This window comes from Somniosus microcephalus, unplaced genomic scaffold (genome assembly GCF_052327205.1).
Source record: "Somniosus microcephalus isolate GS21.2 unplaced genomic scaffold, FLI_Smic_1.0 unresolved_chr1, whole genome shotgun sequence".
NCBI classification, from domain to species: domain Eukaryota; kingdom Metazoa; phylum Chordata; class Chondrichthyes; order Squaliformes; family Somniosidae; genus Somniosus; species Somniosus microcephalus.
The window spans coordinates 17,116,384-17,188,058 of NW_028225179.1; the positions used below are offsets into that span (position 1 = coordinate 17,116,384).

At 47.6% G+C, this 71,675-nt stretch overlaps 1 protein-coding gene and 1 long non-coding RNA gene across 5 annotated transcripts; both read left to right on the forward strand.

The window, feature by feature from the left end:
- The first annotated feature begins 1,542 nt into the window (after positions 1-1,542).
- On the forward strand, positions 1,543-29,867 carry LOC147093709 (uncharacterized). 2 transcript variants are annotated; one of them, XR_015074722.1, is made up of 3 exons: positions 1,543-1,564; positions 23,790-23,884; positions 29,340-29,867. It is a non-coding gene; the product is annotated as an uncharacterized LOC147093709 (long non-coding RNA). The 2 variants fall into 2 exon arrangements; XR_015074723.1 differs by lacking the exon at positions 1,543-1,564 and adding an exon at positions 1,656-1,868.
- Positions 29,868-35,865: 5,998 nt separating this feature from the next.
- On the forward strand, positions 35,866-63,951 carry LOC147093710 (uncharacterized). 3 transcript variants are annotated; one of them, XR_015074721.1, is made up of 4 exons: positions 35,866-35,946; positions 36,051-36,097; positions 36,199-36,285; positions 60,916-61,327. XR_015074721.1 is itself a non-coding variant. In XM_085974353.1 (2 exons), exon 2 carries the CDS (start codon positions 62,027-62,029, stop codon positions 63,254-63,256), a length of 1,230 nt encoding a protein of 409 aa, XP_085830479.1. In that variant the 5' UTR covers positions 36,199-36,285; positions 61,918-62,026; the 3' UTR covers positions 63,257-63,951. The 3 variants fall into 3 exon arrangements, 1 of the variants encoding a protein (XP_085830479.1); XR_015074720.1 differs by having other exon boundaries at positions 35,873-36,097; XM_085974353.1 differs by lacking the exons at positions 35,866-35,946; positions 36,051-36,097; positions 60,916-61,327 and adding an exon at positions 61,918-63,951.
- The last annotated feature ends 7,724 nt before the right edge of the window (positions 63,952-71,675 follow it).

Sequence of the window (71,675 nt, forward strand, 5' to 3'; positions counted from 1 at the left end):
CGGACAGGGTACTCACACGTGGGCCTGTTGGAAGTGCCAGATTTCAGCATGCACAGCGCATGCGCGGGAAACCGGCATTTCCTCCAAGGGGTTCAGAGGTCCAACCTGCAGAGGGCGAGAGAGAGATTTACCTGTAGTGCAGTGACATTGATAAACCTACAGAGGGCGAGCGAGAGATTTACCTGCTAGTGCAGTGACATTGATAAACCTACAGAGGGCGAGCGAGAGATTTACCTGTAGTGCAGTGACATTGATAAACCAACAGAGGGCGAGCGAGAGATTTACCTGTAGTGCAGTGACATTGATAAACCCACAGAGGGCGAGCGAGAGGTTTACCTGTAGAACAGTGACTAGTTACCTGGCTGGCGAGGTTGAAACAGAAATGCATTTCCTCCTAAAATGCGAAAAATTCAACACATCAAGAAACATATTATTCAACAAGCTAAGCCAAACAACCCCAGATTTCAAGGAATTGGATGATCTGTCAAAATTGAGATTAGTCGTAGGAGAAGGAGACAGACCATACCTTGGGGCCAAATATGTAACAACATGTCACAACCTGAGGACTGTTTAAAATTAAGACTGTTTAAAATTAATATTGAACGTACCAAATGAAGTACAAAGACTGTTTAAAATTAATATTGTTTAAAAGTAATATTGTATGTACCCAACAAATGTCAAACCGATTGACACCTACAGAATGTTGGAAAACTGTACCTTTTTGCTATGTAAGCTTTGGCAATATGGTTCTCTGTAAACTTTCATGCCAATAAAGCATTTAAATTGGAAATTGGAATTGGAATTGGATAAACCTACAGAGGGCGAGCGAGAGATTTACCTGTAGTGCAGTGACATTGATAAAACAACAGAGGGCGAGCGAGAGATTTACCTGTAGTGCAGTGACATTGATAAACCAACAGAGGACAAGCGAGAGTTACAAAAATATGTATTGGAAGTTGAGCATATCTTTGGTTCTGGTGACCCACATTTCACGGCATATGTCCAGGTGCTGACACAGATAAACGGATGCACAACACACACTGCACAGGGGAAAGCTGAGGGAACTCAGGGTTAAGCAGGGGAGCCAGCCACACACAGAATGAGGTAGGCAAGCACAGAATTGGAGCTGGGAATAAGAACCATTAAACAAGATTTCTTGAGCAAAGGGGGTGTGGGAGGAAGCAGCAGCCTCAGACAGGGAGGGTGATGTCCCTGTTGCAGGTGAGTGAAGGGAGGCCTCCCCAAGGTCCATCAGTCCTCGGCTGTGTCTGTCTGCCTGCAGTTAGGGGTCTGGGGGAAGGGCAGTGTTGGCCAGAGACAGGAAGGAACCATTTGGGAGGCCAGCACATGGCCAGGACTACCCCACCCCCCGGAGATAGGCAGACTCAACTTGGACTGACCCACACCTGGGGGGCGGGCTTCAGGTGGAGGAAGCAGCAACCTGATAGGTTGGGGGGCTGTGGAGTGGGAGGAGGTAAGTTTGAGTGACAGGTCTGGACTATTAAAAAGGTTGACCCATGTGCGTTTCAGTCTTTCTGACTGCGGGATGGTGCTTTCATATTTGGTGAGTGGCTGTTTTGACTGTAATTTACAGTAAGTGTTCAGGTAATGTAGTATTTTGTGTCTCTTTAGTGTTGAAACCATTTCTGAGTGTCCAGGTAATGAATGTTGGTCTGTGTGTCTGTGTGAACCGGGTCCCTTTGGCCATTCTGTGTTAGTGTGTGTGAGATTCTCTGGTGTGAGCGAGTCCTGTCTCAATCTCTCTCTCTCCCAGCCCCTCTCTCACTGCTGCAGGCTCGGTCCCGGTGAAAGGATGGATGGATGGAAGAGAGATCAGGCCGGCTGTTCCATTGGTGCCATGTGGGATGGTGAGATTCAATCTTTAATCTCTCTCTCTCTCTCTCACTCACTTACTCACTCACTCACTCACTTTTCACTCCACGCTGCCTGCTTGCTTCGGGTTGTGTTCCCAGGTGTTGGGAGGAAGATTTCTGAGCTGTGGCTCCAGGTGGACGGGTGGAGATCGGGAGGAGGCGCAGACCAGGTGTGACCGTCAATCTCGCGCGCTCTCTCAATCTCGCGCTCTCTCAATCTCGCGCTCTCTCAATCTCGCGCTCTCTCAATCTCGCGCTCTCTCAATCTCGCGCTCTCTCAATCTCGCTCTCTCAATCTCGCTCTCTCTCAATCCAATTCCAATTCAAATGCTTTATTGGCATGAAAGTTTACAGAGAACCATATTGCCAAAGCTTACATAGCAAAAAGGTACAGTTTTCCAACATTCTGTAGGTGTCAATCGATTTGACATTTGTTGGGTACATACAATATTACTTTTAAACAATATTAATTTTAAACAGTCTTTGTACTTCATTTGGTACGTTCAATAATAATTTTAAACAGTCTTAATTTTAAACAGTCCTCAGGTTGTGACATGTTGTTACATATTTGGCCCCAAGGTATGGTCTGTCTCCTTCTCCTAGGACTAATCTCAATTTTGACAGGTCATCCAATTCCTTGAAATCTGGGGTTGTTTGGCTTAGCTTGTTGAATAATATGTTTCTTGATGTGTTGAATTTTTCGCATTTTAGGAGGAAATGCATCTCTGTTTCAACCTCGCGGGCCAGACATTGATCGCATATTCTATTCTCTCTAGGCTTCCAGGATTTCTTGTATCTGCCTTTTTCAATTTCCAGTTGGTGGTCGCTTAGTCTGTACCTGGTGAGGGTCTGTCTCTGTTTTGTGTCTCTGATGGTCGTGAGGTATTCTGCCAGTTTATATTCTCTTTTTAGGGCCCGGTAACATTCTAATCTGCTTTGGCTTTCGGTTATTTTGTTCCAATGTTCCAGGTAGGTTTCTTTGCATTTTTTAATGATTTGGTTCACTCGGATTGGTGTTTGGACGGCTGTGTTGGTCTGGGGCTGGTCAGGGTCCGGCTGAGTACTTAGTTTCAGTAGCAGCTGACTCAGGGGACTCTTTTCTGGGTTTAGCTCTTGGGTCTGAAAGGCTTTGAAATGAAGGGTGTCTGGGGAGCTAGATTTGAGGTGATTTAGGAAGTTTAGTGCTCGTTTGTCGAGGTTTATTATCAGTGGGTATCTGCCTAGTTCGGCTCTGCATGCATTTGTTGGCGTTTTTCTTTGGGTGCGAAGGATGCTTCGGCAGAATTCTGCATGTAAGGCTTCTGTTGTGTGTTTTTCCCATTTAGTGTAGCTTTGGTGATTTAGCGGGCCCCATACTTCACTACCGTACAGTGCAATGGGCAGGATTATGCTGTCAAATATTTTGAGCCAGATTTTGATTGGGATTTGGATGTTGTAGAATTTTCTTTTTATTGCATATAGGGCTCTTCGGGCTTTTTCTTTTAGTGCATTCACTGCTATGCTGAAGCTCCCTGATGCTGTAATAGTTAGACCAAGGTAGGTGTAGCTCATAGTGTGTCCTATAGTGGTATCACTGAGGGTAAACTGGTATTTGTTTTCCTGACATCTGGGCCTTTTTTGAAAAATCATGATGTTGGTTTTCTTTAGATTTACTGTTAGAGCCCAATTTTGGCAGTATTTGTCGAGTAGGTCTAGTTGTTGCTGTAATCCCTGTTCTGTGGGAGACAGCAGAACCAGGTCGTCCGCATAGAACAGGGATTTCACTTCTCCATCCAGGAGACGGAGACCTGGTGACTCGCTTTGCTCCAGCATGTCTGCTAATTCATTTATGTATATGTTAAACAGGGTCGGGCTCAAATTGCAGCCCTGCCGGACGCCTCTTCTCTGGGTGAAGAAATCGGTGCGTTTGTCTCCAATTTTGACCCCGCATTTGTTTTTCAGATACATTGATTTAATAAGGTCATAGACTTTGCCCCCTATTCCACACTGAAGAAGTTTATAATAGAGCCCTTCGTGCCATATAGAGTCAAAGGCTTTCATGAAGTCGATGAAACAGGCGAATATTTTCCCATTTTTTGTTTGGTGTATATGTTTTCCAATGAGGGTGTGAAGGGTATAGATATGGTCGGCGGTGCGGTGTTTTGGAAGAAAGCCTATTTGGTTTTTTCTGAGGATATTATGTTTGTTAAGAAAATCAAGTAATCTACTATTTAGAATACTGCAGAATAACTTCCCTAGACAACTGTTGACACAGATGCCGCGGTAGTTATTTGGGTCTGATTTGTTTCCACTTTTATATATGGGGGAGATTAGTCCTTGGCACCAGATATCGGGAAAACAGCCTGAACGTAATATGATGTTGAATAATTTGAGTACCGCAACCTGCATCTCCATATTGCTGAACTTGAGCATTTCATTTTTGATGTTGTCTGGGCCACAGGCTTTCTTTAGGTGGAGAGATTTTGTTTTTGTGGCCAGTTCTTTCCATGTGATTGGGGAGTCTAGAGGGTTTTGGTTGTCTTTAATTGTTGCTTCTAATGTGTGGAGTTTTTCTGTGACCTGATGTTGACTTGGGTTTGTTTCGTTTATTGGGATGTCTTTGTAGAGGTTTTCAAAATGTGTTCTCCAGATGTCGCCATCTTGGATTGGTAATGCTTGCAATTGTGTTGTACTCAGGTTATTCCACATTTCCCAGAATTGTTTTGGATTGGTGGAGTTTTCAATTTCTTCGAGTATTTTGTGGGTATAGTTTTGTGTTTTGTTCCTAATGGTGTGTTTATCTTTTGAGGGTTTCATTGTATCTAGTACGTAGGTCCGGATTGTTTGGTTGGCGATGCTTTTGGTTTGATATTTTTCTCCGGTCTTTTCTGGCATTTTTGCATTCGTGGTCAAACCATTTCTTATTTTTATTTTGTCTTTTGTGACGCTTCCTCTTCTGTTTCACAAAGTCGGCTTTTACAGCTGCCTCATGGAAGATCATATTTATATCCTCTATGGCCATGTTTACACCATCTCTGGTGATCTCGTATGGGTTTTCTTTAAATTTTGATATTTTACTTGTGATATCAGGTGACTTTAGTGCTGTGATGAATTTTTCTCCACTGTCTGGGGCCCATCTGTATGTCTGGTTTATTTTATGGAGCTTACTGGGTTCCTTTTTCGTGTCTGTAGTTTGGGCAGAAAGTTTAAGGTACATATTTATTTGGTTATGGTCTGAGAGGGGGGATTGCTGCCTGACAGTGAATGAGTTGATATCGCAGGGGTCCAGGTCAGTGATTGTATAGTCCACCACACTAGACCCAAGATTTGAGGAGTATGTGAGTCTCCCTAGGGAGTCCCCTCTGAACCTACCGTTAACTATGTACAGGCCTAAGGCTCGGCAGAGTTGCACTACCTCCCTACCGCTTTTATTTATTTCACGATCAAGGTTGTTCCGATTTGCGATGGCTGGTGTGACATCTAAAGGGGTCTGGCCAAACACATGGTTGTTTCCCTGTGGGTCTATGAAGTCAGGTTCACAACCGGTCCTTGCATTTAGGTCCCCACATATTATCACCTTTCCTTGGGCCTGGAAATGGCTGATTTCCATGTGGAGAGTATCAAATAACTCCTCTTCGAAATATGGCGATTATATTGGAGGTATGTAGATCGCACATAAGTAAACATCTTTTTTTGCTATTCCTATATTTTTATCTAGTTTTAGCCATACGTGTGATTTTCCCTGTTTTACCGGTGAGATGTGTTTGTCCAGTTCTCCCTTATACAACACCAATATTCCCCCGGAGGTTCTGCCCTTGCGTGTTTTAGTGTTCTTTACTGAGGGCACAATGATTTCATGGTACATTGGAGGACAGTGGGTCGGCACGTCCTTTTGGCACCATGTTTCTGTTAACACAATTATATCAATGTCTTTTATAGCTTTTAGGAATTCAGGGTCTGTACTCTTCATCCCAAAAGTTGAGGAGCGGAGGCCCTGGATATTCCAGCAGCTTATGTGGAAAGAACGCATTTATATAGTCTCTGTCTCTGTCTCTCTCTCTCCCTCTCTCTCTCTGTCCCTCTCTCTCTATGTCCCTCTCTCTCTCTGTCCCTCTCGCTCTCTGTCCCCCTCTCTCTCTCTGTCCCTCTCTCTCTCTGTCCCTCTCTCTCTCTGTCTCTCTCTCTCTGTCCCTCTCGCTCTCTGTCTGTCTCTCTCTGTCCCTCTCTCTCTCTGTCCCTCTCTCTCTGTCCCTCTCTCTCTCTCTGTCCCTCTCTCTCTCTATATATATATATATATATCTCTGTCCTTCTCTCTCTGTCCCTCTCTCTCTCTGTCCCTCTCTCTCTCCCTCTCTCTCTGTCCCTCTCTCTCTCTATCCCTCTATCTCTCTGTCTCTCTCTCTCTCACTCTGTCCCTCTCCCTCTGTCTCTCTCTCTGTCCGTCTCTCTCTCTGTCCGTCTCTCTCTCTGTCCCTCTCTCTCTCTGTCACTCTCTCTCTCTGTCCCTCTCTCTCTCTGTCCCTCTCTCTCTCTGTCCCTCTCTCTCTCTGTCCCTCTCTCTCTCTTTCCCTCTCTCTCTCTGTCGCTCTCTCTCTGTCGCTCTCTCTCTCTGTCCCTCTCTCTCTCTCTCTCTGTCTCTCTCTCTCTCTGTCCCTCTCTGTCCAACTCTCTCTCTCTGTCCCTCTCTCTCTCTCTGTCCCTCTCTCTCTGTCTCTCTCTCTCTCTCTCTGTCCCTCTCTCTCTCTCTCTGTCTCTCTCTCTCTCTGTCCCTCTCTGTCCAACTCTCTCTCTCTGTCCCTCTCTCTCTCTCTGTCCCTCTCTCTCTCTCTCTCTCTCTCTCTCTCTCTCTCTCTCTCTGTCCCCCTCTCTCTCTCTGTCCCTCTCTCTCTCTGTCCCTCTCTCTCGCTGTCCAATTCCAATTCCAATTCAAATGCTTTATTGGCATGAAAGTTTACAGAGAACCATATTGCCAAAGCTTACATAGCAAAAAGGTACAGTTTTCCAACATTCTGTAGGTGTCAATCGATTTGACATTGTTGGGTACATACAATATTACTTTTAAAGAATATTAATTTAAACAGTCTTTGTACTTCATTTGGTACGTTCAATATTAATTTTAAACAGTCTTAATTTTAAACAGTCCTCAGGTTGTGACATGTTGTCTCTCTATCTCTCTGTCTCTCTCTCTCACTCTATCCCTCTCTCGCTCTGTCCCTCTCTCTCTCTGTCCCTCTCTCTCTCTGTCCCTCTCTCTCTGTCCCTCTCTCTCTCTGTTCCTCTCTCTCTGTCCCTCTCTCTCTCTGTCCCTCTCTCTCTGTCCCTCTCTCTCTCTGTCCCTCTCTCTCTCTGTCTCTCTGTCTCTCTCTCTCTCTGTCCCTCTCTGTCTCTCTCTCTCTCTCTCTCCCTCTCTCTCTCTCTGTCCCTCTCTCTCTCTCTCTCTCTCTCTGTCCCTCTCTCTCTCTGTCCCTCTCTCTCTCTGTCCCTCTCTCTCTCTGTCCCTCTCTCTCTCTGTCCCTCTCTCTCTGTCTCTCTCTCTCTCTGTCCCTCTCTCTCTGTCCCTCTCTCTCTGTCCCTCTCTCTCTCTGTCCCTCTCTCTCTCTGTCCCTCTCTCTCTCTCTGTCCCTCTCTCTCTCTCTGTCCCTCTCTCTCTCTCTGTCCCTCTCTCTCTCTCTGTCCCTCTCTCTCTCTCTGTCCCTCTCTCTCTCTCTCTGTCCCTCTCTCTCTCTCTGTCCCTCTCTCTCTCTATATATATATATCTCTGTCCCTCTCTCTCTCGGTCCCTCTCTCTCTCTGTCCCTCTCTCTCAGTCCCTCTCTCTCTCTGTCCCTCTCTCTCTCTGTCTCTCTCTCTCTCTGTTCCTCTCTCTCTGTCCCTCTCTCTCTCTGTCCCTCTCTCTCTGTACCTCTCTCTCTCTGTCTCTCTATCTCTCTGTCTCTCTCTCTCACTCTGTCTCACTCTCTCTCTGCCCCTCTCTCTCTCTGTCTTTCTCTCTCTGCCCCTCTCTCTCTCTGTCTTTCTCTCTATCTGTCTCTCTCTCTCTGTCCCTCTCTCTCTGTCCCTCTCTCTCTCTCTGTCCCTCTCTCTCTCTCTGTCCCTCTCTCTCTCTCTGTCCCTCTCTCTCTCTCTGTCCCTCTCTCTCTCTGTCCCTCTCTCTCTCTGTCCCTCTCTCTCTCTGTCTCTCTCTCTCTGTCTCTCTCTCCCTTTCTGTCCCTCTCTCTCTCTGTCCCTCACTCTCTCTGTCCCTCTCTCTCTCTGTCCCTCTCTCTCGCTGTCTCTCTCTCTCCCTGTCTCTCTCTCTCTCTCTGTCCCTCTCCCTCTCTGTCCCTCTCCCTCTGTCCCTCTCTCTCTCTGTCTCCCTCTCTCTCTCTGTCCCTCTCTCTCTCTGTCCCTCTCTCTCTCTGTCCCTCTCTCTCTCTGTCCCTCTCTCTCTCTGTCCCTCTCTCTCTCTCTGTCTCTCTCTCTCTCTGTCCCTCTCTCTCTCTGTCTCTCTCTCTCTCTCTGTCCCTCTCTCTCTGTCTCTCTCTCTCTGTCTCTCTCTCTCTCTGTCCCTCTCTCTCTGTCCCTCTCTCTCTCTCTGTCCCTCTCTCTCTGTCCCTCTCTCTCTCTGTCCCTCTCTCTCTCGCTCTCTCTCTGTCCCTTTCTCTCTATGTCCCTCTCTCTCTCTGTCGCTCTCTGTCTCTTTCCCTCTCTCTATATGTCCCTCTCTCTCTCTCCCTCTCTCTCTCTCCCTCTCTCTCTGTGCCTCTCTCTCTCCCTCTCCCAAACTAATGCCACTGCCCCGCTCTACCCCATAGCTCTGTAACAATCCGAAACTAATCTCACTGCCCTGCTCTCTCCCCAAAGACCTGTATCAATCCCAAACTAATCACACTGCCCCACTCTCACCCCATAGCCCTGTATCAATCCCAAAACGAATCCCCCTGTCCGCTCTCTCCCCATAGCCCTGTTTCAATCCCCAAACTAATCCCACTGCCCCGCTCTCTCCTCATAGCCCTGTATAAATCCCAAACTAATCACACTCCCCTGCTATTTCCCGATAGCCCTGTATCAATCCCAAACTAATCACACTGCCCCGCTCTCTCCCCATAGCCCTGTAGCAATCTCAAACCAATCACACTGCCCCACTCAATTCCCATAGCCCTGTATCAATCCCCAAACTAATCCCACTGCCCCGCTCACTCCCCATAGCCCTGTATCAATCCCAAAATAATCCCACTGCCCTGCTCAAACCCGAGAGCACTGTATCAATCGCAAACTAATCCCACTGTCCGCTCTCTCCCGATACCCCATATCAATCCCAAACTAATCAAAATGCCCCGCTCTCACCCCATAGCCTTGTATCAATCCCCAAACTAATCCCACTGCCCCACTCTCTCCCCATAGCTCTGTTTCAATCCCAAACTAATCCCACTGCCCCATTCTCTCCCCATAGCCCTGTATCAATCCCAAACAAATCACACTGCCCCACTCTCTCCCCATAGCCCTGCATCTATCCGAAACTAATCCCACTGCCCCGCTCACTTCCCATAGTCCTGCATCAATCGCAAACTAATCCCACAGCCCCGCTCTCTCCCCATAGCCCTGCATCAATCCCAAACTAATCACACTGCCCCGATCTCTCCCGATAGTCCTGTATCAATCCCAAACTATTCCCAATGCCCCGCTCTCTCCCGATAGCCCTGTATCAATCCCAAACTAATCACACTGCCCCGATCTCTCCCGATAGTCCTGTATCAATCCCAAACTATTCCCAATGCCTCTCTCTCTCCCGATAGCCCTGCATCAATCCAAACTAATCTCTCTGCCCCACTCTCTGCCCAGAGCCCTGCATCATTCCCAAACTAACCCCACTGCCACGTTCTCTCCCCATAGCCCTGGGAGTGTTTGGTGGGACAGTGTAGAGGGAGCTTCACTCTGTATCTAAGCGTGTTGTTCCTGCCCTGGGAGTTTTTGATGTGCTGGTTTAAAGAGAGCTTTACTCTATCGATTCTCTAGCAATCCTTGACAGATTGCAAGTCCGCGGATTCAGCGCATACACAGTGCAGACGGAAACATGCAACTTGCGGGGCCTCTACCAAGGCCTAAGTTGTTGATACGGAGACCATGATTTCAGATCCATTATCTTTGCTTGATGTAATCCTTCACTCCTGTGTATAAGACAGTGAGTCTCACGGCCTAAAATGCATTCAAATCTCAGTAAGAATACCCAGAATAGACTTTAATTGTCTTTTATTTGCTTCATTTTTCTAAGGTTTACCCAGATATCTGCAGACCAACATTCATCCACATGTGAATCCCTCCTCTGCATTATTCAAATCACGGGAACATAGAAACATAGAAACATAGAGATAGGAACAGGAGTAGGCCATTCGGCCCTTCGAGCCTGCTCCGCCATTCAATGAGATCATGGCTGATCTTCGTCTGAGATCTTAGCTGATCTTACCAGTTCAGTACCCCGTCCCCGCCTTTTCTCCGTAACCCTTAATCCCCTTAGCCTTCAGAAATATATCCAATTCTCTCTTGAAAATATTTATTGAATTAGCCTTCACAGCCCTCTGTGGCAGGGAATTCCACAGGCTCACCACTTTTGTTTAATCTACCGAGGTTCAGTATTGAAACATGCCAGGAGATCCAGGCATGTTTTGATAAAGCAGACTGACAATGAGTTCAGTGGGGAAATTTAGCAAACAACAGGCCGATTTTAATATGATAAGGCAGGATCTGTCCAAAGTGGGCTGGGAACAGCTACTTGACAACCCTCTGTCTCAGTCCCAAACTAATCTCACTGCCCTGCTCTCTCCTGTTAGCCCTTTATCAACCCCAACGTAATCCCAGTGCCCCGCTCTCTCCCCATAGCCCTGTATCAGTCCACAGCCTAATCCCACTGCCGCGCTCTCTCCCCATAGCCCTGTATCAATCAGCAAACTAATCCCACTGCCCCGCTTTCTCCCCATAGCCCTGTATCAATCACCAAACTAATCCCACTGCCCCGCTCTCTCCCCATAGACCTGTATCAATCCCAAACTAATCCCACTGCCTCGCTCTCCCCCCATAGCTCTGTCTTGATCCCAAACTAATCCCACTGCCCTGCTCTCCCCCATAGCCCTGAAACAATCCCAAACTAATCCCACTGCCCCACTCTCTCCCCATAGCCCTGCATCAATCCCAAAATTTTCCCAATGCCTCTCTCTCTCCAGATAGCCCTGCATCAATTCCAAACTAGGACAAATAAAATTAGAGAGTTAATTGCGTGGCTCAAAGACTGGTGTGGTAGAAATGGGTTTTGCTTCCTGGGCCACTGGCACCAGTACTGGGGCAGGAGGGAGCTGTTCCGCTGGGACGGGTTTCACTTGGCCAGTGCTGGGACTAGAGTCCTTGCGGATCATATAACTAGGGCTGTAGAGAGGGCTTGAAACTAACTAGCGGGGGGGGAGGTTCCTAGAGAGCAAATAAAAAAATGACAACAGAGAAGGTCATAGACTTAGGTAGCAGTGGGGAAATTAAAAACCAGAGCGTGTCAGGAAGGGGCAGAAGATATGGAGTAAAAGGTAAAGTAATAAAAAGGGCAATAGCAGGAAATAAGTGTCACAAAACATCTTTGAAAGTTCTCTATCTGAATGCACGTAGCATTCGTAACAAAATAGATGAGTTAATGGCACAAATAAGTACATATGGGTATAATCTTGTGGCCATTACAGAAACATGGCTGCAGGGTGACAATGCCTGGGAATTAAACATACCAGGTTATTTAACGATCAGGAAGGACAGGCAGGAAGGAAGGGGAGGTGGGGTGGCTATGTTAATAAAGGAAGGAATCACTGTAATACAGAGAAATGATATTGGGTCAAAAGATCAGGATAATGAAACAGTTTGGGTGGAGGTAAGGAATAATAAGGGGAAAAAACATTAGTGGGCGTAGTCTATAGGCCTCCGAACAGTGGCAACTCTGTTGGATGGAGTATCAATCAGGAAATAGTTGAGGCTTGTAATAAGGGAACATCAATAATTATGGGGGATTTCAACTATCATATTAATTGGGCAAATCAAATTGGGCAGAGCAGCCTTGAGGATGAGTTCATTGAATGTATTAGGGATGGGTTTCTTGAGCAGTATGTAACTGAACCGACCAGGGGGCAAGTAACCTTAGATCTGGTCCTGTGTAACGAGACGGGATTAATTAAAAATGTCCTAGTAAAGGATCCCCTTGGAATGAGTGACCATAACATGGTTGAATTCCATATTCAATTAGAGGGTGAGAAGGTTGGATCTCAAACAAGCGTGCTAAGCTTGAATAAAGGAGACTATGAAGGTATGAGAGCGGAATTGAGTAGAGTGGATTGGGAAAATAGATTAAAGGGTAAGACGATACATGATCAGTGGTGTACATTCAATGAGTTATTTTACAACTTCCAAAAAATATATATTCCACTGAGAAGAAAAGGGTGTAAAAGAAAAGACAGCCATCCGTGGCTAAGTAAAGAAATTAAGGATAGTATTCGACTAAAAACAAGGGCATATAAGGTAGCCAAAACTAGTGGGAGGGTAGAGGATTGGGAAAACTTTAAAAGACAGCAAAAAATAACAAAAAGATTGATCAAGAAAGGGAAGATAGATTATGAAAGTAAATTAGCAAAAAATATAAAAACAGATAGTAAGAGTTTTTACAGGTATATAAAAAGAAAAAGGGTGGCTAAAGTAAATGTTGGTCCCTTAGAGGATGAGACCGGGAAATTAATGGTGGGAAATATGGAGATGGCAAAAACACTGAATGAATATTTTACATCAGTCTTTACAGTAGAAGACACTAAGAATATCCCAACACTGGACAAACAGGGGGCTAAAGGGGGGGAGGAGCTAAACACGATCAAAATCACTAAGGAAGTGGTACTCGTAAAATAATGGGACTCAAGGCGGATAAATCACCTGGACCTGATGGCTTACATCCGAGGGTCTTGAGGGAAGTGGCGGTAGGGATTGTGGATGCATTGGTAATAATTTTCCAAAACTCCCTGGACTCGGCAAAGGTCCCAGCAGACTGAAAAACTGCTAATGTAACACACTTATTTAAAAAGGGCAGTAGACAGAAGGCTGGAAACTATAGACCGGTTAGCCTAACATCTGTGGTAGGTAAAATTTTGGAGTCCATTATTAATGAGATAGTAACAGGACATTTGGATAATCATAATTTAATAGGACAAAGTCAGCATGGTTTTATGAAGGGGAAGTCATGTTTGACAAATTTGCTGGAGTTCTTTGAGGAAATAACGTATAGGGTGGATAAAGGGGAACCAGTGCACGTAGTATATTTAGTCTTCCAAAAGGCATTTGACAAGGTGCCACACAGAAGATTATTGCTTAAGATAGTAAATCACGGGATTGGGGGTAATATTCTGGCATGGATAGATGATTGGCTATCTAAGAGAAGGCAGAGATTTGGGATAAATGGTTAATTCTCAGACTGGCAATCAGTAACTAGTGGTGTTCCGCAGGGGTCAGTGCTGGGTCCCCAACTCTTTACAATCTATATTAACGATTTGGAGGAGGGGACCGAGTGTAACATATCAAAGTTTGCAGATGACACTAAGATGGGAGGGAAAGTAGTGAGTGAGGAGGACATAATAAACCTGCAAGGGGACATCGACAGGCAAAGTAAGTGGGCAGAGATTTGGCAGATGGAATACAATACTGGAAAGTGTGAGGTTATGCACTTTGGTAGGAAAAATCGTAGAGCAAGTTATTACCTTAATGGCAAGAAACCTGAATGTACTGAAGTACAAAGGGATCTGGGGGTCCTGGTGCACGAAACTCAAAAGGTTAGTATGCAGGTGCAGCAAGTGATTAAGAAGGCCAATGGAATGTTGGCTTTCATTGCTAGGGGGATAGTATATAAAAATAGGGAGGTATTGCTTCAGTTGTACAAGGTATTGGTGAGGCCGCACGTGGAATACTGCGTACAGTTTTGGTGTCCGTACTTAAGAAAGGACATACTTGCTCTCGAGTCAGTACAAAGAAGGTTCACTCGGTTAATCCCGGGGATGAGGGGATGGACATATGAGGACAGGTTGAGTAGTTTGGGACTCTACTCATTGGAGTTCAAAGAATGAGAGGCGATCTTATTGAAACATATAAGATTGTGAAGGGGTCGGATCGGGTGGATGCGGGGAAGATGTTCCCGATGATGGGTGAAACTAGAACTAGGGGGCATAGTCTTAGAATAAGGGGCTGCTCTTTCAAAACTGAGATGAGGAGGAACTACTTCACTCAGAGGGTGGTAGGTCCATGGAATATGCTGCCCCAAATAGCTGTAGAAGCTACATCATTACATAAATTTAAAACAGAAATAGACAGTTTCCTAGAAGTAAAGGGAATTAAGGGTTACGGGCAGCGGGCAGGAATTTGGACATGAGTCTAGGTTCGGATCAGTCATGGCCCTGTGGGTAGCGGAGCGGGCCCAGGGGCCGTGTCGCCTGATCCTGCTCCTATTTTGTGTGTCTAATTCTGTTAGATTCAGGAAATGGTTCTGTGATAGTGGATTGGCGGTTAGGATCAGATCAGCCATGATCTTATTGAATGGCGGAGCAGGCTCGAGGGGCCGATTGGCCTACTCCGGCTCCTATTTCTTATGTTCTTATGTTCTTATGTAAACTAATCTCTCTGCCTCACTCTCTGCCCATAGCCCTGTATCAATCACCAACTAATCCCACTGCCCCGCTTTCTACCCATAGCCCTGTATCAATCACAAACTATTTCCACTGCCCTGCTCTCTCCCCATAGCCCTGTGTTATATCCAAACAAATCCCACTGCCCGCTTTCTCCCCATAGCCCTGTGTTATATCCAAACAAATCCCACTGCCCGCTTTCTCCCCATAGCCCTGTGTCATATCCAAACTAATCCCACTGCCCCGCGCTCTCCCCATAGCCCTGTATCAATCCACAACTTAAGCCCACTGTCCTGCTTTCTCCCCATAGCCCTGTGTTATTTCCAAACATATCCGACTGCCCCGCTCTCTCCCCATAGCCCTGTATCAATCCCCAATGTAAGCCTACTGCCCCGCTTTCTCCCCATAGCCCTGTGTTATATCCAAACAAATCCCACTGCCCCGCTCTCTCCCCATAGCCCTGTATCAATCCCCAACGTAAGCCCACTGCCCCGCTTTCTCCCCATAGCCCTGTGTTATATCCAAACTAATCCCACTGCACCGCTATCTCCTCGTAGCCCTGTATCAATCCCAAACTAGTCCCACTGCCCTGCTCTCTCCTCTAGCCCTGTATCAAACACAAACTAATCCCACTGCCACGCTCACTCCCCATAGCCCCGGATCAATCCCAAGCTTATCCCGCTCCTGATCACTATCCAGTGACCTCTGTGTTAGAGAGAGGGGAAATCAGCCAGGATTCCTGCTCCTGATCACTGTCCAGTGACCCCTGAGTTAGAGAGATGGGAAATCAGACAGGGTTCCTGCTCCTGATCACTGCCCAGTGACCCCTGGGTTAGAGAGAGGGGAAATCAGCCAGTGTTCCTGCTCCTGATCACTGCCCAGTGACCCCTGGGTTAGAGAGAGGGGAAATCCGCCAGGGTTCCTGCTCCTGATCACTGCCCAGTGACTCCTGGGTTAGAGAGAGAGGGAAATCAGCCAGGGTTCCTGCTCCTGATCACTGACCAGTGACCCCTGGGTTAGAGAGAGGGGCAATCAGCCAGGGTTCCTGCTCCTGATCACTGCCCAGTGACTCCTGGGTTAGAGAGAGAGGGAAATCAGCCAGGGTTCCTGCTCCTGATCACTGTCCAGTGACCCCTGAGTTAGAGAGAGGGGAAATCAGCCAGGGTTCCTGCTCCTGATCAATGCCCAGCGACCCCTGAGTTAGAGAGAGGGGAAATCAGCCAGGGTTCGTGCTCCTGATCACTGTCAAGTAACACCTGGGTTAGAGATAGAGGGGAAATCAGCCAGGGTTCATGCTCCTGATCTATGTCCAGTGACGCCTGGGTTATAGATAGAGGGGAAATCAGCAAGGGTTTGTGCTCCTGATCACTGTCCAGTGATCCCTGGGTTAGTGCGAGGGGAAATCAGCCAGGGGTCCTGCTCCTGATCACTGCCCAGTGATCCCTGGGTTAGTGAGAGGGGAAATCAGCCAGGGTTCCTGCTCCTGATCACTGCCCTGTGACCCCTGGGTTAGAGAGAGAAGGAAATCAGCCAGGGTTCCTGCTCCTGATCACAGCCCAGTGACCCCTGGTTAGAGAGAGAGGGAAATCAGTGAGGGTTCATGCTCCTGTTCACTGCCAAGTGACACCTGGGTTAGAGAGAGAAGGAAATCAGCCAGGGTTCCTGCTCCTGATCACAGCCCAGTGACCCCTGGTTAGAGAGAGAGGGAAATCAGTGAGGGTTCATGCTCCTGTTCACTGCCAAGTGACACCTGGGTTAGAGAGCGAGGGGAAATCAGCCTGGGTTCCTGCTCCTGATCACTGTCCAGTGACCCCTGTGTTAGAGAGAGAGGGGAAATCAGCCAGGGTTCCAGTTCCTGATCATTGCCCAGTGACCCCTGGGTTAGAGAGAGGGGAAATCAGCCAGGATTCATGCTCCTGATCACTGTCCAGTGACCCCTGGGTTAGTGAGAGGGGAAATCAGCCAGGGTTCCTGCTCCTGATCACAGTCCAGTGACCCCTGGTTTAGAGAGACAGGTGATATCAGCCAGGGTTCCTGCTCCTGGTCACAGCCCAGTGACCCCTGGGTTAGAGAGAGAGGGGAAATCAGCCAGGGTTCATGCTCCTGATCACTATCCAGTGACCCCTGTGTTAGAGAGTGGGGAAATCAGCCAGGGTTCCTGCTCCTGATCATTGTCCAGTGACCCCTGGGTTAGAGAGAGACGGAAATCAGCCAGGGTTCCTGCTCCTGATCACTGCCCAGTGACTCCTGGGTTAGAGAGAGAGGGAAACCAGACAGGTTTCCTGCTCCTGATCACTGCCCAGTCACCCCTGGGTTAGAGATAAAGGGGAAATCAGCCAGGGTTCGTGCTCCCGGTCACTGCCCAGTGACCCCTGAGTTAGAGAGAGGGGAAATCAGCCAGGGTTCCACCTCCTGATCACTGTCCAGTGACCACTGGGTTAGAGAGAGAGGGGAAATCATCCAGGGATCCTGCTCCTGATCATTGTCCAGTGACCCCTGGGTTAGAGAGAGGGGAAATCAGCTAGGGTTCCTGCTCCTGATCACTGTCCAGTGAGCCCTGGGTTAGAGAGAGGGGAAATCAGCCAGGATTCGTGCTCCTGATCACTGTCCAGTGACCCTGGGTTAGAGAGAGGGGGAAATCGGCCCGGGTTCCAGCTCCTGATCACTATCCAGTGACCCCTGAGTTAGAGAGAGGGGGAACCAGCCAGGGTTCATGCTCCTGATCACTGCCCAGTGACCCCTTGTTTAGAGAGAGAGGGAAGTCAGCCAGGGTTCATGCTCCTGATCACAGTCCAGTGACCCCGGAGTTAGATCGAGGGGGAACCAGCCAGGGTTCCTGCTCGTGATCACTGTGCAGTGACACCTGGTTTAGAGAGAGAGGGGAATCAGCCAGGGTTCCTGCTCCTGATCACTGCCCAGTGACCCCTGGGTTAGAGAGAGGGGAAATCAGCCAGGGTTCCTGCTCCTGATCACTGCCCAGTGACCCCTGGTTTAGAGAGAGGGGGAAATCAGCCGGGGTTCCTGCTCCTGATCACATTCCAGTGACCCCTGGGTTAGAGAGACAGGTGAAATCAGCCAGGGTTCCTGCTCCTGATCACAGTGCAGTGACCACTGGGTTAAAGAGAGAGGGGAGATCAGGCAGGGTTCATGCTCCTGATCACTATCCAGTGACCCCTGGGCTAGAGAGAGGGGAAATCAGCCAGGGTTGCTGCTCCTGATCACTGCCCAATGACCCCTGAGTTAGAGAGAGGGGAAAGGAGCCAGGGTTCCTGCTCCTGATCACTGTCCAGTGATAACTGGGTTAGAGAGAGAGGGGAAATCAGCCAGGGTTCCTGCTCCTGATCATTGTCCAGTGACCCCTGGGTTAGAGAGAGGGGAAATCAGCCAGGGTTCCAGCTCGTGATCACTATCCAGTGACCCCTGGGTTAGAGAGAGGGGGAATCAGCCAGGATTCCTGCTCCCTGTCCAGTGACCCCTGGGTTAGAGAGAGGGGAAATCAGCCCGGGTTCCAGCTCCTGATCACTATCCAGTGATCCCTGAGTTAGAGAGAGTGGGAACCAGCCAGGGTTCATACTCCTGATCATTGTCCAGTGACCCCTGGGTTAGAGAGAGGGGAGCTCAGCCAGTGTTCGTGCTCCTGATCACTGTCCAGTGAGCCCTGGGTTTGAGAGAGAGGTGAAATCTGCCAGGGTTCCTGCTCCTGATCACAGTCCAGTGACCCCTGGGTTAGAGAGAGAGGGGAGATCAGCCAGGGTTCACGCTCCTGATCACTATCTAGTGACCCCTGGGTTATAGAGAGGGGAAATCAGCCAGGGTTCCTGCTCCTGATCACTATCCAGTGACCCCTGGGTTAGAGAGAGAGGGAAATCAGCCAGGGTTCATGCTCCTGATCACTATCCAGTGACCCCTGGGTTAGTGAGTGGGGAAATCAGCCAGGGTTCCTGCTCCTGATCACTGCCCAGTGACCCCTGGGTTAGAGAGAGAGGGAAATCAGCCAGGGTTCATGCTCCTGATCACTGTCCAGTGACCCCTGGGTTAGAGAGAGGGGAAATCAGCCTGGGTTCCTGCTCCTGATCACTGCCCAGTGACCCCTGGGTTAGAGAGACATGTGAAATCAGCCAGGGTTCCTGCTCCTGATCACAGTCCAGTGACCCCTGTGTTAGAGAGAAACACACAGAAACACAGAAACCCCACAGTGCAGATAGAGGCCATTTTGGCCCATCGAGCTTGCACCGACACATAACCCACCCGATCCCCGTAACCCCATGTATTTAACCTCCCTAACACTAAGGGTCAATTTATCATAGCCAATCATCCTAACCCGCACATCGTTGGACTGTGGGAGGAAACCGGAGCACCCGGAGAAAACCCACGCAAACACGGGGAGAATGTGCAAACCCCACACAGACAGTCACCCGAGGCCGGATTCGAATCAGGATCCCTGGTGCTGTGAGGCAACAGTGCTATCCACTATGCCACCGTGCCGCCCGGAGAGAGGGGATTTCAGCCAGGGTTCATGCTCCTGATCACTGCCCAGTGACCCCTGGGTTAGAGAGAGAGGGAAATCAGCCAGGGTTCCTGCTCCTGATCACTATCCAGTGACCCCTTGGTTAGAGAGAGGTTAAATCAGCCAGGGTTCCTGCTCCTGATCACAGTCCAGTGACCCCTGGGTTAGAGAGAGAGGCGAAATCAGCCAGGGTTCCTGCTCCTGATCACAGTCCAGTGAGCCCTGGGTTAGAGAGAGAGGGGAAATCAGCCAGGGTTCATGCTCCTGATCACTGCCCAGTGACCTCTGGGTTACAGAGAGAGGGAAATCAGCCAGGGTTATTTAAATCATGTTGCGAGAAAGGGAAATAGTTTGTGCCCCAGTTTGTACCTCAGAGTCTGAGAGACGGAGGGAGCGGCAACAGAAAAAGAGGAAACAACATCTCCAAAAACTGATCCCAGCTCATCTCCAAGGCTGGGGATAGATAACCTCGCCGCCTTCTTAGGAAGTTTAACCACTTTATTCACTTTCTGATTGGAGCTCCGTTTGGAATTAGACTTTAGTTTGTCAGATGTTTAACGACAGCATTGAAGGGGGAAAGAGAAACTTGGAGCAACTTCTTCTGTCAAAGCTGCAGTGAGACTTGAAAGAATTTAAAGATTTTTAATGAACATTTCACCAAAAATGAGTGTAAGAAACACTTTCTCCCCCTAAGTTTCGAGCATGATTTTGGAAGAGACTGAAGCAAAAGCCAATTTTCCCCTCATCTAAACAAGTTTCAACCAGGTCTTGAAGTCCAAACGCTCTGAAATGGTTAAAATGTTTTCAAATTGAAATATATCAAGATTTGATTTTGAGTGATTGCCTGAAGTGAGTAGCTTTACACAAACATGCAATCATGGTGTTGAGGAGGGGGAAGGTAGGGGAGGATTTGTAGGAGTTACATATTACTTTTTAATGACTTTTTTAAAATATACCATTAAGACATTTAGGAAGAGAACCAAGAAAGGGGAAAAACACAAACCATTTTATAATGTCTGTCATTCGATAGTCCTAACAAGTCGCAGGAATAACGTAAATATAGATATCCTCTTATACATTTAGTGGAGTGTTAATTGAAGCAAGAGTTATGTAATGATGTATAAAAATTGCCGGAAGCTAATTTAGAAGAAACCACTCTTTGTTTATTGAGAGAGACACAGAAAATACTTTGATTAAAGTGATAACGTACACTTCGATTTGGTTTGAATGTTTGAAATAGGAGATTAAAATTTGTGAGTATAATGAAGTTTGTATCCTGCTTTTAATTGCGAAGTACCTAAAATAATTCAACACTCCTTGTGACAAGAGCAGGGATTAATATTGTGGAGAATGTTTGAGAGAAAAACATTAGAAGCAAAATTGGTAAATTATAAATCTTTATGTCAACATATCAGTAAACATTTGCAAGTCAGTCTGACTGGTTTTGCTGTCCAAGAAGAAAAACAATTGTTTTTTTCTGTTAAGTCATAGCTTTGCCTGCTTTTTGTTTATAATTCAGTGACACAAATTGTGTGTATATTTGTAAATTGTAAAGTAACAGCAATAAATCACATTTCTGTGACATTCTTTATGCCTTAAACGATTCAATTTGTGGCTCGGAATCTAGAAGCTTCTTTACCTGAAAGGTTTGAATGGTTAAAGTTGTTCTCAGCTATCAAAAGCTTTTTGCGACATTCCTGCATTGTGGAACAGTATGATGTCTTTGCAGAGACAGGAATCGCATGGTTGAATGGAGGTTTTTCTGATCTGTTGCATCCTGTGTAGATCAGAAACAGGTAAAGGTGTTCATAGTAAACAGCCCAAGACAATGAAATGCTGAAAAATTGTCTGGCCAATGTCAGAGATTTCAAGCACAGGACATGTGGAATATACAAAACCCCATAGCCCTGCATCAATCCCAAACTAATCGCAATGCCCCGCTTACTCCCCTAGCCCTGTATCAATCTCAAACTAATGCCACTGCCCCGCTCTCTCCCGATAGCCCTGTATCAATCCCAAACTTTTCCCAATGCCTCGCTCTCTCCCGATAGGCCTGTATCAATCCCAAACTAATCCCACTGCCCCGATCTCTCCCGATAGCCCTGTATCAATCCCAAACTAATCCCACTGCCCTGCTTTCTCCCCATAGCCCTGTATCAATCCCAAACAAATCCCACTGCCCCGCTCTCTCCCCATAGCCCTGTATCAAACCCCAATGTAAGCCCACTGCCCTGCTTTCTCCCCATAGCCCTGTGTTATATCCAAACAAATCCCACTGCCCCGCTCTCCACATAGCCCTGTATCATTCTCCAAACTAATCCCACTGCCCCGCTCTCTATCCATAGCCCTGTATCAATCCCCAAACTAATCCCACTGCGCCGCTCTCTCTCGACAGCCCTGTATCAATCCCAAACTAATGCCACTGCCCCGCTCTCTCCAGATAGCCCTGTATCAATCCCAAACTTTTCCCAATGCCTCGCTCTCTCCCAATAGCCCTGTATCAATCCCAAACTAATACCACTGCCCCGCTCTCTCTCGACAGCCCTGTATCAATCCCAAACTAATCACACTGACCTGCTCTCTCCCCATAGCCCTGTATCAATCCCAAACTTTTCCCAATGCCTCGCTCTCTCCCGATAACCCTGTATCAATCCCGAATTAATCACACTGCCCCGATCTCTCCCAATAGCCCTGTATCAATCCCAAACTAATCCCACTGCCCCGCTCTACCCCATAGCCCTGTAACAATCCCAAAATAATCCAACTGCCCCGCTCTCTCCCCATAGACCTGTATCAATCCCAAACTAATCACACTGCCCCGCTCTCTCCCCAAAGCCCTGTATCAATCCAAACTAATCACACTGCCCCACTCTCACCCCATAGCCCTGTATCAATCCCAAAACTAATCCGCCTGCCCGCTCTCTCCCCATAGCCCTGTATCAATCCCCAAACTAATCACACTGCCCCGCTCTCTCCCCATAGCCCTGTATCAATCCCCAAAATAATCCCACTGCCCCGCTCACTCCACATAGCCCTGTATCAATCCGAAACTAATCCCACTGCCCCGCTCACTCCCGAGTGCCCTGTATAAATCCTAAACTAATCCCACTGTCCCGCTCTCTCCCGATAGCCCTGTATCAATCGCAAACTAATCCCAATGACCCGCTCTGTCCCCATAGCCCTGTATCAATGCCAAACTAATCACGCTGCCCCAGTTTCTCCCAATAGCCCTGTATCAATCCCAAACTATTCCCAATGCCTCGCTCTCTCCCGATTGCCCTGTATCAATCCCAAACTAATCACACTGCCCCACTGTCTCCCCATAGCCCTGTATCAATCCCAAACTAATCACACTGCCCCGCTCTCACCCCATAGCCCTGTATCAATCCCCAAACTAATCCCACTGCCCCACTCTCTCCCCAGAGCTCTGTATCAATCCCAAACTAATCACACTGCCCCACTGTCTCCCCATAGCCCTGTATCAATCCCAAACTAATGACACTGCCCCGCTCTCACCCCATAGCCCTGTATCAATCCCCAAACTAATCCCACTGCCCCACTTTCTCCACATAGCTCTGTATCAATCCCAAACTAATCCCACTGCCCTGCTCTCTCCCCATAGTCCTGTATCAATCCCAAACAAATAACACTGCCCCGCTCTCTCCCCATAGCCCTGTATCAATCCCAAACTAATCCCACTGCCCCGCTCTCTCCCCATAGCCCTGTATCAATCCCTAACTAATCACACTGCCCCAATCCCTCCCGATAGTCCTGTATCAATCCCAAACTATTCCCAATGCCCCGCTCTCTCCCGAAAGCCCTGTATCAATCTCAAACTAATCCCACTGCCCCGATCTCTCCTCATAGCCCTGTATCAATCCGAAACTAATCCCAATGCCCCGCTCTCTCCCCACAGCCCTGTTTCAATCCCCAAACTAATGTGGAAGTACAGTTTCTCATTTCGACATAAAATGGCTTCCTGAGCATAGAGCGAAATCCATTTAAAATTTAAAATGGCCAACAGCATGATTCACTAATCATGTTTCAAGGGAACGAGATAATTTAGGAATGCTATATACATACTCCTTGTTTGTGATAAGCTTAACAAGGAGCCTCCTTTACGAAACAAACAGCCAAGGACATGATAAGGTAAACATCAGCCCACAGGCCCAGTTGGTACAGTGAGAGAACAGAGGGAACAGAGAGATCCCATAATAAAGGATTAGTTAATCTTATCCCAAGGTATTTCCGTTCATTATTCTAACGCAGCCCGGAATACGTTGTTTCAATAATTCGCAAGGTCTGTGCCTTTGTAATCAGTTATGATTCAATACTATGTCATGTGGCATAGAAAGCCTGTTTTGCTTCTGTACTGTATAAATATACTACAACTCCTGTATTACGTGGAAGAGGTCTGATGTAGCCCTTGTCTACACAAATCTTCCCTTGCAAGCAAATAAAGCCTGTTGTTAACGATACTTTGTGTTTAAGAGTCTTACTCGGGAGTCGAGACTTCGACAGTATAACTTGGAGGTTCCACCGAGATCGCTTGCTGCCTTTCGGTAAATCACGGACAAGGGCATCGTGAATCTCTAATGACAGATCTTGAATGGCCACAGTGATTTTTTCACATAAAAGAATTTCTCATTCGATATTATGTTGGTGTGGTCTGTTTCTTCCGACGGGAGTACTGCGATCTAGTTAAGACTCATGTTTTAGAGTTGAGTTGAATTCTGTAACATTTGCTTCTTTTATTGTTGACCACTGAAGGGAGGAGAATACTGACAACTCAAGTCTTTAAAGAAAAAGTATCGGGCAAAGAAGGCAAAAGGAAAGTCGACAGGGCTGAGTCGCAGACAGATAAGGTACCAAATTAAAACTGCAGTATCAAGGGTGGGTCCCTTGATCAAGGGTGGGTCCCTTGAGCTGGGGCTGAGTCCCGCGGCAGAAAGTATCGTTTGAGAATTGTCACTGTAATTTTTTAAGATCTGTATTATCAGGCTCAGGATTTTTCTCCGTTGAGATACCTTCTACGAGGGTTCAAGCCCCTCGCAATAAAGCATAAGGATTCTATATTGTTTTCCATTTTTGTTGACTATTGACAACATTAAGACAGAAAACTCTCACATAAAGTATAAGTTAAACGTTAAGGACTCAGCTTGTAGTGGCGTACAACGCAAACTGAGAATTGGCTATTTGTTTAGTTTAAAGTATAAGATAAATGTCTGAATATTTGGTCTGTTTGCCTGTTTGGGCAGCTGCATTGCTTATCTTTTCTTTGACGGTTGTTATTACTTGTTATTTTTCATCACTTGTGGTCCTTTGGACAGTCAGTAATAATCGTGAGGGGGTAAGGGGTGAAACTTGCGATCTAGAAGAAGAGAGCCTAGTTTAAAAAAAAAACACACCAAACAAACTAAGATGGGAGCTGCACAGAGCAAGATCCCAGAAAAGGGAACTCCCGCTTCTTATGTCTTTACCTACTATGGTCAGATATCCACAAATGATTTACCTAAGTGGGCTAGATGGACAAAGAAAGATAGACACCCTTTCCCCGTGGATGGTACATTCAATCTAGATAGAATCACGTGTCTAGAAAACTGCCTAGCAGGCAGAGACCCACGTAGAAGGGGTGCAAAATCAATAAATTGGTCTGCCTTCTCAGACTGGAAAAGGGAAGCAGAAAAACGTAAAGAGCGCAGCATATTAACTAGCAAAATTGAGAACAAAAATAAGAAAAGAGATCTAATGAATAAATTGACTAAACAAGAAGAGATTACACTAATGCCTTTAAGACAAATCCCGAAGCCCACCGCCCCTCCTTGTGAATATCCTCCCCTTCCCACGACTCATTCCAGTAATGACGAGGATGAGGGATGGTTCAGAAGACCAGCCCCACCTCCTGACTACGAAGCACAACAACCAGCCGCACCAGCTGCTGAACCACCTGACCCCGGTGCTGCAAGGCAGGAGAACAGACCCAACACTAGGTCTGTGACTGCCAGTCAATCAAACCAAGGAGGAGCTGAACGAATTGGTGCTTTTCCACGCAGACGTTTCCCCAATGTCCACAATGTTGACGGAGCTCCAGTCGCTGTCCACCGCTCATGGACAGCTGGTGTGCTTAGGACAATAATTCATGAATTACCCGATCCCACAGAGAACTTAGAAAAGGCAATTCATGAACTCAAAAGTATCATTATCTGCCACCAGCCCACCATTGTGGATGTTGACCAGCTATTTAGAGCTTGGTTAAAAGATACCAAATACCGCCTTTTGACGGAAGGCGTAGGCCAGGATAGGTTTCAGCTTTTCGAAAACCATAGAACAAATCAAGGCTGGAATCCAGAAACCTTACCTGATGATGCATTCTGGACTGAATTGTACAGAATAATGCATGTCAAATTCCATAAAAAGGATGAATTGGACAAAGATAATTGAGACAACTCACAAAAGGGATGAAGACGTTGAGGATTATATGGAAATAATGGAAGCGGTTATGGGACAGCATTCGGGTATGACAAAAGAAAATGATCAAATCCCTTTAATTAATGCCCTTGTAAACGGCCTCAGAACAGAACTTAAGGAACCGTTGACTTTAGTTTGCCTTGACTGGAGACATAAACCCATTCCTGAATTGACACAAATCTTGAAAGGAATACAGGAAAGGAATAAAGATCAAAAGAATAAAGTTTCTTTGTTAATGGAGCAAGCAACTTCTCCAGCCCCGACCGCCCAGACTACTATTTACTACCAGGGTCAGAACAGGGGACGAGGTAGAGGATATAACAGAGGTAGATTCAGAGGCAGGGGTAGAGGTGGTGGTGGCAGGGGCCAGTGGAACGGAGGAGGAAATACAAGCACATGTTTTAATTGTGGTCTGATTGACCACTGGAAAGCCAATTGCCCTTACCCAACACCGCACAATCAAGGTTGGGAAGGTACACCCAACAATATGAGTACCCAAGCTCAGCTTCACAATCGTCCGCAGGCAAATTTCACTACAGGGAATCCTTGGGAAACTCAAAATACGGGAGTGCAAAATTATTCAGCATGACGCAGAGACGCAGCCCCAGACGTTAACCACCTCCTGCAGTTACCCTTAGTGTCAGTAAATGCTAGAGAGGAGCCATATCTGTCTATACAAATGCAGGGCAAGAGCGTTCTCTTTCTCGTCGACACAGGAGCTACTCGTTCCATATTGACAAAGCAATATGCCAGAGGAACCCCGTGTACTGAACAGAATGTCTCATGTATAGGGCTCTCCGGATCTTCACAAACTATGACGTGGTCGCAACCACGAGAGATACAAGCAGATTATTCCCATGGCCAACATGTCTTTCTCCTATCAGAGGAAACCCCTATGAATCTCTTGGGAAGAGATTTGTTGTGCAAAATGCAAGCAACAATAATTTGCTCAGAGAAGGGATTACAGGTGTATATACCTACTGACAGATGCACCATGTATCCCTTACGCGAATGCTCCCCTCAAGTTATCCCACGGGAGACGGAGCAACTGCTCGATCAGATCCCGCCACAGGTATGGTCCAGTCACACAAATGAAGTTGGCAAAATGCTAACTGCTCAGCCATACAAGATCACATTAAAGCCAGCCGTTCGATTGCCCCGTAGACCGCAGTACCCGATCTCAGCAGCAGCTGAACAAGGAATTCAGCCTGTCATTAACTCTTTGTTGGAGCAAGGAATAATTGTCCCAACCCAGAGTCAATGCAACACTCCAATTTTTCCGGTAGAAAAGAAAGAAAGTGGAAGGTGGAGACTTGTGCAGGATCTTAGAGCAGTGAACGAATCAGTATTACCCGTTTATCCAGTTGTGCCAAATCCTGCCACTATCCTGACCAGTATTCCCTATCCACCAAGATTCGCAATTCCTGTTCGCATTTACATTCAAAGGAACACAGTACACTTGGACGAGACTCCCGCAGGGCTACACAGAAAGCCCCACAATTTTTTCACAAAGCCTGAAACGCGATTTAGAAGACATACACTTTACCGGAGGGTCCACGCTTATCCAATACATCGATGATTTGCTGATAGCTTCACCTGACGCACAGTCATGCCAGACTGACTCGCTTATCATGCTACGCACCCTAGCGGCAAAAGGACATAGGATATCACGTTCTAAGCTGCAGTTTGTGTCAGAGACAGTACAATATTTGGGACATGAACTTTGATGCAAGAAAGAATTAAAGCCATTTGTGAGGCACCCTTGCCTACTACTAAACAGCAATTGAAACATTTTCTCGGCATGTCAGGATACTGTAGGCAATGGATCATGGGATATTCAGATCTGGTACGCCCACTGCTAGATATCTCCGCACCCACAGGGGAAGATCCTCTCGTCTGGAGTAAAAAGGCAGAAGACGCCTTTGAAAATGTTAAACAAGCCCTTACATCAGCTCCAGCATTAGGGCTACCAGACTATCAGAAACAGTTTAACCTTTTCGTCCATCATAAATCGGGTTTTGCTCAATCTGTCCTGACTCAATCCCACGGGGATAAACAGCGACCCTTAGCGTATTTCAGTACTCAATTAGATCCCGTTGCACGTGGGTTGCCTGGATGCCTGCCAATTCTAGCTGCTGCCTATTACGCTGTACAACAGGCTCAAGGCATCACGCTTAATCACCGAACTGTTTTGTTTGTACCACATTCAGTGGAAGTACTGTTATCAAAATACGCCACTCAGCATCTAACATCAGCCCGTAGCAGCAAATGTGAGGTTGAACTGTTATCCAACTCCAATCTCATAATTCAAAGATGTTCAGTTTTGAATCCAGCCACGCTGCTACCCACAGAAGAGGACGGTATCCCACACTGCTGTGACACGGTTACCCAGTTGGCTACTAAGCCCCGAACAGATTTATCTGGAACTCCTGTTCCTAATAGTGACTTGGTATTCTACGTAGATGGATCGGCCCTTAGGGATGATAAAGGATCACCTAGGGCTGGGTATGCCGTTTCTGATGATCATTCAGTCATGGAGGCGCTCTCACTACCTCAATCATTTTCAGCGCAACAAGCAGAACTCTTCGCTCTTACCAGAGCTTGTATATTGGCTACTGATCAAACTGTTAACATTTATACCGACTCCAGGTATGCTTTTGGAGTTGCTCACGATTATGGACAGATCTGGAAATTAAGGGGATTTCTAACTTCCTCAGGATCAACTATTAAGAATGCCGAGCAAATCAATAATCTTTTAAAGGCTCTAGTGTGCCCCACTAAGATTTCAGTTATTAAATGTCAGGCTCATACAGACAGTCAGGATCAGATATCCTTGGGTAACGAGCGATCAGATAGAGCTGCTAAATCAGCCGCTCTGTCAGATACAGGGCCACTGGTCTCAGCCTTTGTTTTGCGTCAACAGAAATCAGATAATGACCCACCTTCTATAAATGATGTTTTAGCCTTTCAGCCACAGGCTAACCCGGACGAAGTGTTAGCTTGGGCAAGGGATTTTTGCTTTAAAACGCCTGAAGGAGTATGGGTTCACCATGACGGCCGCATGGTGGCTCCAAAATCTTTACTTCCATGGATTGCCCGATGCGTTCATGTGTTCACGCATGCGGACAAAGGGGGGATGGCAGACTATATTAATCAAACATGGTATGCACCAGGTATTTCGGCAATTGCAAAACAAATCAGTGAAAGGTGCACCATTTGCCAGGAAATGAATCCAGGCAAGACAGAGAAGGTACAAGCTGCCTCCCACCCAAATCCACCAGGCCCTTTCGTACATTTACAAATGGATTTTATTGAATTACCTCCATGTTTAGGATTTAAGTATGTGTTAGTAATTATAGGTATGTTTTCAAGATGGGTTGAAGCTTTCCCATGTAAAAAGAATGATGCTGTAACAGTAGCAAAGTGCTTGTTAAAAGAAGTCATACCCAGGTTTGGAATACCTATGCAGCTTTCAAGCGACAGAGGATCGCATTTCACTGGAGCAATTATAAAAGAACTATGTAAAGCTTTGCAGATTAACCAGCATTTTCACTGCAGTTATCATCCACAATCCGCAGGACTGGTGGAAAGACATAATGGAGTGCTGAAGAATAAACTTTCTAAACTTTGCAATGAAACTGGACTTAAATGGGTCGAACTATTACCCTTAGCATTGATGATAATGCGAGCAGCAACTAACAGGACAAATGGACTGTCTCCATATGAGATTGTTATGGGACGACCCCTAAGGCTGCCATTCTCAGCACCATTTACGGTGAAACAAATGGACATTCATAAAATGGACGAGACTATGCTAAACTATTGCATTGCATTAACTAAATGTATTTCCAGCTTTCACCAACAGGTAAAGGAAGCGCAAACGAGTCCAGCAGAGGGAAAGTGCCACGACTTGGAACCAGGAGATGACGTCTACGTGAAGGTTTTTAAAAGGAAGAACGGTCTACAACCACGCTTCGAAGGACCATATCAAGTGCTCCTGACTACAAACACAGCCGTAAAAGTCAAGGAAAGATCTTCCTGGATTCACGCATCCCACTGCAAGAAGGCACCGAATAGAGACAATTGATTTTTGAAAGACTCTAACAATGAAGACGTTACTTATATTTTGTATACTAATCGGACTACTGAGTCTAATATGCCAAGGAGATGGGGAAAGATCCCGAAAGAAACGAGAATTACACGTGAATACCCACCTGTATTGATGGTTGACCTTGTCTAAGATCGTCTTTCGTTTTTGTTTATTCTTAGTGTTTGGGCGTGTATTCTTGTAGGGGTTGAATTGTGTTTGATTTGATTTCAGGTTTATGTCTTTGTGAAGTTCTGCAGCTTATGTTAGCCTGCAGTGTTCTAATTTCCCTGCAGGCTAACATAAGCTGCAGAACTTCACAAAGACATAAACCTGAAATCAAATCAAACACAATTCAACCCCTACAAGAATACACGCCCAAACACTAAGAATAAACAAAAACGAAAGACGATCTTAGATAAGGCCAACCATCAGTACAGGTATATCTCGAGGGTGGTTCAAAACAGAAGTCGGTATCCTTGGCTAAAATCTAAATTTGGTATGAGGACCGAAAAAAAAAAAAAAAGGGTTAATTTCAGTTATGTTGTCCTTGTAAGGACAAAAGGGAAGAATGTGGAAGTACAGTTTCTCACTTAGACACAAAATGGCTTCCTGGGCATAGACTAAAAACTTAAATGGCCGACAGCATGATTCACTAACCAGTCTCTAGGGGATGAGACAAGTTAGGAATGCTACATACGTACTCCTTATCTATTATAAGCTTACAAAGAGCCTCATTCACCAAACAATTAGCCAAGGACATGATAAGTTAAACATTGGCCTACAGGTCCAGCTGGTATAGTGAGGGAACAGAAGGAACAGAGGGATCCCATAATAAAGGATTAGTTAATATTATCCCGAGGTATTTCTGTTTGCTATTCTAACGCAGCCCGGAATACGCTGTTTCAATAATTCGCAAGGTCTGTGCCTTTGTAATCAAGTATGATTCCATACTATGTCATGTAGCATAGAAAGCTTGGTTTGTTTCTATACTGTATAAATATGAACAACTTCTTTATTTCTTTGAAGAGGTCTGATGTAGCCCTTGACTACACAACTCTTCCCTTGCAAGCAAATAAAGCCTGTCTATAACGATACATTGTGTTTAAAGAGTCTTACTTGGCAGTCGAGACTTCGACACCCCCAGTCTCTCTCTCTCTCTCTCTTCCCCCCAGCCTCTCTCTCTCACTCCCCCATCTCTCTCTCTTCCCCTCAGTCTCTCTCTCTCTCTCTTCCCTCAGTCTCTCTCTCTCTCTTCCCCCCAGTCTCTCTCTCTGTCTTCCCCCCAGTCTCTCCCTCCCCAGTCTCTCTCTCTCTCTCCCCCTGAGTCTCTCTCTCTCTCTCCCCCTGTCTCTCTCTCTCCCCCTGCCTCTCTCTCTCCCCATCTCTCTCTCTCTCTCCCCCCCGTGTCTCTCTCTCCCCCCCAGTCTCTCTCTCTCTCTCCCCCCGTCTCTCTCTCTCTCTCTCCCCCCCAGTCTCTCTCTCTCTCTCTCTCTTTCCCCCAGTCTCTCTCTCTCTCTTCCCCCCCGGTCTCTCTCTCTCTCTTCCCCCCAGTCTCTCTCTCTCTCTCCCCCCTGTCTCTCTCTCTCTCTCTCCCCCCGGTCTCTCTCTCTCTCTCTCCCCCCCAGTCTCTCTCTCTCTCTCCCCCATCTCTCTCTCGCTCTCTCCCCCCAGTCTCTCTCTCTCTCTCCCTCCCCCCAGTCTCTCTCTCTCCCCCCGCAGTCTCTCTCTCTCTGCCCCCCAGTCTCTCTCTCTCTCCCCCCCGTCTCTCTCTGCTCCCCTCAGTCTCTCTCTCTCTCTCTTCCAACAACAACATGCCCTCAAAGAACCCTCGGCACCGCTTGGCACTCCAGCTAGTTTGTAATAAAACAGTACTAGCAAAATTAATGGGACTAAAAGTCGATAAATCCCAAGGACCGGATGACCTACATCCTAGGGTTTTGAAAGAGGTGGCCATTGGGATAGTGGACGCATTGGCTGTCATCTTCCAAAATTCTATAGCTTCTGGAACGGTTCCTGCAGATTGGAGGATAGCAAATGTAACCCCGCTATTTAAGAAAGGAGGGAGAGAGAAAATGGGGAACTACAGACCTGTTAGCTTCACATCAGTAGTTGGGAAAATGCTGGAATCTATTATAAAGGATGCAATAACTGGGCACTTAGAAACTAATAGTAAGATTGGGCAGAGTCAACATGGATTTATGAAAGGGAAATCCTGTTGACAAACCTATTGGAGTTCTTTGAGGATGTAACTAGTGGAGTAGACAAAGGGGAACCGGTAGATGTGGTGTATCTGGATTTTCAGAAGGCCTTCGATAAGGTCCCACACAAGAGGTTGGTGAACAAAATTAGGGCACATGGAATTGGGGGCAATATACTAGCATGGATTGAGAATTGGTTAACAGACAGAAAACAAAGAGTAGGGATAAATGGGTCTTTTTCAGGATGGCTGGCTGTGACTAGTGGGGTGCCGCAAGGATCGGTACTTCGGCCCCAGCTATTCACAATCTAGATCAATGATTTGGATGAGGGGACCAAATGTAACATTTCCAAATTTGCTGATGATACAAAGCTAGGTGGCAGTGTCAGTTGTGAAGAGGATGTGAAGAGGCTTCAAGGGGATCTTGACAGGCTCAGTGAGTGGGCGAGAACATGGCAGATGGAATATAATGTGGATAAATTTGAAGTTATTCACTTTGGTAGAAAAAACAGAAAGGCAGAATATTTCCTAAATGGTGAAAGATTGGGGAATGCAGATGATCAAAGGGACCTGGCTGTCCTTGTATATCAGTCACTGAAAGTGAATGTGCAGGTGCAGCAAGACATTAGGAAGGCAAATGGTATGCTGGCCTTCATTACAAGAGGATTTGAGTACAGGAGTAAAGCAGTCTTACTCCAATTATATAGGGCCTTGGTGAGACCACACCTGGAGTACTGTGTACAATTTTGGTCTCCTTACCTAAGGAAGGGTATACTTGCCATAGAGGGAGTGCAACGAAGGTTCACGAGATTGATTCCTGGGATGGCGGGACTGTCGTATGAGAAGAGATTGAGTAAACTAGGCCTGTATTTTCTTGAATTCAGAAGAATGAGAGGGAATCTCATTGAAGCATACAAAATTATTACAGGGCTTGATAGGGATGGATGCTGGAAGAATGTTTCCCTTGGCTGGGGTGTCTAGAACCAGGGGCCACAGCCTCAGGATAAAGGGTAAGCCATTCAGGACTGAGGTGAGAAGACATTTCTTCACACAGATGGTGGTGAATCTTTGGAATTCTCTACCCCAGAGGGCTGTGGAGGCTCAGTTATTGGGTATATTCAAAACAGAAGTCGATAGATTTCTGACTAGTAAGGGCATCAAGGGATATGGTGATACGGGCCGGTGAATGGAGTTGAGACCGAAGATCAGCCATGATCTCATTGAATGTCGGAGCAGGCTCGAAGGGCCGAATGGCCTACTCCTGCTCCTGTTTCTTATGTTCTTAAACCCTTATAAATCACTGGTTACGCACCAGCTGGAGTATTGTGTCCAGTTCTGGGAACCACACTTTAGGAAGGATGTCAAGGCCTTGGAGAGGGTGCAGAGGAAATTTACCAGGATGGTTCCAGGGATGAGGGACTTCAGTTGTGTGGAAAGACTGGAGAAGCAGGGATTGTTATCCTTAGAGCAGAAGGTTAAGGAGAGATTTAATAGAGGCGTTCAAAATCATGAAGGGTTTCGATAGAGTAAATAAAGAGAAACTGTTTCCAGTGGCAGGGGGGTCGGTAACCAAAGGACACAGATATAAGGTCATTGACAAAAGAACCAGAGGCGAGGTGAGGAGAATGTTTATTACGCAGCGAGTTGTTGTGATCTAGAATGCGCTGCCTGAAAGGGTGGTGGAAGCAGATTCAATAGTAGCTTTCAAAAGAGAATTGGATCGGTACTTTAAGGGGAAAAATTTGCAGGGATATGAGGGGAGTGGGATTAATTGGAGAGCTCTTTCAAAGACTTCAAGGGTTAAGTTATGAGGAGAGAATACACAAACTAGGGTTGTATTCCCTAGAATTTAGAAGGTTAAGGGGCGATCTCATCGAAGTTTTCAGGATATTAAGGGGAACAGATAGGGTAGATAGAGAGAAACTATTTCCGCTGGTTAGGGATTCTAGGACTGGGGGCATAGTCTAAAAATTAGAGCCAGACCTTTCAGGAGTGAAATTAGGAAACACTAGTACACACAAAGGGTGGTAGAAGTTTTGAACTCTCTTCCGCAAACGGCAATTGATGCTGGATCAATCGTTCATTTTAAAATCGGAGACTGATAGATTTTTGTTAACCAAAGGTATTAAGGGATATGGGCCAAAGGCGGCTATATGGAGTGAGGCTGCAGACCAGCCATGATCTTATTGAATGGCGGAGCAGGCTCGAGGGACTGAATGGCCTCCTCCTGCACTGCATAGAAACATAGAAGATAGGAGCAGGAGTAGGCCATTCGACCCCTCGAGCCTGCTCCGCCATTCAATGAGATCATGGCTGATCATCCAAACTCGACCCGGTCCCTGCCTTCTCCCCATATCCCTTGATCCCTTTAGCCTTAAGAAATATATGTAACTCCTTCTTGAATATATTTAATGAATTGGCCTCTACTGCCTTCTGTGGTAGAGAATTCCACAGGTTCACCACTCTCTGGGTGAAGAAATTCCTCCTCATTTCTGTCCTAAATGGCTTACCCCTTATCCTTGGACCGTGACCCCTGGTTCTGGATTTCCCGACCATCGGGAACATCCTTCCTGCATTTAGTCTGTCCAGTCCTGTCAGAATTTTATAAGTTTCAATGAGATCCCCTCTCATTCTTCTAAATTCCAGCGAGTACAAGCCCAATCGACCCAATCTCTCCTCATACGTCATTCCTGCCATCCCAAGTATCAGTCTGGCGAATCTTCGCTGCACTCCCTCCATGGCAAGAACATCCTTCCTCAGATAAGGCGACCAAAACTGCACACAATACTCAAGGTGTGGTCTCACCAAGGCCCTGTCCAACTGCAGCAAGACATCCTTGTTCCTGTACTCAAACCCTCTCGCTACAAAGGCCAACATACCATTTGCCTTTTTAACCGCCTGCTGCACCTGCATGCTTTCCTTCAGCGACTGGTGCACAAGAACACCCAGGTCTCGTTGCACTTCCCCTTCTCCCAATCTATTGCCGTTCAGATAATAATCCGACTTCCTGTTTTTGCCACCAAAGTGGATAACCTCGCATTTACCACATTATACTGCATCTGCCCAATCCTCCAACCTATCCAAATCATACTGGAGTTTCTCGGCATTCTCCTCACAGCACACACGCCCACCCTGCTTTGTGTCATCTGCAAACTTGGAGATATTACATCTAGTTCTCTCGTCTAGATCATTAATATATATTGTGAATAGCTGGGGCCCAAGGACCGATCCCTGCGATATCGCTCTATAATTCTTTAAAATAGGCTTTGCTGACTCAGGAAACCTTACTTGCTTTGCTGTTTTTTGGCTGACTGAAATAAAAGGTTTTTTTTGGTTGCATGCAGGTATTTAATTGAGTTAGTTCAGGCTTGCTGTCAGTCCTGGCACTGGTCCCGCCCCTTCCTCCACGTCATTGGCTGACACCGCTGTCAATCGACACCACGAGGGGGAGGGGAGGGTGATTGACAGATGACGATTGCTAGAAGCGCCTGCCCGCGCTGTGATTGGTGCAGGTGAAGGGAAGTGGGCGTGTCCGGGCGCGGCCCACGTGGGGGAGTCAAAGGCTGGCTGGAGCGCATGCGCAGCCCGCCTCGCACCGTTCGGATGCTTTTCAAATTTTTTTTTTCCGAAACAAATTGAAAACTCATTAATTCCCCCAACCTCCTCCCCCTTAAAGTGCGATCATTATTATTCTTGTTTATCCTCATTTGTGTGGGGTATCTTTTTTTTACCTTTCGGTGGCGTGCGCCGATCCAACCGACCCCTGGGCGTTGCGTGCTGGCGTCAGCGCGTAAGCGGAGGGGTGGGGGTTTGATTGACGCGAGGCACTCACCAATCAGGAGCGCGCAAAACGCTGGGAGAACCGGGCGGGCTGACGGTCCTCCAAGCAATGGCGGCGCGAGAGGGGAGCGGGACCTCGGTGGGCTGCGCGCGCCGATCCAACCGACCACTGGGCGTTGTGTGCATGCGTCAGCTCGTAAGCGGTGGGGGGTTGATTGACGCGAGGCGCCCGCCAATCAGGAGCGCGGAAAACGCTGGGAGGCCCAGACGGGCTGACGGTCCTCCAAGCAATGGTGGCGCGGGAGGGAGTGGGGCGGGACCTCGATGGGCTGCAGGCCGCGTTCCTGCTTTCATTTCCTATTTATTTTATTTCCTTTCCAGTTTGAAAAAGGGTTAGTCCCGAAACGTCACTCTAATTTCTCTCCACGGATGTTGCCTGGCCTGCTGAATTTTTCCAGCATTTTCTGTTGTTATTTCCTGTTTTCATTGTCTGCAGGAGCTGTTAAAGGGAAGGGGAGGAGGAGGTGGATAAAAACCCAGCTTGTGAGTGTTTATTCCTTTGCATTACCTTTATTGCAAGGCTATTCATCAACTGCATTCATTTAAAAATAAGTGAACCTTTTCTCTTTTTCCCTTTTATCCAGAACAAAGAGCCCTGGTGCTGTGAAAATTTTGGTGGGCAGCCACTTTTATAGAGACAAAGACCAGCATCTTCCTCCTCTCTCTCTCTTGTGAGTATTTGTGGTGGGTGGGGGGGTGAGTCAAAGGGGACTGCGGCCCCTTTTCAACAATAGCAATTGCTTGGCCATTTAAAGGGGAATGGGTGCCCCCCAGGTATTAAAGGGGCAGTGCCTCTCTCTGTATCATGTAAGAGCAGGGAGGTTCTGCTTGAACTGTACAAACACACCAGTTAGGCCAACGGCTAGTCGGCTGTGTGCAGTTCTGCTCGCCCCATTGCAGGAAAGATGTGAATGCTCAAGACAGGAGATTTACGAGGATGTCCAAAAGATGTAATAGCAGAGCACTTGGAAAAAAATGACCGGATCGGACAAAGTCAACATGGATTTACAAAAGGTAAATCGTGCTTGACTAATCTACTGGAATTTTTTGAGGATGTAACTGGTAAAATAGATAAGGGAGAACCAGTGGATGTGGTGTATTTGGACTTTCAAAAGGCTATCGATAAGGTCATGCATAAGAGATTAGCGTGTAAAGTTAAGGCACATGGGATTGGGGGCAAGGTATTGACTTGGATAGAGAACTGGTTGGCAGACATAAAGCAAAGAGTTGGAATAAACCGGTCTTTTTCCGAGTGGCAGGCAGTGACTAGTCGGGTACCGCAGTGATCGGTCCTTGGACCTCAGCTTTTCACAATATATATTAATGATCTGGATGAGGGAACTAGATGTAATATCTCCAAGTTTGCAGATGACACAAAGCTGGGTGGGCGTGGGTGCTGTGAGGAGGATGCCGAGAAACTCCAGTATGATTTGGACAGGTTGTGTGATTGGGCAGAAGCATGGCAGATGCAATATATCGTGGATAAATGCGAGGTTATCCACTTTGGTGTCAAAAACAGGAAGGCAGATTATTATCTGAATGGCAATAGATTGGGAGAAGGGGAAGTGCAACGAGACCTGGGCGTCCTTGTGCACCAGTCGCTGAAGGTAAGCATGCAGGTGCAGCAGGCGGTTAAGAAGGCAAATGGTATGTTGGCCTTCGTAACGAGAGGGTTTGTGTACAGGAACAAGGATGTCTTGCTGCAGTTGTACAGGGCCTTGGTGAGACCACATCTTGAGTATTGTGTGCAGTTTTGGTCACCTTATCTGAGGAAGGATGTTATTGCCATGGAAGGAGTGCAGCGAATATTCACCAGGCTGATACCTGGGATGGCAGGAATGACGTATGAGGAGAGGATTACACCGACTAGATGCAGACAGGATGTTCCCGATGGTCGGTGAGTCCAGAACCAGGGGTCATAGTCTAAGGATAAGTGGTAAGCCATTTAGGACAGAGATGAGGAGGAATTTCTTCACCCAGAGAGTGGTGAACCTGTGGAATTCTCTACCACAGAAGGCAGTAGAGGCCAATTCATTAAATATACTCAAGAAGGAGTTGGATGTATTTCTTAAGGCTAAAGGGATCAAGGGATATGGAGAGAAGGCAGGGACAGGGTACTGAATTTGGATGATCAGCCATGATCTCGTTGAATGGCGGAGCAGGCTCGAGGGGCCGAATGGCCTACTCCTGCTCCTATCTTCTATGTTTCCATGTGTCCCCAGGTATTTAAAGGGGCAGTGCCTCTCTCTTTCTGCATCATGTAAGAGCAGGGAGTTTCTGCTTGAACTGTACAAAAACACCAGTTAGGCCACCGTGTGCAGTTCTGGTCGTCCCCATTGCAGGAAAGATGTGACTGCTCGAGACGGGAGATTTACAAGGATGTTGCCAGGACTAGAGAATTTCAGCTGCAAGGAAAGATTGAATACATTCTCTGGGTGAAGAAATTCCTCCTCCATTTCTGTCCTAAATGGCTTACCCCTTATCTTTAGACTGTGACCCCTGGTTCTGGACGCTCCGACGATCGGGAACATCCTTCCTGCATCTAGTCTGTCTAGTCCTGTTAGAATTTTATAAGTTTCAATGAGATCCCCTCTCATTCTTCTAAACTTCAGCGAGTATAAGCCCAATCGACCCAATCTTTCCTCATACGTCATTCCTGCCATCCCAGGTATCAGCCTGGTGAATCTTCGCTGCACTCCTTCCATGGCAAAAACGTCCTTCCTCAGGTAAGGCGACCAAAACCGCAGACAATACTCAAGGTGTGGTCTCACCAAGGCCCTGTACAACTGCAGCAAGACATCCTTGTTCCTGTACTCAAACCCTCTCTATTAGCCTGTCTATGTCCTCTTGAAGTCTATCTCTATCATCCTCACTGTTCACTATACTTCCAAGTTTTGTGTCATCTGCAAATTTTGAAATACTGCCCTGAACACCCACGTCCAAGTCATTGATATATATCAACAACAACTTGTATTTCTATAGCGCCTTTAACGTAGTAAAACGTCGCAAGGCGCTGCACAGGAGGATTTTAAGACAAAAAATTTGACACCGAGCCACATAAGGAGAAATTAGGACAGGTGACCTAAAGCTTGGTCAAAGAGGTAGGTTTTAAGGAGCGTCTTCAAGGAGGAAAGAGAGGTAGCGAGGTGGAGAGGTTTAGGGAGGGAATTCCAGAGCTTAGGGCCCCGGCAACAGATGGCACGGCCACCAATGGTTGAGTGATTATAATCATGGTTGCTCAAGAGGGCAGAATTAGAGGACCGCTGATATCTCGGGGGATTGTGGGGCTGAAGGAGATTACAGAGGTAGGAAGGGGCGAGGCCAAGGAGGGGATTTGAAAACAAGGATGAGAATTTTGAAATCGAGGCATTGCTTAACCAGGAGCCAATGTAGATCAGCGAGCAGGGGTGATGGGTGAACGGGACTTGGTGCGAGTTAGGACACGGGCAGCAGAGTTTTGGATGACCTCAAGTTTACGTGGGAGGCCAGCCAGGAGTGCGTTGGAATAGTCAAGTCTAGAGGTAACAAAGGCCTGGATGTGGGTTTCAGCAGCGGATGAGCTGAGGCGATGTTACGGAGCAATGTTACCGAGGTGGAAGTAGGCGGTCTTTGTTATGCTGCAGATATGTGGTCAGAAGCTCATTTCAGGGTCAAATATGACACCAAGGTTGCGAACAGTGTGGTTCAGCCGCAGACAGATGTTAGGGAGAGGGATGGAGTCAGTGGCTAGAGAATGGAGTTTGTGGTGGGGACTGAAAACAATGGCTTCGGTCTTCCCAATATTTAATTGGAGAAAATATTTGCTCATCCAGAACATATCAAGAAAAGCAGTGGTCCTAGAACCAACACCTGGGGAACGCCACTGTGTACCTTCCTCCAGTCCGAAAAACAACCGTTCACCACTACTGGCAGGCAGTAACAAGTGGGGTACCACAGGGATCTGTCCTGGGCCCCCAGCTGTTCACAATTTACATTAATGACCTGGATCAGGGAGTCGGATGCAGCATTTCCAAATTTGCAGACGACACTAAACTAGGAGGGGGGGTGGGCTCAGAGGAAGAGACCAGGAAGCTCCAGAGCGATTTGGACAGACTGGGCGATTGGGCGGATAAATGGCAGATGCACTATAATGTGGACAAGTGCGAAGTTATCCACCTTGGGTGCAGGAACGGGAGGGCAAATTATTATTTAAATGGCAATAGATTGGGAGAGGGGGAAGTACAGAGAGACCTGGGTGTTCTTGTACACCAGTCACTGAAGGCGAGCATGCAGGTGCAACAGGCGGTCAAGAAGGCAAACGGTATGCTGGCCTTCATAGCAAAAGGGTTAGAATACAGGAACAGGGATACCTTGCTGCAGCTGTACAGGGCACTGGTGAGACCACACCTCGAGTACTGTGTACAGTTTTGGTCGCCTCATCTGAGGAAGGATGTTCTTGCCATGGAGGGGGTGCAGCGGCGATTCACCAGGCTGATACCAGGAATGGCGGGAATGACCTATGAGGAGAGACTATGTAGTTTAGGGATGTACACACTGGAGTTTAGAAGATTGAGAGGGGACCTCATAGAAGTGTATAAAATTCTGACAGGTCTAGACAGACTGGATGCAGAAGGAATGTTTCCCTTGGCGGGTGAGAACAGAACTAGAGGACATAATTTAAGGATAAGGGCTAAACCATTTAGGACAGAGATGAGGGGGAATTTCTTCACTCAGAGAGTGGTGAACCTGTGGAACTCATTGCCACAGAGGGCAGTGTACGCCAGCTCATTAAATATATTTAAGAGGGAATTAGATATATTTCTACGGGCAAAAGGGGTTAAGGGTTACGGAGAGAAGGCGGGGACGGGATACTGAATTAAAGGATCAGCCATGATCTCATCGAATGGCGGAGCAGGCACGAAGGGCCGAATGGCCTACTCCTGCTCCTATCTTCTATGTATCTATGTATCTATGCTCTCTGTTTCCTGTCACTAGGCCAATTTCATATCCATGCAGCCACTGTCCCTTTTAGTAATGGGCTTGCCAGCAAAGTTGAAGCCCATGGCTGTGGCACTTTATCAAATGCCTTTTGGAAGTCCATGTACACCACATCATAGAAACATAGAAGATAGGAGCAGGAGTAGGCCATTGGGCCCCTTGAGCCTGCTCCGGCACTCAATGAGATCATGGCTGATCATCCAAACTCAGTACCCTGTCCCTGCTTTCTCCCCGTATCCCTTGATCCCTTTAGCCTTAAGAAATATATCTAACTCCTTCTTGAATATATTTAATGAATTGGCCTCAACTGCCTTCTGCAGTAGAGAATTCCACAGGTTCACCACTCTCTGGGTGAAGAAATTCCTCCTCATCTCAGACCTAAATGGCTTACGCCTTATCCTTAAACTGTGACCCCTGGTTCTGGACTCCCCGACCATCGGGAACATCCTTCCTGCATCTAGTCTGTCTAGTCCTGTTATAATTTTATAAGTTTCAATGAGATCCCCTCTCATTCTTCTAAACTCCAGCGAGTATAAGCCCAATCGACCCAATCTCTCCTCATATGTCATTCCTGCCATCCCAGGTTTCAGTCTGGTGAATCTTAGCTGCACTCCCTCCATGGGAAGAACATCCTTGTTCAGATAAGGCGACCAAAACTGCACACAATACTCAAGGTGTGTTCTCACCAAGGCCCTGTACAACTGCAGCAAGACTTCCTTGCTCCTGTACTCGAACCCTCTTGCTATGAAGGCCAAAATACCATTTGCCTTCTTAACCGCCTGCTGCACCTGCATGCGCACCTTCAGTGACTGGTGCACAAGGACACCCAGGTCTTGTTGAACTTGCCCTTTTCCCAATCTATTGCCATTCAGATATTAATCTGTCTTCCTGTTTTTGCCACCAAAGTGGATAACCTCACATTTATCCACATTGGGCAGCTGCATGGCAAATGCAGTATAATCACCCAACCTTTCCAAGTCATACTGGAGTTTCTTGGCATCCTCCTCACAGCACACACGCCCACTCAGCTTTGTGTCGTCTTCAAACTTGGAGATATTACATCTAGTTCCCTCGTCTAGATCATTAATATATATTGTGAATAGCTGGGGTCCAAGGACCGATCGCTGTGGTACCCCACTAGTCACTGCCTGCCACTCTGAAAAAGACCCATTCATTCCAACTCTTTGCTTCCTGTCTGCCAACCAGTTCTCTATCCAAGACAGTACCTTGCCCCCAATCCCGTGTGCTTTAACTTTGCACGCTAATCTCTTATGCGGGATCTTATCGAAAGCCTTCTGAAAGTCCAAATACACCACATCCACTGGTTCTCCCTTATCTATTCTACCAGTTACATCCTCAAAAAATTCCAGTAGATTTGTCAAGCACGATTTACCTTTTGTAAATCCATGTTGACTTTGTCCGATCCTGTCACTGTTTTCCAAGTGCTCTGCTATTACATCTTTTATAATGGACTCTAGCATTTTCCCCACTACCGATATCAGACTTACATCAACCGCATTGTCCTCATCAACCCTCTCCGTTACATCATTAAAATACTCCATCAAGTTGGTTAAACACGATTTGCCTTTAACAAATCCATGCTGGCTTCCCTTAATTAATTCACACTTATCCAAGTGACTGTTAATTTTGTCCCGGATTATCGTTTCTAAACGCTTCCCCACTACCAAGGTTAAACTGACTGGCCTGTAGTTGCTGGGTTTATCCTTACACCCTTTCTTGAACAAGGGTGTAACATTTGCAATTCTCCAGTCCTCTGGCACCACCCCCGTAACCAAGGAGGATTGGAAGATTATGGTCGCTACCTCTGCAATTTCCACCTTTTACTTCCCTCAGCATCCTAGGATGCATCCCATCCAGTCATGGTCACTTATCTACTTTAAGTACAACCAGCGTTTCTAGTACCTCCTCTTTATCAAAATTTAGCCCATCCAGTATCTCCTCTACCTCCTCCTTCACTATGTCCATGGCAGCATCTTCTTCCTTGGTGAAGTCAGATGCAAAGTACTGATTTAGTACCTCAGCCTTACCCTCTGCCTCCATGCGTAGGTCTCCTTTTCGGTCCCTAATCGGCCCCACCCCTCCTCTTACTACCCGTTTACTATTTACATGCTTATAGAAGACTTTCAGATTTCTTTTTATGTAAGCTGCCAGTCTATTCTCATACTCTCTTTGTTCTTATTTCTTTTTTCACTTCCCCTCTGAACTTTCTGTATTCAGCCTGGTTCTCACTTGTGCAAGGGTCAAGGATGTCTCCGAGCGGCTGCAGAACATCTTGGAAGGGGAGGGTGAACAGCCAGTTGTCGTGGTGCATATAGGCACCAACGATGTAGGTAAAAAGCGGGATGAGGTCCTAAAAGCGGCATATAGGGAGTTAGGAGGTAAATTAAAAAACAGGACCTCAAAGGTAGTAATCTCAGGATTGCTACCATTGCTACGTGCAATTCAGAGTAGAAATAGAAGGATACTTCAGATGAATATGTGGCTTGAGGAATGGTGCCAGGGGGAGGGATTCAAGTTCCTGGGGCATTGGAACCGGTTCTGCGGGAGGTGGGACCAGTTCAAACCGGACGGTCTGCACCTGGGCAGGGCTGGAACCGATGTCCTAGGGGGTATGTTTGTTAGTGCTGTGGGGGAGGGTTTAAACTAGAATGGAAGGGGGTTGGGAACCTGAGCAGGGAGACAGAGGAAAGGGAAACAAGGATAAAAGCAAAAGATTGGAAGGAGAAAAACAAAAGTGGCAGCCAGAGAAATCAACGGTTTAAATCAAACATGGCCACAGTAAATAATAATTCTAATAGGCCTAAGAGCGTTAAAAAAACAAGCCTGAAGGCTATGGGCTAGATTTTCAGTTGCTTGTGCCAGCAGTTAGCGCCTTAAGAGAAGTGATTTTCGGGCGCTATGCGTGTAGTGCCCGTGCGCAGCGCAGTTTGCGCCCCGCCCCAAATTACGTTGCCCGTTAGCGCCGGCGCAAAGTTTAGCGCCCGCCCGGATGCGCGCGCAGAAAATGACGTCACATCCTCGTGCAATGCCCTTTGGCCGCCCCAATTCCAAACTTTAGTCGGACCATCCCATTGTGCAGCTGGCGGCCGGAGCATTTGAAAAAAGGAACGCAACACAACCAGCGCGGGCCCCGGGGTGTGCAAATTAAAGGGGACGTGCTCTCCAGTATAAAGGCCAGCCATTTTTCAGCAAACACTCTTGTGCAACGCATTTCTGGAGACACAACAAGGAGGATAGCTAACTGGTTTCAAGCAGCAAGAGCTCAGGTATTTTTGGACTCGGGCCAGAGCGCTGCAAGTGGCCTTTTGGAAATTTGAGTGTTTGCCAGGATTTGATGGGGGTTGCATGGGGTGCAAACGCGGAGCTGCAGCTCCATGTCCGTAGGGCTCGCAGACGCATTGTGAGAAGGGCAGCCCTGGCTAGAGGCAGAGGGGGCTACAGGCATCGGCCACGTAGGCCTTACCCAGTCAGGCTATACCGCCAGCAGCGCTCCTACCTAAACATGAGTGCCGCGCGATGTGTTAAAAGGCTCCGATTCCAAAAGGAGGTGATTGCAGAGATCTGCCACCTGCTTCGCGGAGATCTGCAGCCAAAGCTCAGGTGCAGGACGTCTCTGTCGGTGGAAGTGAAGGTGACAGTGGCATTGTACTTCTATGCCACCGGCTCCTTCCAATACGCTGCTGGGGACATAGCAAACATCTCCCAGTACGGTGCGCGTCGCTGCATCCGCCAAGTGACCGAAGCACTGTTCAGAAGGAGAAGCCAATTCATCTCCTTCCCCATGGCCCTGGAGAGCCAGCATCAGCGCGCATGGGGATTTTCCAGACTCGGGGACTTCCCCTTGGTGCAAGGCGCCATTGACTGTATGCATGTGGCTTTGCGGGCCCCTCTGGAGCATGGTGAGTAGTATCGCAACAGGAAGGGCTACCATTCTCTGAATGTGCAGCTGGTGTGTGACCACAAGCAGCGCATCATGGCTGTCAATGCCAGCTTCCCAGGCAGCAGCCACGATGCCTTTATCCTGCGGCAGAGTACTGTGCATGACATGTTCCAGCCACAGCCTCCCCCAAGAGGATGGCTACTCGGGGACAAAGGCTATCCTTTGTGCACCTGGCTCATGACCCCGCTCCGCGCGCCCAGGACCGCTGCTGAAGAGGCCTACAACGAGAGCCATCAAACCACCCGCAACATCATCGAGCAACTATTGGGGTCCTCAAGCAGCGGTTCCGCTGCCTTGATCGCTCCGGAGGAGCTCTCCAGTATTCGCCGGACCGGGTCTCCCAATTTGTGGTGGTTTGCTGCATGCTACACAACCTGGCTATCCGCAGGACTCAGGCACTGCCACCTGACGTTGGAGCAGCACCTCAGGAGGAGGAGCAGGAGGAGCATGAGGAGGAGGAGGAGGAGCAGGAGTACGTTCCCAGGAGGGAGCGACCAGGGCCAAGGACCGCGCGACGCAACCTTATTACACGGTACTTCTAAGCCCCCTGTCAAGGAATGCCTTGGGGCCATGAGGGAAGATGAATGCAGCTGCTCCGCAAGCCCTCAGCCGGCGAAGCCAACAAACACTAAGAAGAACAGCCATGGAGACTGCATGAATAAAGATAATTATTTATTACACAAAAATGAAAACCCCTTCCCACATAAATCCCCAAAAACAATAAACGGGCCCCACAAAAAGCCCAACAAACGACTCACTCCCACAAACTGGGGAGGAGTCACTCCACATTTCTTCAAACCGGGCCGCAACGTCGGCCTAACGCAAAAAATAAGCCCTCCAACAAAACAACCATGGGCAAAATAAAGATGGCCACCGCCATATAAAAGGAAAGCTGGCCACACCCTCTACTGAGTGGCCCGCGAGGGCAAGACCTTGCCCAGCCTTTTGCCTCCCCTGCCCGGCCTGCTGCTCCTTCGCAAGCTCTGCCCAGTGGCTGCTGCGAGGCTGGGGGAAGGCGCCTGAGGCTAAGATGCCCTTCCGCCAGATGCCGCTGGAGGGCAGCCTACATGGCGTTTGGGCCTCGAGGGGCCGTCTGCTGAGTGGCCCACCTGAGCCTGGCCACCATCAGCTGCAGCCGCTTGCCCTTGACGCCCCAGTGGGGGAATGGCGGCAACGGATGGTGCAATGTGGGCCAGCTGGCGTATGGGATGCGCTGGCTGGTGCTGTGGCGCGCTGGCACTCGGCCGGGCCCGCACTGCAGGATCCGCAACAATCAGCCGAGGGGCGGCTCGCTGGGATGGTCCAGCGCGGTGGCTGCCCTGGCGATGCCTGCCTGAGACAGCACGTGTGACAGCAATGAGTGCCCCTGTTGTCCTGGTGTGCGCCCGCATCACATCCGCCAGGGTCTTGATGGCATCAGTCAGCATGCCGCCACTCGCGGCAGTTGCTGCCCCGATCTCGCGCACACTGGTCGCCAGCGACTCGATGGCCTCAGGCATGCGACCCACCACACTCATGAGCTCTGTGTGGCGCCGGTCCAAATCCTCGGCCATCTTATCCAGCTTCCGCACCTCCTCCGAGGTGAAGGTGTCCGGACTGGAGTCGCGACTCTCCCGCTGGGGAGCCCTTGCCACGTTGGTGGCGGCGAGTGTGCCGATTAGCAGCACTCCCCTCCGATCCTTCCCCCCTTTGGGGCGATGGCCGCGGGCCACGTGCACAGCTCCTGGGTGGCTTGACGCCACTGGTCCCAGAAGCTGCATTCCCCTGCGACAGTTCCTCCAGGCACTCGTCCAGTGAGGAGGTGCCAAGCATTTCCTCCTCTCCTGCAGGACGTGAGTGTTCCTCCGATGGTCCGGCTTGCTCCTCCTCCTCCTCCTCCTCCTCCTGCTCGGAGGTGGTGTCACTGGCAGCTTCAGGGTCCTGGTCGTCACCAGCTGAAAGCAGGAATGCACAAGATTTGCTTCAGAGTGAGGAGACGGCATCAGCGAGGGAGTTAGGACTGGTGGCATTCAGCGCATTGGTGGGACAGTGGCAAAGGAGGTAGTTCGGATGGGCCAGTGCGACGTGAGAGGGCCAAAAGGTGAGGTCCTTACCATTGCCGGGCAGTGGAGGGTCGGCTACTTCGCACGCTGTGGGGACGATCACACGGGCTCCCATGAGCACACACACTTGCTCCTCCAGCCGACTGAGCTTCTGCAGCTTGGCGCGGCCACCCCTGGCACGGGCCTGCCGATTATAGGCTACTTTAGCCTGCAAGAGAAAGGACGGGCTGTAAGTGCGCAGTGTAGCCCTGATGTAGTGTGCACTGCCTCCCATGGTGGAATAGCTTGGCCAGAGTGAAGCCCTGATGTAGTGTGCACTGCCTCCCATGGTGGAATAGCTTGGACAGAGTGTAGCCCTGATGTAGTGTGCACAGCCTCCCATGGTGGAATAGCTTGGCCAGAGTGAAGCCCTGATGTAGTGTGCACTGCCTCCCATGGTGGAATAGCTTGGACAGAGTGTAGCCCTGATGTAGTGTGCACTGCCTCCCATGGTGGAATAGCTTGGACAGAGTGTAGCCCTGATGTAGTGTGCTCAGCCTCCCATGGTGGAATAGCTTGGACAGAGTGAAGCCCTGATGTAGTGTGCACTGCCTCCCATGGTGGAATAGCTTGGCCAGAGTGAAGCCCTGATGTAGTGTGCACTGCCTCCCATGGTGGAATAGCTTGGACAGAGTGTAGCCCTGATGTAGTGTGCACTGTCTCCCATGGTGGAATAGCTTGGACAGAGTGTAGCCCTGATGTAGTGTGCACAGCCTCCCATGGTGGAATTGCTTGGACAGAGTGAAGCCCTGATGTAGTGTGCACTGCCTCCCATGGTGGAATAGCTTGGCCAGAGTGTAGAGTGCCGAATGGCCAATTGATGCTCATGACTGTCCCAATGCTGCTGGCTGAGGGCTGGCCATTACGACTTTCAGCTCCCTTTGTCCATCATGTGAGGTGTACATGCAAGAATGAGGAGGAGACTGGAAAGGGTACTCACCCTGACAATCCTGGTCAGGTCGTTGCATTTTTTACGACATTGTGGGTCCTGGGGGCATCGCCGGTGAACATCACCCTCTGGGCGATCTGCTTCCAGGCTTTGGTGTAGTCGTGGTGGGTTGGATTCCTCCCATTCTCTGGGAACAAGATCTTGCACCTCAGCTGCAGAGCTGTGACCATTATGTCCAGATCACCCTCTGAGAAGCGCAGGGCACGCTCACGGGCCTAATCTGGCATTGCCATGACTCCCTGGGGCTGAGCAGCAGTGTTGAGGCCTCTTTGCAAGGCTGCAGTGTGCAGGGTGTGGCAGCAGAACAATTCGCCCCTTCCCCCTTAAGAGCTGGTCGGCGCCACGGGGTCTGCTGCCAGTCCAAAAATGACCGCACCCGCGCTGCGCCCCGCCTGGGCGCTATCCCTCTGGACCGCCGGCTTAGCGCCTAAAGATAGTTGTGGAACGCCTCTTTTAGCGCTCCACCAACCTCTTAGGGCGAATCCACTGAATTTCCGGCAACGGGGCGCTACTTTGGGGCGGGCGCTAACTTTGGGCGGGCGCTAAGGTTAGCGCCCCAAAACTGCCGATACTGAAAATCTGGCCCAGAGTGTCTTAATGCGAGGAGCATTTGTAATAAGGTGGATGAATTGGCTGCACAAATAGAGGTAAACTAATATGATTTGGTTGGGATAACGGAAACGTGGCTCAAGGATGGCCAAGACTGGGGTATTCGATATTCAGGAAAGATAGGCAAAAAGGAAAGCGAGGTGGGGTAGCATTACTGGTTAAAGAAGGGATTAACACAATTGTAATGAAGGATATTAGCTCTGATGATGTGGAATCTGTATGGGTAGAATTGAGAAATACTAAGGGGAAAAAAACATTAGTGGGAGTGGTATATAGACCCCCAAACAGTAAGGCGGAGGTTAGGGATGGCATTAAAAGGGAAATTAAAGAAGCGTGCAATAAGGACACAGCAGTCATCATGGGTGACTTTAATCTACATATAGATTGAGCTAACCAAATTGGCAACAATACTGTGGAGGAGGAATTCTTGGAGTGTTTACGGGATGGTTTCCTGGACCAATATGTCGAGGAACCAACCAGAGATCAGGCCATCTTAGACTGGGTATTATGTAACGAGAAAGGATTAATTAGCAATCTTGTTGTACGAGGCCCCTTGGGTCGGAGTGATCATAATATGATCGAATTCTTCATTAAGATGGAGAATGAAGTAGTTGACTCAGAAACAAGGGTCCTCAATTTAAATAAAGGAAACTACGATGGTCTGAGGAGCGAGTTGGGTAGGATTGATTGGGGAATGGCACTCAAAGGGTTGATGGTGGATAGGCAATGGCAAACATTCAAAGACCGAATGGATGAACTACCGAAGTTGTTCATCCCAGTTTGGCATAAAAATAAAACAATAAAGGTGACTCAACCGTGGGTAACAAGGGAAATTAGGGATAGCATAAGATCCAAGGAGAGGACATACAAATTGGCCAGAAAAAGCAATAATCCTGAGGATTGGGAGCAGTTCAGGATTCAACAAAGGAGGACAAAGGGATTAATTAAGAAAGGGAAAATAGAATATGAGAGTAAGCTTGCTGGGAACATAAAAACTGACTGTAAAAGCTTTTATAGATATGTGAAGAGTGAAAGATTGGTGAAGTCAAGCGTAGGTCCCTAGCAGTCAGAATCGGGGGAATTTATAATGGGGAACAAAGAAATGGCAGACCAACTAAATACATATTTTGGTTCTGTCTTCACAAAGGAGGACACAAATAACCTGCCAGAAATACCGGGGAACATAGGGTCTGATGAAAGGGTGGAACTGAAAGAAATCAGTATTTGTAGGGAAATGGTGTTAGGAAAATTGATGGAACTGAAGGCCGATATATCCCCAGGGCCTGATAATCTACATCCCAGGGTACTTAAGGAAGTGGCCCTAGAAATAGTAGATGCAATGCTGGTCATCTTCCAGAACTCGATAGACTCTGGAACAGTACCCATGGATTGGAGGGTAGATAATGTTACCCCACTATTCAAAAAAGGTGGCAGAGAAAAAGCGGGGAATTATAGACCGGTAAGCCTGACATCGGTAGTGGGGGAAATGTTAGAGTCCATGATAAAAGATGTAATAGCAGAGCACTTGGAAAGCAGTGACAGGATCGAACAAAGTCAACATGGATTTACAAAAGGTAAATCATGCTTGACTAATCTACTGGAATCTTTTGAGGATGTAACTGGTAAAATAGATAAGGGAGAACCAGTGGATGTGGTGTATTTGGACTTTCAGAAGGCTTTCGATAAGGTCCCGCATAAGAGATTAGCGTGCAAAATTAAGGCACATGGGATTGGGGGCAAGGTATTGACTTGGATAGAGAACTGGTTGGCGGACAGAAAGCAAAGAGTTGGAATAAACGGGTCGTTTTCCAAGTGGCAGGCAGTGACTAGTGGGGTACCGATCGGTCCTAGGACCCCAGCTGTTCACAATATATATTAATGATCTGGACGAGGGAATTGGATGTAATATCTCCAAATTTGCAGACGACACAAAGCTGGGTTGGAGGGTATGCTGCGAGGAGGATGTCATGAAACTCCAGTACGATTTGGACAGGTTAGGTGATTGAGCAGAAACATGGCAAATGCACTGTAATGTGGATAAATGTGAGGTTATCCACTTTGGTGGCAAAAACAGGAAGGCACATTATTATTTGAATGGCAATAGATTGGGAGAAGGGGAAGTGCAAAGAGACCTGGGTGTTCTTGTGCACCAGTCGCTGAAGGTAAGCATGCAGGTGCAGCAGACGGTTAAGAAGGCAAATGGTATGTTGGCCTTCATAGCAAGAGGGTTCGAGTACAGGCACAAGGATGTTTTGCTACAGTTGTACAGGGCCTTGGTGAGACCGCACCTTGAGTATTGTGTGCAGTATTGGTCGCCTCATCTGAGGAAGGACGTTCTTGCCATGGAAGGAGTGCAGCGGAGATTCACCAGGCTGATACCTGGGATGGCAGGAATGACGTATGAGGAGAGATTGTGTCGATTGGGCTTATACTCACTGGAGTTTAGAAGATTGAGAGGGGATCTCATCGAAACCTCTAAAATTCTGTCAGGCCTAGACAGACTAGATGCTGGAAGGATGTTCCCGATGGTCGGGGAGTCCAGAACCAGGGGTCATAGTCTAAGGATAAGGGGTAGGACATTTAGGACTGAAATGAGGAGGAATTTCTTCACCCAGAGAGTGGTGAACCTGTGGAATTCTCTGCCACAGAGGGCGGTGGAGGCCAGTTCATAAAATATATTCAAGAAAGAGTTGGATATATTTCTTAAGGCTTAAGGGATCAAGGGATATGGGGAGAAGGCAGGGACAGGGTACTGAATTTGAATGATCAGCCATGATCTCATTGAATGGCGGAGCAGGCTCGAAGGGCCGAATGGCCTACTCCTGCTCCTATCTTCTATGTTTCTATGTATTCTCAACCTGACATCTGTCATACGCCCCCTTTTTTCTGCTTTCTTACTCTCTATGTCTTTTGTCATCCAGGGAGCTCTGGTTTTATTTGCCCTACCTTGCCCCCTCGTGGGAATGTACCGCGACTGTACCTGAACCATCTCATCTTTAAAGGCAGCCCATTGTTCGATTACAGTTTTGCCTGCCAATCATAGATTCCAATTTACCCGGGCCAGCTCTGTTCTCATCCCACTGAAATTGGCCCCCTTGCAGTTAAGTATTTTGACTCTAGATTGCTCCCTGTCCTTTTCCAGAGCTAACCTAAACCTTATGATATTATGATCACTCTTCCCTAAATATTCCCCTACTGAAACTTGATTCACCTGACGCACCTCATTCCCCAGAACCAGATCCAGCAATGCCTCCTTCCTCGTTGGTCCGGAAACGTACTGATCAAGAAGGTTCTCCTGAACACACTTCAGAAATTCTTCCCACTGTCTGCCCTTTACACTATTACTATCCCAGTCTATATTAGGATAATTGAAGTACCCCATTATCACTATTCTATTGTTCTTGCATCTCTCTGCAATTTCCCTGCAAATGTGCTCCTCCATATTGTCCCCACTAGTCGGTAGCCTATAGAATACACGTAGTAGTGTAATGGCACCTCTATTGTTTCTTAACTCAAACCAAATAGATTCTGTCCTTGATCTCTCCAGGACATCCTCTCTCTCCAGCACTGTAATATTCTCCTTCTTCCTTCTTAGGCAGTCCCTCGGAACCGAGGATGACTTGTTTCCACATTAAAAATGAGTTCTCGGTGACTGATGAGTCCAATGTGGGACCTACAGTCTCTGTCACAGGTGGGGCAGACGGTGGTTGAAGGGGCGGGTGGGTGGGGTGCTTGGGTTGACGTGCGCTGCCTGTGCTTGGCTTCTACTTGCTCCCGGTGAAGAGACTCAGTGTTCGGCGCCTTCCCGGATGCTTCTCCTCCACTTTGTGCAATCTTGGGCCAGGGATTCCCAGGTGTCGGTGGGGTTGCTGCACTTTTTCAAGGAGGCTTTTTCAAGGAGCACTATAATATACTCCTTTAATCAATACTGCCACACCACCACAACCTTTCTTTCCTTCCCTATCTTTCCTGAACACCTGATATCCAGGAATTTTTAATACCTAATCCTGCCCTTTTTTGAGCCAGGTCTCTGTTATCAGCACATCACATTCCCATGTGGCAATTAGTGCCTGCAGCTCACCAACCTTACTTACCACACTTTGTGCGTTTAAATACATGCACTGTAAAATTCTTGTATTGTAGGAATTGTCAAATTCCTAACGAAAGTACTGAGATCGAGACTATCAGCTAACCAAATGAGGTTTAATGCAAACTGGTAAAAGTTTCAAACAAAAACGCAGGAGAAACTCTAAACAGGTCTGTACTCAAACTGGTTCCACGAGGACAGAGAGAGACCGCCTCCCCCCTCTGATGTCATCACGTTTCCCGCCATTGGGAACGTCACTTGACCTGCGTGATGACGTCATCGCGCTGGATCGACATTTTACCGAACCTGCGCTATTTATACAAAGCAAACAATTAAAGGTAACGAACCCCTGTTAAAAGCAATTATATACATTACTGCAAGAGTCTCTTGGTGGCTCTGCCACAGTATTTTCTTAGACTGATCCCACCTAATACCGTACTATTTCTTACTCTAGTGCTCTTTGTATCTCCCACTCTTTTGTGCACCATGTTTGTCCTGGCTAATGCTACATCACAGAATCACAGAAACCCCACAGTGCAGATAGAGGCCATTTCGGCCCATCGGGCCTGCACCGACACATATCCCACCCGATCCCTGTAACCCCTACACCAACACATATCCCACCCTATCCCCGTAACCCCACGTATTTAATCCCCCTAACACGAAGGGTCAATTTATCATAGCCATCCTGGTGGCCATCCCCCTGCTCAATTGGTTTAAACCTTCCCCAACAGCACCAGCAAACCCCCCAGTGAGGATATTGGTCCCGGCTCTGTTGAGGTGTAACCTGTGTAGGGGGTTTCTCTTGCTTGCTCTGGTCTCCTGCCAGGCTTCTTGCAATAATTACCCGTGAGTGGTTCGACCCACTCGCCCCTAAGTTTCTAGACCTTGGACTTAGATGCAGGGAGCTGTAGTGCAGAAAAACTCAATAGACCAGGTCGAATAGCACGAAATGGATGCCTTTATTGAACAGTTTGCAGCATTATAAAATACATGTCATATGTACAGATTAAAGCAACTACAAGCATGCACACATCTATAAACTTAACTCTATAGAAATGGGGAACACATGGCACATCGTGAAAGGGGCAACACATTACAATTACCCTTAACCCCCTCCCCTAAACCTAACTAAGTTTCGATTTGAGGGACGCGGGATCATGCTCACCACTTTAAGAATTGCGAAAAGGGCTTTGCAGCCTTTCGACACAGCTTTCCGTCGTCACGTGGGTTTGGAAGCTTCTGGCGCAGCTTGTTTTCCTCTTGGTTCTCCTGCGATGTAGGCAGCCGGCACAGCCTTGGTGAGCGCTCGCCACGGATGGATCCGTTTCCGATGTGATTTTTAAGAACTGGATGCACACGGATGAATCCGTTACCGATGTGATGTTGAAGAACTGGATCCTGGGCTCCGGGACCTGAGTGTCTTCTTCTCCGGCCTGGGTCGTCGATGATCTCCCGACAAAAGTACCCGGGCCTCCCTCGTCTTCTTCCTGTCGTGGCTGGGCCTTTCCTAGCCGAGCTGGCTTCCAAGCCGAATTCTTCTCGTCGTGGCCGGGCCTTGCCTGGCCGAACACTGAACACGTTCCGAACCGAAGTGCCGTTTAACCGAAGAGTCTGTCCCCAAGCGTCCTTGGACTTTACTCAATTCACAGTTATACTTTTTTGGAACATTCTTATCTCCCGCCAAATCATAGTCCTGTCTTTGTAATAATTTTGGCGGGCAGAACTCTCTGCAGGGGTGTTTTGTCTTCATAACGGGAGTCGGTGATAGCTTAACTGGCCTTCCTGGGCCGATAATGTCTTTGCTTTGTCACCGTAACTTGGTTTGTATATTGATCGGTCTGGAGATTGCCCTGGATGGCTGTTAAACGGCTTCTCTTTGTACAGTGTAATGGGTTTAAGCGTTCGTTCAATTGTCCGCTCATTTCTTGATGGGTCTCATCCTGCCACCCAAATCTGTCCTGTACTTATAATCTAATCAATATTTATGCTCAGTTCCATGAGTTTCAGCTTCCCGAAACTGGTTTTCGCCGGCTTTTAATGCCCTCAATCCACAAGCCTGTCTGGCTTGCAGTAACAGAAATTCAAATGGTCCCAGAAGCTGGTCACGAGGTCTGGCGGCCATTTTTGTGTGCCCTTTTATCAAAGGTTTCTCTGTATAAGCTTCTTTGGTCAATAAAGCTGTTTTATTAACCCTATTTTCCTGCGTGATTATTTAATGAAAATTTCGCGAATCTTACACCCGTCTGACCTGTACAGGTCCCACCTCCATCAGAACCGGTCCCAATGTCCCAGGAATCTAAATCCCTCCCTCCTGCACCATCTCTCCAGCCACGCATTCATCTGCTCTATCCTCCTGTTTCTATCCTCACTCACACCTGGCACCAGGAGTAATCCGGAGATTACTGCCTTTTTGAGGTCCTGCTTTTTAATCTCTCTCTCCTAGCTCCCTAAAATCTGCCTGCAGGACCTCATTCCTCTTTCTGCCTATGTCGTCGGTACAGATATGGGCCGCGACCTCTGACTGTTCACCTGTCCGGCAGCCGTTCAGTGACATCTTTGAGCCTGGCACCAGGGAGGCATCATACCATCCTAGAGTCACATCTGCGACCGCAGAAACACCAGTCTGTTCCCCTAACTATCGAATCCCCTATCGCTATTGCTTTTCCTGATTTCCCCCCACTCCGGTACAGCTGAGCCACCCTTAGTGCCGATAACTTGGCTCTGGCTGTACTCCCCAGAGGAACCATCGCCCTCACCAGAGCGAGATGCACTCGGGGGGACTCCTGCACTACTTGCCTGGTCCTCCTTTTCCTTCTGGTGGTCACCCATTGTTCGGGAGATGGATGGAGTCAGTGGCCAGGGAGCGGAGTTTGTGGCGGGGACCGAAACATAGAAGATAGGAGCAGGAGTCGGCCATTCGGCCCCTCGAGCCTGCTCCGCCATTTAATAAGATCATGGCTGATCATCCAAATTCAGTACCCGGTCCCTGCTTTCTCCCCATATTCCTTGATCCCTTTAGCTTTAAGAACTATATCTATCTCCTTCTTGAATATATTTAATGAATTGGCCTCCACTGCCTTCTGTGGTAGAGAATTCCACAGGTTCACCACTCTCTGGGTGAAGAAATTCCTCCTCATCTCTGTCCTAAATGGCTTACCCCTTATCCTTAGACTGTGACCCCTGGTTCTGGACTCCCCGACATCGGGATCATCCTTCCTACATCTAGTCTGTCTAGTCCTGTTAGAATTTTATAAGTTTCAATGAGATCCCCTCTCATTCTTCTAAACTCCAGCGAGTATAAGCCCAGTCGACCCAATCTCTCATACGTCATTCCTGCCATCCCAGGTATCAGCCTGGTGAATCTTCGCTGCTCTCCCTCCATGGCAAGAACATCCTTCCTCAGATAAAGCGACCAAAACTGCACACAATACTCAAGGTGTGGTCTCACCAAGGCCCTGTACAACTGCAGCAAGACATCCTTGTTCCTGTACTCGAACCCTCTCGCTACAAAGGCCAACATGCCATTTGCCTTCTTAGCCGCCTGCTACACCTTCATGCTTACCTTCAGCGACTGGTGCACAAGGACACCCAGGTCTCGTTGCACTTCCCCTTCTCCCAATCTATTGCCATTCAGATAATAATCTGCCTTCCTGTTTTTGACACCAAAGTGGATAACCTCGCATTTATCCACGTTATATTGCATCTGCCATGCTTCTGCCCAATCACCCAACCTGTCCAAATCATACTGGAGTTTCTCGGCATCCTCCTCACAGCAGACACGCCCACCCAGCTTTGTGTCGTCTGCAAACTTGGAGATATTACCTCTAGTTCTCTCGTCTAGATCATTAATATATATTGTGAACAGCTGGGGTCCTCGGACCGACCCCTGCGGCACCCCACTAGTCACTGCCTGCCACTCAGAAAAAGACCAGTTTATTCCAACTCTTTGCTTCCTGTCTGCCAACCAGTTCTCTATCCAAGTCAATACCTTGCCCCCAATCCCATGTGCCTTAACTTTGCACGCTAATTTCTTATGCGGGACCTTATCGAAAGCCTTCTGAAAGTCCAAATACACCACATCCACTGGTTCTCCATTATCTATTTTACCAGTTACATCCTCTAAAAATTCCAGTAGATTAGTCAAGCACCATTTACCTTTTGTAAATCCATGTTGACTTTGTCCGATCCTGTCACCGTTTTCCAAGTGCTCTGCTATTACATCTTTTATAATGGACTCTAGCATTTTCCCCACTACCGATGTCAGGCTTACCGGTTTATAATTCCCCGTTTTCTCTCTACCACCTTTTTTGAATAGTGGGGTAACATTAGCTACCCTCCAATCCATGGGAACTGTTTTTGGATTTTGGAAGATGACCAGCAATGCATCTACAATTTCTAGGGCCACTTCCTTAAGTACCCTAGGATGTAGATTATCAGGCCCTGGGGATTTATCGGCCTTCAATCCCGTCAATTTCCCTAACACCATTTCCCTACAAATACTGATTTCTTTCAATTCCTCCCTCTCATTAGACCCTATGTTCCCCGACATCTCTGGGAGGTTATTTGTGTCCTCCTTTGTGAAGACAGAACCAAAGTATATATTTAATTGGTCTGCCATTTCTTTGTTCCCCATTATAAATTCCCCTGATTCTGACTGCAAGGTACCTATGCTTGACTTCACCAATCTTTTTCTCTTCACATATCTATAGAAGCTTTTAAAGTCCGTTTTTATGTTCCATGAAAGCTTACTCTCATACTCTATTTCCCCCTCTTAATTAATTCCTTTGCTGAATCCTAAACTGCTCCCAATCCTCAGGTTTGCTGCTTTTTCTGGCCAATTTATATCTCCTCTCCTTGGATCTTATGCTATCCCTAATTTCCTTTGTTAGCCACGGTTGATTCACCTTTTTTGTTTTATTTTTATACCAAACAGGGATGAACAAATTCTGCAGTTCATCCATGCGATCTTTAAATGTTTGCCATTGCCTATCCACCGTCAACCCTTTGAGTGGCATTCCCCAATCAATCCTACCCAACTCGCTCCTCAGACCATTATAATTTCCTTTATTTAAATTCAGGACTCTGAGTCAACTACTTCACTCTCCATCTTAATGAAGAATTCGATCATATTATGATCGCTATGCCCCAAGGGGCCTCGCACAACAAGATTGTTAATTATTCCTTTCTCATTACATAATACCCAGTCTAAGATGGCCTGATCTCTAGTTGGTTCCTTGACATATTGGTCCAGGAAACCATCCTGTATACACTCCAGGAATTCCTCCTCCACAGTATTGTTACTAATTTGTTTAGCCCAATCTATATGTAGATTAAAGTCACCCATGATAACTGCTGTGCCCTTATTGCACGTGTCTCTAATTTCCCTTTTAATGCCATTCCCAACCTCCACATTACTGTTTGGGGGTCTGTATACAACTCCCACTAATGTTTTCTGTCCCTTGGTATTTCTCAGTTCTACCCATACAGATTGCACATCATCAGAGCTAATATCCTTCCTTACTGTTGTGTTAATCTCCTCTTTAACCAGCAATGCTACCCCACCTCCTTTTCCTTTTTGCCTGTCTTTCCTCAATATTGAATACCCCTGGATGTTGAGTTCCCAGCCCTGGTCACCCTGGAGCCATGTTTCCGTAATCCCAATCATATCATATCATACGTCAATAGCTTCGGTCTTCGATATTTAATTGGAGAACATTTCTGCTAATCCAGAACCGGATGTCGGACAAGCAGTCTGACCATTCAGAGACAGTGGAGGGGTTGAGAGAAGTGGTAGTGATGTAGAGCTGGGTGTCATCAGCGTACATGTGGAAACTGTGGGGGGGGGAAATGGAATTAAACTTCATCTTCAGAAAACAGAGAGACTGTTCAAGAAAGCCTGAAGTCTCTAAAAATGGACAGGTTCACAATACAGAAATCTACACCAACAAGTAGTATTTATATTGCGCCTTTAAAATAGTAAAACGTCACAAGGTGCTTCATAGGAGTATGAGAAGACAAAAAATTTGACACCGAGCCACATAAGGAGATATTAGGGGAGATGGCCAAAAGCTTGGTCACAGAGGTGGGTTTTAAGGAGCATCTTAAAGGAAGAAAGAGAGGCGGAGAGGTTTAGGGAGGGAATTCCAGAGCTCGGGGCCCAGGCAGCTGAAGGCACAGCGGCCAATGGTGGAGCGATTAAAAATCAGGGATGCTCAAGAGGGCAGAATTGGAGGAGCGCAGAGATCTCTTTGGTGGGGGGGGGTGGCTGGAGGAGATAGAGATGGGGAGGGGGGTGAGGCCATGGAGGGATTTGCACCAGGATGAGAATTTTGAAACTGATTGTACAAACAGTTCTCCACCCAGATTTCATCCCATCAGCCTGACTGTCTACCCTGACTGTAACTGGTAGAATAGGTAAGGGAGATAAGTGGATGTGGTGTATTTGGACTTTCAGAAGGCTTTCCATAAGGTCCCGCATAAGAGATTAGCGTGCAAAGTTAAAACACATGGGATTGGGGGCAAGGTACTGACTTGGATAGAGAACTGGTTGGCAGACAGGAAGCAAAGAGTTGGAAAAAACGGGTCTTTTTCCGAATGGCAGGCAGCGACCGGTGGAGTACCGCAGGGATCGGTCCTGGGACCCCAGCTATTCACAATATATATAAATGATCTAGACGAGGGAACTAGATGTAATATCTCCAAGTTTGCTGACGACACAAAGCTGGGTGGGCGTGTGTGCTGTGAGGAGGATGCCGAGAAACTCCAGTATGATTTGGACAGGTTGGGTGATTGGGCAGAAGCATGGCAGATGCAATATAACGTGAATAAATGCGAGGTTATCCACTTGGTGGCAAAAACAGGAAGGCAGATTATTATCTGAACGGTAATAGATTGGGAGAAGGGGAAGTGCAACAAGACCTGGGTGTCCTTGTGCACCAGTCGCTGAAGGTAAGCATGCAGGTGCAGCAGGCGGTTAAGAAGGCAAATGGTATGTTGGCCTTCGTAGCGAGAGGGTTCGAGTAAAGGAACAAGGATGTCTTGCTGCAGTTGTACAGGGCCTTGGTGAGACCACATCTTGAGTATTGTGTGCAGTTTTGGTCGCCTTATCTGAGGAAGGATGTTCTTGCCATGGAGGGAGTGCAGCGAAGATTTACCAGACTGATATCTGGGATGGCAGGAATGATATATGAGGAGAGATTGGGTCGATTGGGCTTATACTCGATGGAGTTTAGAAGAATGAGAGGGGATCTCATTGAAACTTATAAAATTCTAAGAGGACTAGACAGACTAGATGTAGGAAGGATGTTCCCGATGGTTGGGAGTCCAGAACCAGGTGTCACAGTCTGAGGATAAGGGGTAAGCCATTTAGGACAGAGATGAGGAGGAATTTCTTCACCCAGAGAGTGGTGAACCTGTGGAATTCTCTACCACAGAAGGCAGTGGAGGCCAATTCATTAAATATATTCAAGAAGGAGTTTGATATATTTCTTAAGGCTAAAGGGATCAAGGGATATGGGGAGAAGGCAGGGACAGGGTACTGAATTTGGATGATCAGCCATGATCTCATTGAATGGCGGAGCATGCTCGAGGGGCAAAATGGCCTACTCCTATCTTCTATGTTTCTGTCCTATGAATGTGCCTCCTTATTGTTGCTTCTGCATGCTAACTTCTGAAAGTTAGCATGCAGGTACAGCAAGTAATTTGGAAAGCAAATGGAATTGCCTTTATTGCAAGGGGTATGGAGTATAAAAGTAGGGAAGTTTTGATGCAACTTTACAGGGTGCTGGTGAGACCACACCTGGAGTACTGCGTACAGTTTTGGTCTCCATATTTAGGGAAGGATATACTTGCATTGGCTGCAGTGCAGAGAAACATAGAAAAATAGGAGCAGGAGTAGGCCATTCAATATGATCCGGGCTGTTCCTCTATCTCAATACCATATTCCCGCTCTCTCCCCATACCCCTTGATGCCTTTTGTGTCTAGAAATCTATCCATTTCCTTCTTAAATATATTCAGTGACTTGGCCTCCACAGCCTTCTGTGGTAGAGAATTCCAAAGGTTCACCACCCTCTGAGTGAAGAAATTTCTCCTCATCTCAGTCCTAAATGTCCTACCCCGTATTCTGAGATTGTGACCCCTCGTTCTAGACCACCCCCCCAGCCAGGGGAAACATCCTCCCTGCATCCAGTCTGTCTAGCCCTGTCAGAATTTTATATGTTCCAATGAGATCCTCTCTCATTCTTCTAAACTCTAGTGAATACAGGCCTAGTCAACTCAATCTCTCCTCATACGACAGTCCTGCCATCCCAGGAATCAGTCTGGTGAACCTTCGCTGCTCTCCCTCTATGGCAAGTATATCATTTCTTAGGTCAGGAGACCAAAACTGCACACAGTACTCCAGGTGTGGTCTCACCAAGGCCCTGTACAACTGTAGTAAGACATCCTTGCTCCTGTACTCAAATCCTCTTGCAATGAAGGCCAACATACCATTTGCCTTCCTAACTGCTTGCTGCACCTGCATGTTTGCTTTCAGTGACTGGTGTACAAGGACACCCAGGTCCCTTTGTACATCAACATTTCCCAATCTATCACCATTTAAATAATATTCTGCCTTTCTGTTTTTCCTACTGAAGTGGATAACTTCACATTTATTCACATTATACTGCATCTGCCTCCTACCATCTGGAAGACGCTACAGATGCATTCGCACCCGTACGACCAGATTTAGGAACAGCTTCTTTCCCAGGGCTGTCATCCTACTGAACTCCACAAATAAACACTAAAGCCTGCACACCTGCCGATGCACTTTATTATGGCCATATTTATGCTAATATATATGTACAAATGTATGTTGAAATGTTTAAGTGTCCTAATCCAAATTGTACACTCTCGGGAGCCGCAAGCCTACATTTCGTTGTACTGCACTTGTGCACTAACAATGACAATAAAAGTTGATTTGATTTGATATTTGCCCACTCACTCAGCTTGTCTAAATTACCTTGAAGCCTCTTTGCATCCTCCTCAAAAATCACAATCCCACCTAGTTTCGTGTCATCAGCAAACTTGGAAATATTACATTTGGTTCCCTCATCCAAATCATTGATATATATTGTGAATAGCTGGGGCCCAAGCACTGATCCCTGCGGTATCCCACTAGTCACTGCCTGACACCCCGAAAAAGACCCATTTATTCCTACTCTCTGTTTCCTGTCTGTCAACCAATTTTCAATCCATGCCAGTATATCACCCCCAATCCTATTGCCTTAATTTTGCACACTAACCTCTTATGTGGGACTTTATCAAAGGCCTTCTGAAAATCCAAATACGCCACATCCACTGGTTCTCCCTTATCTATTCTACCAGTGACATCCTCAAAAGGCTCCAGTAGGTTGGTCAAACACTATTTCCCTTTCATAAATCTGTGCTGACTTTGTCTAATCCCGTTGATGTTTTCTAAGTGTCCTGTTATCACAATCTTTATAATAGACTCTTTAGCGTTTTCCCAACTACTGATGGTAGGCTAACCAACTTGTGCAGCAGCTGGGGCCTGAAAATCAGCTTCACTGCCCCTGGGCTGGGAAAGGGCGACATGAGGCAACATTCTCCCTCTTACTCTTTCTACACTCTTTTTACAGGGTTTTAGAAGTAGAGCATTTACAGACAGGAAGCTCAGACCAAAAATCATGTCCGGGTCAGACAGAGTCGCTCGATTCATCAGGACCTGAATATCATTGGCCTTTTCACATGGAAGGAGAGAGCAGCGATCACAGCGCGGACAAACCGCACACGTGTTCCATGTGTGGACTTGGATTCAGCCGATCGCCTGACCTGGCGAGACACGTGCACCGTCACACCGGGGAGAAACTGGGTAAAGGTGGGGACAACAGGATGGGATTCAGTTCCACATCTGTGTCGGAGGTTCGTCGGCACAGTTACACCGGGGACAGTCCGTTCACCTGCTCCGTGTGTGGGAAGGGATTCACTCAGTCATCCCACCTGTTGAGACACCAGCATGTTCACACTGATGAGAGACCGTTTCAATGTTATGACTGTGGGAAGAGCTTCAAAAGTCCTGGGAATCTGATGAATCACCAGCGTGCTGACACTGGAGAGGGGCTGTTTCCCTGCTCCGTGTGTGGGAAGCGATTCTCTCGGTCCAACCATCTGCTGAGACACCAGCTTGTTCACACTGATGAGCGACCCTTTAAATGTTGTGACTGTGGGAGGAGCTTTAATAGTTCCCAAGAGCTGAAGGCACACCACCATCTTCACACCGGGGAGAGGCCATTCACCTGCTCCGTGTGTGGGAAAGGATTCACTCGGTCATCCGACCTGCTGAGACACCAGCGAGTTCACACCAGAGAGAAGCCGTTCACCTGCTCTGTGTGCGGGAAGGGATTCACTCGGTCATCCGACCTGCTGGCTCACCAGCGAGTTCACACCAGGGAGAGGCCGTTCACCTGCTCCATGTGTGGGAAGGGATTCACTCACTCATCCCACCTGCTGACTCACCAGCGAGTTCACACCGGGGAGAGGCCATTCACCTGCTCCGTGTGTGGTAAGGGATTCACTCAGTCATCCTACCTGCTGACTCACCAGCGAGTTCACACGGGGGAGAGGCCGTTCACCTGCTACATGTGTGGGAAGGGATTCACTCAGTCATCCCACCTGCTGACTCACCAGCGAGTTCACACTGGGGAGAGGCCATTCACCTGCTCCGTGTGTGGTAAGGGATTCACTCAGTCATCTGACCTGCTGACTCACCAGCGAGTTCACACGGGGGAGAAGCCGTTCACCTGCTCCATGTGTGAGAAGAGATTCACTCGGTCATCTCACCTGCTGAGACACCAGCGTCTTCACACCGGGGAGAGGCCGTTCACCTGCTCTGTGTGTGGGAAGAGATTCACTCAGTCTTCTGACCTGCTGAGACACCAGCGAGTTCACTCTGCCCTGCCGGCAGCTGGGGCAACGTGAATGTGGAAAATGTTTTATAAATGTTGTACTGCTAGTTAATCTGTCAGCCTGTTGAGCTGATGATTCCCTTCATTTGACCTTTCATGGTATTACATAGAAGGTGCAGCACAGAAACAGGCCATCTGGCCCAACTGCTCTAGCCTCCCTTTCACCCTCATGTGGCTCCCCCTTAAATGCATCTATACTTTTAGCCTCAACCACTCCCTGTGGTAGCGAGTTCCACATTCTCACCACTCTCTGGGTAACCAAGTTTCTCCTGAATTCCCTCCTGGATTTATTAGTGACCATCTTATATTTTGTGGATGTTAAAACCCCAATGACTGAGCTGCATTTTAATATTCTGTACAAATAAATCAGCTTCGTTTGATACATACAATCGATTGAGTCCTTGTTTCTAAGATAAGACGAGAGCCAATTGATGACTTGTTACAGACATTCCCTGTCCTTTCAATATCTGTGTCCAGGAGAGAAGCTTCTGTTACTTTGTGTTTTATTACAATCGAGTTTCTGGAAGTCATTGTGGGGGAATGGAACATTTTAAAATTCTCAGCACCTGGAATCAACATCAAACACTCCCAGGGCAGGTAAAGCACGGGTTAGATACAGAGTAAAGCTCCCTCTACACTGTCCCATCAAACACTCCCAGGGTAGGTACAGCACGGGTAAGATACAGAGTAAAGCTCCCTCTACACTGTCCCATCAAACACTCCCAGGGCAGGTACAGCACGGGTTAGATACAGAGTAAAGCTCCCTCTACACTGTCCCATCAAACACTCCCAGGGCAGGTACAGCACGGGTTAGATACAGAATAAAGCTCCCTCTACACTGTCCCATCAAACACTCCCAGGGCAGGTACAGCACTGATTAGATACAGAGTAAAGCTCCCTCTACACTGCCCCATCAAACACTCCCAGGGCAGGTACAGCACGGGTTAGATACAAAGTACAGCTCCCTCTACACTGCCCCCATCAAACACGCCCAGGACAGGTACAGCACGGGTTAGATACAGAGTAAAGCTCCAGATACACTGTCCCATCAAACACTCCCAGGGCAGGTACCTCAGGGGTTAGATACAGAGTAAAGCTCCCTCTACACTGTCCCATCAAACACTCCCAGGGCAGGTACAGCACGGGTTAGATACAGAGTAAAGCTCCCTCTACACTGTAAAATACCCTGGTCGTGTATACATATATCTGTAGGATTAGGGTTTGGTTTAATCTCATGTGATGAAGGTTTTTCTGCTTTCTGTTGACTTGTGGATTTGTGCTGTGCTAGAAATGATGAAAGGGTTAAATTGTCCATTCCCAGGATGTTTCCGGGTTTGATAATATCCGTTCACAGTTGAGCCGACAGTGCTGCTTGCTTCCTGCTGAAGTCCTGGATGTCTGATCCCTGCCTGTTTGACCACAACTTTGTCAACACAATGGGCGGAAGACAGCGAGAGGAAGTGGGACAATGGGCCCTGGATGATCAACAAGTTGGCATCTGGTGTTTTGTCAGGAAATCACTCATTTCTGGGCCTCTTGTTCACAAACTCTGGTCAGGCCCCAATGAATCATCAGTGGTCGGGAAATTATTGGTAAAAATTCTGAGGGACAGAATTAGTCTCCACTTCGAGAGGCAAGGATTAATCAAGGATAGCCAGCATGGCTTTGCCAGGGGAGATCATGTCTGACCAATTTGATTGAATTTTTCGAGGGGGTGACTAGGTGTGTGGATGAGGGTAATGCAGTTGATGTAGTCTACATGGACTTCAGTAAGGCTTTTGACAAAGTCCCGCATGGGAGACTGGTCAAGTAGGTAAGAGCCCATGGGACCCAGGGCAATTTGGCACATTGGATCCAAAATTGGCTTAGTGGCAGGAGGCAGAGGGTGATGGTCGAAGGTTGTTTTTGTGACTGGAAGCCTGTGTCCAATGGTGTACCGCAGCTGATGTTAGGCTCACTAGCCAGTAATTCCCTGGTTTATCCCTACTACCCTTCTTGATTGAAACATATAAGATCCTGAGGGGTCTGGACATGGTGAATGTGGAGAGGATGTTTCCTCTAGTGGGAGAATCTAGAACTAGGGGTCATTGTTTAAAAATAAGGGGTCACCCATTTAAGACTGAGATGAGGAGAATTTCTGGTATCATCCTTGTAAATCTTCTCTGCACCCTCTCCAGTGCCTCTATATCCTTTTTATAATATGGCGACCAGAACTGTACGCTTTACTCAAAGTGTGGTCTAACCAAGGTTCGATACAGGTTTAGCATAACTTCACTACTTTTCAATTCTATCCCTCTAGAAATAAACCCGAGTGCTTGGTTTGCTTTTTTTATGGCCTTGCTAACCTGTCCCAACTTTTAGTGATTTGTGTATTTGTACTCCGAGATCCCTTTGTTCCTCTACCCCACCTAGACTCGCATCCTACAAATGATAAGTGACCTCCCCATTCTTCCTACCAAAATGTAATACCTCACATTTATCTGTTCAGCCTTGGTCACTCTGCAAAAACACTGAAATGTTTAAGAATGAAATCAGGGAGGCAAAAAGCTCAGGTGAGGCAGTTTAAAAAGACAGTCCCTGACCAGAGATTGCTGGATGCTGACACTCGGTGCTCACGAGTATAGAATGTCCCATTCCCCAGGCACGGACATCCAGCACCTCGATCACAGCAAAAATTCACAAAACAATGGCAATACAACTTGGAGCAGAGACGGTTAAGTGGAGCTGTGATCGAGGTGCTCAAAATTATTAGGGGTTTTGATCGAGCAAACAAGGAGAAGCTGTTGTCACGGGCAGGAGGGTCGGTAACGAGAGGACACAGATTTCAGATCATTGGCAAAAGAATCGAGAGAGGAAATGAGGAGACTTTTTTTACACAGCGAATTGTGATGATCTGGAATGCACTGCCTGAATGGGAGGTGGAAGCAGATTCAATAGTAACTTTCAAAAGGGAATTGGATATATACTAAAAGCAGAAATTTGCAGGGCTGTGGGGAAAGAGCAGGGCAGTGGGACTAATTGCATCGCTCTTTCAGAGAGCCGGCACCAGCACGATGGGCCGAAAGGCATCCTACTGTGCTCTATGATTCTATAACATCAGCTTCTCTCTGCTCACTAGTACTGAGAGAACAGGGAATAATCTTTAAATCCAGCCCAGTTATTGGGGGCTCTTAACATTAACAAGCCCCAGTTGCCTGAATTAACATGGTTCAGTCCTGGATGTGATTAAAGGCATCGGAAACAGTGGAATCGACCCACCGCAGTCACACTGTGGACACTCTGGTGTGTCAGCGGGTGGGATACACCAGGGAATCCCTTTCCACACACTGACGTTGACTCTAATGATCAGGAGTCCCAGGGTTTCGGATACCAGATAATCAAGCTCACAAGAACACAAATTGTTTCTCCAGGCTTTATTAAGAGCGCTGCATAACACAGATCGGGTGATAATTCCATCAATCTGGAGAATAGAAGTACAGTGGATTCATGCGCGATCTTCTCGAGTCTGTTCCAACTGACAACGGCTTAAGTGGCCTGTTCTTATACACAAGCTTGGTTACCACTCAGGAAATGGGATTGTTTGGACCTGTCTGTTGACTGCCTCCTGAACTCCTGCTAATTCAGGGAATTTAGTCCATCTGTGACCAGACTATAACCACAAGCCCGTCTGGTTATCACACCTATACAGTCCGTGAGGTTATCAGATTCACACCCAGACGTTGTGTCTTTACTTGTCTGGCACTTCATCCCATAACACGGGTAGAGGGGCTCAGTAATGTTTCATTCATCAGAAAAAGACAAAGTACAACAACATACTGGTCAGCTTAACAGAATCTCATCATATTTATGGGGCCATAAATATAATAGTCATTAATAAATCCAGGAGGGAATTCAGGAGAAATGTCTTTACCCAGAGAGTGATGAGAATGTGGAACTCGCTCTCACAAGGAGTAGTTGAGACCAATGGCATATATGTATTTAAGGAGAAGCCAGATAAACATTCGGAGTATATGTCGGAGGAGGCTCGCGTGGATCATAAACCCCGGCTTGGGCCGAATGGCCTGTTTCTGTGCTGTGCCTTCGATGTAATAACCTGAACAGTCCACCGGCGCGCTCGAGGCCTTCCGTGACCGGTGGGTACCGGAGGGACTGGCGTGCATCATCCCCACCGAAAATAGAATTTTAATTTAATTTAAGTTTCCTTTAAACTTTTTTTGTTATGTTACAGGTTTTATTGGTTCCGATTGTTGACTTTTTTAATAGGCAATTGCCTGTGATAAGGAGAAAAACAAAAATAACATTAACAGTCAAATCATGGGAATCATCAGCACAACAGATTGAAAGATTAAACAGCAGTACAAGAATTTATAAAACATTCATCCATTCCACGTTCATGTCACCCCAGCTGTCTGCAGGGCCCTGCGTTACAGAACAGTGTGAACTCGCTGGTGTCTCAGCAGGTCATTCGAGTTTTTAAAGCTCTTCCCACAGTCAGAACATGTAAACGCTCTCTCATCAGTGTGAACAAGCTGGTGTGCCAGCAGGTTGGTGGACTGCTAGAATCCCTTCCCACACACAGAGCAGGTGAACTGCCTCTCCCCGGTGTGAACTCGCTGGTGTCTGGTCAGAGCCCCGGAGACTTTAAAACTCTTCCCACAGTCAAAACATTTAAAGGGTCTCTCATCAGTGTGAACATGCTGGTGTGTCAGTAAGTTGGATGAATCAGAGAATCCCTTTCCACACACAGAGCAGGGAAATGGTCTCTCCCCGATGTGAACTCGCTGGTGTCTGGTCAGATCCCCAGAGCTTTTAAAGCTCTTCCCACAGTCAGAACATGTAAACGGTCTCTCATCAGTGTGAACTCGCTGGTGTTGCTTCAGGTCCCCGGAGTTCTTAAAGCTCTTCTGACAGACAGAACATTTAAAGGGTTTCTCATCAGTGTGAACTTGCTGGTGATGCTTCAGGTCCCCAGTGCATTTAAAGCTCTTCCCACAGTCAGAACATTTAAATGGTTTCTCATCAGTGTGAACAAGCTGGTGTCTCAGAAGGTGGAATGAATAAACAAATCCCTTCCCACACACGGAGCAGGTGAACAGACTGTGCCCAGTGTGACTGCGCCGATGAACATCTGACGCAGACGGGGAACTGAATCCCTTCCCGCCATCCCCACCTTTACCCAGTTTCTCCCGCGTGTGACGGAGCACGTGTCTCGCCAAGGCAGGCAATCGGCTGAAGGCGAGTCCACACACAGAACACGTGTGCGGTCTGCCGGCGCTGCGATCATTGCTCTCCTTCCATGTGCAAAGGCCGATGATATTCAGGTCCTGATGAATCGAGCGACTCTGTCTGATCCTGACGTGATGTTTGGTCTGAGCTTCCTGCCTGTAAATGCTCCACTTCTAAAACCTTGTAAAAGGAGTGTAGAAAGTAGTAAGAGGGAGAATGTTGCCTCATGTCGCCCTTTCCCAGCCCAGGGGCATTGAAGCTGATTTTCAGGCTCCAGTTGCTGTCCCCAGGTGAGAGCAGCTCAGTCAGCGCAGAGCTGGGGCTGGAATCTGGGAGAGGGGCCGCAGGCAGCACAGAGCTGGAATCTGGGAGAGGGGCCGCAGGCAGCACAGAACTGGGGCTGGAATCTGGGAGAGGGGCCGCAGTCAGCACAGAGCTGGGGCTGGAATCTGGGAGAGAGGCCGCAGGCAGCACAGAGCTGGGGCTGGAATCTGGGAGAGGGGCCGCAGGCAGCACAGAGCTGGGGCTGGAATCTGGGAGAGGGGCCGCAGGCAGCACAGAGCTGGGGCTGGAATCTGGGAGAGGGGCCGCAGGCAGCACAGAGCTGGGGCTGGAATCTGGGAGAGGGGCCGCAGGCAGTGGGCCTGGCAAAAAGGCAATCACTGATTGAATAATAAACAGGGGTAAGGGGACACTAACCTCACATCATATATATCTATAGCTTAAGTAGACAGATTTTAAGCCAAACGATGGGACCAATGTCTGCAATTCCTGTGCCATGCGGGAACTCCGGGACGCTTCACGTGTCCTGGTGAACCACAGGTGCAGGAAGTGCCTCCAGTGGCTGGAACTCGAGCTCAGGGTCTCTGAGCTTGGGGAGTGGCTGGAGTCACTGCCGGGCAGACGGGAGGCTGAGAGTTTCCTGGAGCGCACGTTCCAGGAGGTGGTCACCCCGCAGCCACAGAGAGTTCATGGGAATTGGGATGGCAGGAATGACGCATGAGGAGAGATTGGGTCGATTGGGCTTATACTCGCTGGAGTTTAGAAGAATGAGAGGGGATCTCATTGAAACTTATAAAATTCTAACAGGACTAGACAGACTAGATGCAGGAAGAATGATCCCGATGGCGAGGGAGTCCAGAACCAGGGGGTCACAGTCTAAGGATAAGGGGTAAGCCATTTAGGACAGAGATGAGGAGGAATTTCTTCACCCAGAGAGTCGTGAACCTGTGGAATTCTCTGCCACAGAAGGCAGTTGAGGCCAATTCATTAAATATATTCAAGAAGGAGTTAAATATATTTCTTAAGGCTAAAGGGATCAAGGGATATGGGGAGAAGGCAGCGACAGGGTACTGAGTTTGGATGATCAGCCATGATCTCATTGAATGGCGGAGCAGGCTCAAGGGGCCGAATGGCTACTCCTGCTCCTATCTTCTATGTTTCTATGTAATTTAACTGGGTGGCCGCCCAGCAGGGTTTGAGGAGGCAAGGCAGTGCAGGAATCCCCCGGGAGTGCGGCGCTCTGAAACCGGTTTTCAGTGCTGAATCCCGGTGAGGGTGATGACACCTCGGGGGGAGAGTGCAGTCTAGAGCGCATCCACTGCACAGTGGGGCAAGGCCAATTTCAGTGGGATGAGAATGGATCTGGCCCAGGTAAATTGGAATCAAAGATTGGCAGAAAAAACTGTAGAGGAACAATGGGCTGCCTTTAAAGAGGAAATAATTCAGGTACAGTCGAGGTACATTCCCACTAAGGGGAAATGTAGGGCAACTAAAGTCAGAGCTCCCTGGATGACGAAAAAGATAGAGAGCAAGATGAAGCAGAAAAAGAGCGTGTATGACAGATGTCAGGTCGAGAATACATCTGAGAATCAGGCTAAATATAGAAAGTTCAGAGGAGAAGTGAAAAAGAAAATACGAGGGGCAAAGAGAGGGTATGAGAATAGAATGGCAGCTAACATAAAAGGTAATCCAAAAGTCTTCTATAGGCATATAAATAATAAACAGGTAGTAAGAGGAGGGGTTTGATTAGGGACCAAAAAGGAGACCTACGCACGGAGGCAGAGGGTAAGGCTGAGGTACTAAATCAGTACTTTGCATCTGTCTTCACCAAGGAAGAAGATGCTGCCATAGACATAGTGAAGGAGGAGGTCGAGGAGATACTGGATGGGAGAAAATTGATAAAGACAAGGTACTAGAAAGGCTGGCTGTACTTAAAGTAGATAAGTCACCAAGACCAGATGGGAAGCATCCTAGTACGCTGAGGGAAGTGAAGGAAGAAATTGCGGAGCTACTGGCCATAACCTTCCAAATCCTCATTAGAAACTGGGGTGGTGCCAGAGGACTGGAGAATTGCAAATGTCACACCCTTGTTCAAAAAAGGGTGTAAGGACAAACCCAGCAACCACGGGCCAGTCAGTTTGGCCTCGGTAGTGGGGAAGCTTTTAGAAACAAAAATCAGGGACAAAATTAACAGTGTGGATTAATTAAGGAAAGCCAGCACGGATTTGTTAAAGGCAAATCGTGTTTAACCAACTTGGAGTTTTTTGATGAGGTAACAGAGAGGGTTGATGAGGGCACTGCGGTTGACGTGGTGTGCATGGATTTCCAAGGCGTTGGACAAAGTGCCACATAATAGGCTTACCAGCAAAGTTGAAGCCCATGGAGTAAAAGGGACAGTGGCTGCATGGATAGGGAATTGGCTAAGTGACAGGAAACAGGGAGTAGTGGTGAATGGTTGTTTTTCAGACTGGAGGAAGGTACACAGTGGTGTTCCCCAGGGGTCGGTTCTAGGGCCACTGCTTTTCTTGATATATATTAATGACTTGGATGTGGGTGTACAAGGCACAATTTCAAAATTTGCAGATGACACAGAACTTGGAAGTATAGTGAACAGTGAGGAAGATAGTGATAGACTTCAAGAGGACATAGACAGGCTGGTGGAATGGTCGGACACGTGGCAGATTAAATTTAATGCAGAAAAATGTGAAGTGATACAAGAATGAGGAGAGGAAATCTAAACTAAAGGGTACAATCCTAAAGTGGGTGCATGAACAGAGAGACCTGGGGGTATATGTGCACAAATCATTGAAGGTGGCAGGGCAGGTTGAGAAAGCAGTTAAAAAAGCTGATGGGAACCTGGGCTTCATGAATAGAGGTATAGAGTACAAAAGTGTTGAAATGATGATGAAACTGTATAAAACACT

What these genes read in the sequence shown, in the direction of transcription:
- LOC147093710 (XM_085974353.1), top strand. Translation starts at nt 62,027, where the DNA reads ATGGAAGGAGAGAGCAGCGATCACAGCGCGGACAAACCGCACACGTGT.